General features: G+C 36.0%; 5 protein-coding genes across 13 annotated transcripts; 1 reads left to right on the forward strand and 4 right to left on the reverse strand.

Annotated features, from left to right (window-relative positions):
- The first annotated feature begins 18,318 nt into the window (after nucleotides 1–18,318).
- Nucleotides 18,319–26,267, forward strand: LOC135583824 (uncharacterized). Of its 2 annotated transcripts, none has more exons than XM_065141344.1 (13): nucleotides 18,319–18,503; nucleotides 19,041–19,203; nucleotides 20,903–21,107; nucleotides 21,300–21,371; nucleotides 21,766–21,834; nucleotides 22,551–22,648; nucleotides 23,627–23,762; nucleotides 23,967–24,035; nucleotides 24,117–24,224; nucleotides 24,427–24,664; nucleotides 25,359–25,642; nucleotides 25,721–25,779; nucleotides 25,983–26,267. In XM_065141344.1, exons 2-13 carry the CDS (start codon nucleotides 19,099–19,101, stop codon nucleotides 26,145–26,147), a joined length of 1,608 nt encoding a protein of 535 aa, XP_064997416.1. In that variant the 5' UTR covers nucleotides 18,319–18,503; nucleotides 19,041–19,098; the 3' UTR covers nucleotides 26,148–26,267. The 2 variants fall into 2 exon arrangements, with proteins under 2 accessions (XP_064997416.1, XP_064997417.1); XM_065141345.1 differs by having other exon boundaries at nucleotides 25,725–25,779; nucleotides 25,983–26,122.
- A 2,148-nt stretch (nucleotides 26,268–28,415) lies between these two features.
- LOC135632695 (uncharacterized) lies at nucleotides 28,416–31,673 on the reverse strand. 5 transcript variants are annotated; one of them, XM_065141377.1, is made up of 7 exons: nucleotides 31,569–31,673; nucleotides 31,134–31,350; nucleotides 30,952–31,031; nucleotides 30,708–30,771; nucleotides 30,522–30,614; nucleotides 29,619–30,229; nucleotides 28,416–29,131 (listed from the first exon to the last, which is right to left on the reverse strand). In XM_065141377.1, exons 6-7 carry the CDS (start codon nucleotides 29,791–29,793, stop codon nucleotides 28,503–28,505), a joined length of 804 nt encoding a protein of 267 aa, XP_064997449.1. In that variant the 5' UTR covers nucleotides 29,794–30,229; nucleotides 30,522–30,614; nucleotides 30,708–30,771; nucleotides 30,952–31,031; nucleotides 31,134–31,350; nucleotides 31,569–31,673; the 3' UTR covers nucleotides 28,416–28,502. The 5 variants fall into 5 exon arrangements, 1 of the variants encoding a protein (XP_064997449.1); XR_010494754.1 differs by lacking the exon at nucleotides 28,416–29,131 and having other exon boundaries at nucleotides 29,793–30,229; nucleotides 30,952–31,020; nucleotides 31,134–31,296; XR_010494753.1 differs by lacking the exon at nucleotides 28,416–29,131 and having other exon boundaries at nucleotides 29,793–30,229; nucleotides 30,952–31,020; nucleotides 31,134–31,335.
- Nucleotides 31,395–35,070, reverse strand: LOC135586486 (hexosyltransferase GAUT11-like). 2 transcript variants are annotated; one of them, XR_010494751.1, is made up of 3 exons: nucleotides 34,716–35,070; nucleotides 31,799–33,414; nucleotides 31,395–31,673 (listed from the first exon to the last, which is right to left on the reverse strand). XR_010494751.1 is itself a non-coding variant. In XM_065141376.1 (2 exons), the coding sequence occupies exons 1-2, from the start codon at nucleotides 34,863–34,865 to the stop codon at nucleotides 31,957–31,959; spliced, it is 1,608 nt and encodes a 535-aa protein (XP_064997448.1). In that variant the 5' UTR covers nucleotides 34,866–35,070; the 3' UTR covers nucleotides 31,395–31,956. The 2 variants fall into 2 exon arrangements, 1 of the variants encoding a protein (XP_064997448.1); XM_065141376.1 differs by having other exon boundaries at nucleotides 31,395–33,414.
- Nucleotides 35,071–37,620: 2,550 nt separating this feature from the next.
- LOC135633283 (uncharacterized) lies at nucleotides 37,621–38,532 on the reverse strand. Its single transcript, XM_065142585.1, has 3 exons — nucleotides 38,257–38,532; nucleotides 38,093–38,171; nucleotides 37,621–38,020 (listed from the first exon to the last, which is right to left on the reverse strand). The coding sequence occupies exons 1-3, from the start codon at nucleotides 38,517–38,519 to the stop codon at nucleotides 37,733–37,735; spliced, it is 630 nt and encodes a 209-aa protein (XP_064998657.1). The 5' UTR covers nucleotides 38,520–38,532; the 3' UTR covers nucleotides 37,621–37,732.
- A 1,336-nt stretch (nucleotides 38,533–39,868) lies between these two features.
- Nucleotides 39,869–57,208, reverse strand: LOC135632609 (agamous-like MADS-box protein MADS2). 3 transcript variants are annotated; one of them, XM_065141226.1, is made up of 8 exons: nucleotides 56,885–57,208; nucleotides 54,772–54,850; nucleotides 41,402–41,463; nucleotides 41,150–41,249; nucleotides 40,769–40,810; nucleotides 40,633–40,674; nucleotides 40,193–40,323; nucleotides 39,869–40,099 (listed from the first exon to the last, which is right to left on the reverse strand). In XM_065141226.1, exons 1-8 carry the CDS (start codon nucleotides 57,067–57,069, stop codon nucleotides 40,018–40,020), a joined length of 723 nt encoding a protein of 240 aa, XP_064997298.1. In that variant the 5' UTR covers nucleotides 57,070–57,208; the 3' UTR covers nucleotides 39,869–40,017. The 3 variants fall into 3 exon arrangements, with proteins under 3 accessions (XP_064997298.1, XP_064997297.1, XP_064997299.1); XM_065141225.1 differs by having other exon boundaries at nucleotides 41,402–41,466; XM_065141227.1 differs by lacking the exon at nucleotides 39,869–40,099 and having other exon boundaries at nucleotides 40,189–40,323; nucleotides 41,402–41,466.
- Nucleotides 57,209–58,134: the final 926 nt, after the last annotated feature.

A 58,134-nucleotide genomic window follows, 5' to 3' on the forward strand; every position in this document is an offset into this window, starting at 1 on the left:
CCACAATAGTTTTCTTCTCTAAGAATGACAATTACTCTAGTGGTTCCAAACACATTGAGATAAAGTACTTGGTGCTTAGAGAAAGAGTCCAGAAACAACAAGAATCAATTGAGAACCTGAGCACCACTATGATGATTGCTGATCCATTGACAAAAGCTGTAAAATATTTAAAGAATATGTTAGAATGAGGCTTGTTAGCAAGTCATAAAATATATGGTGATGCATGTTTATGTGGATACTATTATTGACATTCTTCTTACTTAATTAAAGTTATTTGTTTCTACTATCCTGTTTACATTTATGTTTATGCATATTATGGATGAATGTAATAACAGGATTGTCTTGACAAGACAAATTACATGGGTCATTATAGACTATATTAGAAAAGACTAACAATGTTGTGATATATAGAATGGAGTATGATATTGATGGAATACTGGAGTATGACATTGATGGAATACAACCGCTATGACTCACATTGATGGTTGGACTTAATATAGTATTATTATGTTTATTTGACTTATTGGCTTGTTTTAAAATTCATGGCCATGTATAAAATGCTTTTCAAAATTTTTTGGAATCCAATTAAGTAAAATTATCTTTTAAATAAATTTTATTTTATTTATTTTGATTTTAAATATCTCTTTTATATCTTATCAATTAATGGGCCAAGTGAGATAATATTAGATTTTGTAGCCCTTTATAATTGGATAAGATATATAATATAACTAATTAGAAGATTCTGTTAAAATATTTTAGTTAATAGAATACAAGTCCACTTCAGGATTCCTTAGGAGATAACCTTGATGGGAGAAAATCTCATAATATCTTATCCTATACCATCTACTCTCACCTATAAATAGACCCTATAAATAGACAGGACCTCTAGGGACTGAGGACACGTACAGACGCACAGAGGTCCTGAGGACACGTACAAACACATATTTCACAGCAAACTAAACATAGTTGAGGGATTACAGTTTTCCCCTCAACTCTCTCCCTAAACCATCAATCTAGGTGAAAGGAAGAGAGGAGAAAGGATTTAGTTCCTCTTTGTACATTGACAGTGATCTTGGATTAAAGACAGTGCCTTATAGATCAAATAGAGATCTCTGAATAGATAACATCAAAATGTATGCATCGTTAAATTAGATCTAAGTATTTGATTTCAATCATGGCATAAAGATTATTTCCATATTTAATATAGCATATTATAGTTTTTATGCTTACAAGAGATGCTTAAGAGGTTACTATGAGGTCTATGGTTTAATCCTATTGGACCTTTTCAAAAACATTTTCTTCTTTTATTAATATAATTATAAGATTTTAGCAACTTTAATTGAGTCTAATTTGATTTGATTAAGATGCTATTTTTTATCTAAACTTATATCTCAATCTCACTTATGTATTTTAATATTTTTAATATCACTTATCTTTAATTTATATTTTTATTTGATTTTTTATTACTCCATCCATGTGTAAGTAGTTTCATATCTTCTATATACATGATACTTAGAGCTTAAATTTTTTTACTTTAATTATGTTTAAACTAATTCAAACCTTAAGAATCACTTAAGGTTTATTATAATTTAGTTGCCACTTCTAGTCACTATATTCATGTTTATTATCGTAACATAACTTTATACTCAAATCTATTAACATATTTATGCTTGTTATGCTAAAGGAGTATACTTTTCATTATAAAATATATTTGAAATAAATATTTATACGTGCTCAACCAATATTTTATAGAATATTGAGAATAATATATTTGGAAATCTTACACTTTAATTTTAGAAGTAAAAAACATGAATATGTTATTTATCATATTTACGAAGCATTGACATCATAAATCATATCACTAAGTAAAAATAACATATAAATATTATTTTTTTATTAGCATATTAGTTATAATTTAATGTGCACGAGACTTGAGCGCAAAAATTCTCTCCTCCTAATAAAAAATTCATCTTCAAAATTTTTTACATAAATAGTTCTTGATATTTCTCTCACATCCCTTATTCTCTTTTTAAAGTTGCTTCCTTAGTTGGGTGATTCTTATAACACTTTAACTAAAGTAATTTCTTATTACAAAGTTTTTTCTCCTTTCTTTCAAGAATTTATACAATCTATTTTTTGTATGTCAAATTTTCAGCTTATTTTATTGGTTATTCTTGTAGGATATAAGAAAGATTTAAAATATACTATCTTGATACACGGAATATATTATGCACCTTTACTACTGAAAGAGATAAGGTTACTTTATAAATCACATCATCAATTTTATTAATAATTTTATATGGTCTTATATATGGAAGATTTAGATTATCTTTCTTCCCAAATCTCATAACTCCTTTAATTTATATCATATTTAAGAATAATTTATTATCTATTTTAAATTTTAAATATTTTCTCCTATTATTGGCATAATATTTTTGCTTGCTTTTTGTTGTCTTCATCCTTTGATGAATCTTTTTTATTGTTTCTATTATTTTTCTTATCAAATCTGGCCCTAAATATTTTCTTTCACCTAACTCATAAATAGGTGATATTCACTTTTGACCATATATACTATCCCAATAGTTGTTTAGTAACTATTATTATAAGCAAACTCTATCAAAAATAAATATTTATTTAATAATCCCTTAAAGTTCATGGCATAAACTTTTATCATATCATCTAATATCTAAATGATTTTTTCTAACTGGCTATTTGTTTAAGGATAAAAAGCAGTGTTAAAAACTAATTTTATCCTGTCTTATAAAAATTTCTTAAAAATCTTAATATAAATATGAAGTTTCTATCATACATAAAGGATGTGAGCACCCCTTCAAGTCTAATTATCTCCTATATATTTAATTGAGTATATTAATCCTCATATAGGTAGAAAGTGAGTTGTCTTAGTCAATCTATTAATAATGACCCAAATTTTATCATATCCTTTGTTAGTCTTAGGCAAACCCATGATAAAATTTATGCTACCATCTTTCCATTTTTATTGGGGTATTTACAATAGATTTAAAGTATATGTTGACCTTCGATGTTCTATTTCGATTTGTTGATAAGCTAGATACTTTTAAATAAATTGGATGATATCTCTCTTCATTAAACTTTTGATAAAGTAATTAAATCAGCTAACTTTTTACTCAATGCATCAACAATTATACTCATTTTCCTAGGATGATAATTAACCACATAATTATAATTTTTTACTAACTTCAGTCATCTCCTCTATCTATATTAGTATTTTTTAGTAAAGAAATATTTTAAACTCTTATAATCAATATATATTTCACATTTTTTCTATGAAAATGATATCGTCAAATTTTTAGGGTAAATACTATTGTTATCAATTCTAAATCATGAGTTGAATAATCGTTCTCATATTGTTTTAGTTGTCTTGATGCATAAGCTTTGATTCTAACATTCTATATTGAAACACATCATAGACTATTTATGGATGCATCGTTATATACCATGAATTCTTTTGACCCATATGGTACAACAAGAATTGGAACTGCAATTCAACATTATGAGATATGCATTGATCTAGTTTCTCCATATACATTAGTAATACAAAAGGAATGTGTAATGTCTGACTAATTAATGTATAAAAAATATTATAAATAAATATCCCACATGAGATAATTGAGGGACTAGTCCTTATCATTACAAAGATAATATCTGATATTTGTTTATTATGATAAAATTAGTATATAACCTTTTGTTAAATATTCTATTTTTTAATTAAAAAATATAATTATTTTTCTTTAAGGTATTCTCCTATTTGACATAACAGTTTTGATTGATCAAATATAATAACTATCACCACTCGTACACCTCAAGTGGATCTAATAAAAAAACATCAATTCATAAAAAAAAAAAAAGCGTCGTTACTCATGAGCAAATTTATTATGACAAGATGTCTGCATATTCATTAAAAAAAGTGTTGAAATAAATATTTATCTACAAAAATCCACATCTCGACTAAATTAAATCTTGCTTTATTATAATATATTTTCTTAGGCACACTATAAAAATAAACAAAATTGAAACATTCAATATTCGTCTACTATATGAACTAATGGTCAGCATAAGGTTAACAAAGCCAAGTCAACTAGTGATTTAGTCAAATGTAAAGTCACTGATCGTTGATTAGAATGTTGGATAATAAGGAAAAAAAATCATATAGTCAACGAAAGATAAAATTATAATTAGGTTGAATTAAAAAAAAATCATCCTTTTAGATTTTCTTTCTGAAAGTTTCCTTTATTTTCAAAATGAGTTTAGTATTTAGAGTCTCTTTTTTTACTATTCATAACTCTTTAGTATTTATAATCCCTTAAATAAATTAATAAAATAATATTTTACTATTTATAACCCCTCTAATTCTTCTTTTACTCTCCTTTTTTTTTTTCTTATCATATTTGAATATATTATGTAAAAGTTTATATTGCCTCATATTATTTCATAATTTCATATGTATGTTTTTATTGTTTCACATCTTCTTCCTATACATGCTAAATTTATTATTTACAATGTTCTTTCGTACTTTCGTATTTGTAGGATAATATAAATGGAAAAGACTTATTTTAATATTCATTTAGAAATGGTCATTTAGACTTATTTTGATGAGCATAGTATAGTATATTATGATATCACTTTACACTTTATAATTTTTTGATATGTTATCTAAAGTATTGCTCGTAGGAATATTTCTATATATTTTTTAGATAATAATAAAATGAATACATTATCAAATATGATACTTGAGCTTATGTTTCTCATTTGTTCTCTTGATATATGCTTAAATATTTTATATGTCATTGATATACTTCTAAATATTTCATATATTTCATAATATCACTAAAAGTTTCTTATACCATTGGTATATTCCTAAATATTTCTTATGTCATTGATATATGCTTAAACATTTCTTACGCCATTGATATATACTTAAATATTTCTTACGTCATTGATATGTGCATAAATGTTTCTTATGTCATTGATATACTCCTAAATACTATTTATTTTATTATTATGAATAAAATATATTTTCTAATAAATAATATTTATAATTATTATATTTAATAAAATGATAACTATGAATTTATGTATTTTTGCCTTGCACCTTGATATTAAGACCGTATAAACTACCAAGTTGCTTACTGAGCTAATAACCTAATACGAAAAAAAAAATGCATTAAAACACTTTCTATATATATATATATATATATATATATATATATATATATATATATATATATATATATATATATATATATATATATATATATATATATATATATATATATATATATATATATATATATATATATATATATATATATGGTGTCCATGCATTATACTAGATCCCCTTCTTTCTCAACCTTAGAACATGCAAGTGGCATCAAAATTTAGATTCAAGTGTTAAATAAAAATACTATTAAAATAATTTTATGTTGGGGTTCTTGTTAACATATCAAATATGGATCAAATAATTGTTTTATAGAATCAAAACCGAATAGATCCAAAATAATGGATTAAGAATGTTTCCATAAAACTTATTTAATCCACTATAATATGCATGAAATCCTACAATAATTGATAAACATATTAACACGGAAGCGTACCTAATGAATCCATTAGAGTATTTTCTGAATTGATCGGTGATTTGGTCTTCCAATTGCAGAGTACCTTTTGAACTTTAGATTTCTTCTTGACGAGTGAAGAGAAACTTCATTTGATACTGCAACCGGGGACCATAACCTTATTTATAGTCATAATTGATGAATCTATAATTATGATTGTATTCATAATTAATGAATCTGCAATTATGCCTCAAGAGTTTCATATTCCTAACTTATCTCGTCATTAAGTTAGGAACACGATGGTATCTATACAATTAATTTTCATAACAATTATGTCTCTTAGCCAAATAACTTTACTTTAATTTGATCACTTTAATTTTGGCTAATCGGCTTAACATATTTAATTATACATGTGTGTCCCTTAAAATTCCAACAATCTCCCATTGAGTCACATATGTATCCTTATAAATGTGCTATACTTTATGAGCTCAAAACTGTTGCCATTATTAAACAGGACATACAAAACAATCTTGTCCATTGGCCATATTAATATAGGACCAAAGCGGTCTTCGCTATATCAATCATAGCTAAACCCATCAATGATCACTAATATTAACATAACCAAATGACATAGATCAATTATGAAATGTGTAGCATGAAAATTACATGAATGTGATCCGTACATGTCAATTTTCAACTGGTCCAACTTTATCTTTATGAGATCATTAAAAACTTTAATAGCCATAATGTACAAAGTATAATAAACTGAAGCTTTATTACTGATCAGAAAATATCTGTACAAATACAGAATCTGGCATAGAACATACAACAAACATATGACATGCTCCCACTAAACTGAAGTTTCCTCAAATTCTGATATACTCATATGAGTAGTATGCTCATGAAAAACCTTGAGTGGTACATCTTTGGTGAGAGGATCTGCCAACATAAAGTTTGTTCCTAAGTGTTCTATAGAAATTTATTTACTTTGTACCTTTTCGTTCACAACTAGGAACATGATGTCAATGTGCTTTGACTTAGTCGAGCTCCTATTGTTATTAGAGTATAAAACAGCTGATTTATTGTCACAGTATATCTTTAGTGGTCTTTCAATCCCTTATACTATTTGCAGCTCTGTGACAAAATTTCTCAACCAAATTTCATGATTGGATGCCTCAAAACATGCTACAAATTCTGCTATCATAGTGGAAGAAGCAATAAGAGATTGCTTGGCACTACGCCAAGAAATCGCCCCACCAGCCAACATATAAATGTAGCCCGAAGTGGATTTCCTATTGTCTTGGCATCCAACAAAATCGGAGTCAGAATACCCAATAATATCCAAATGGTCAGATCTCCTATATGTGAGCATATGATCTTTTATCCTCTTTAAATATCTCATGACTCTTTTAGCTGCCTTCCAATGATCCATTCTAGGATTGCTTAAGTATCTGCCTAACACTCCAACAATGTACGCTATATCCAGATGCGTACAAATCTGTGCATATATTAGACTTCCTACAGTTGATGCATAGGGAATCTTATGCATTTCTTAAGTTTCCAATTTTCTTTTAGGACACTGATTGAGATTTTTCATGTATTAGATATATATATCCATATCTAGAGTAATCATCTATGAATGATATGAAGTATTGTTGACCATTCCATGAAGGTGTAGGAAATGGTCCACAAATATCTATATGTATCAATTCTAAGACCTCCGTAGCTCTATATGCACCTGATCTCTTAGGTTTGGTTTGTTTACCTTTAATGCATTCAACACAAACATCTAGACCTGATAAGTCAATGGGATCAAGAATCCCATCTGACACAAGTCTTTCAACTCTATTTCTAGAGATATGACCAAAACGTTTATGCCATAATATACCAAAATTTTTAATTTTATATTTAGTACCTTGCAATTCCGCATTTAAGGTTTCATGATAGGATGCTATAGTATTAAGTAAATATAGATTGTCATAAGTCATAAGTGAACCAGTTCCAATCATATTTGAATTTAAAGACAAAGTAAACTGATTGTTTCCAAATGAACAAGAATAACCAGATTTGTCCAAATAAGAAACAGAAATTAAGTTCCGTCTAACCAACGGTATAACAAAAGTGTCTTTCAAATTCAAATAATATCCAGTACACAATAACAATCTAAATGTGCCTATAGCTTCCACATCTACCGATTTTTCGTCCCCCACATAAATGCTTCTCTCAGCATTATTAGGCCTTCAGTAGCTTAAGCAACCTTGCATTGATACACTGATGTTAGTTGTTGCACCGGAGTCTAACCACCAAATGTTTCTAGGTACTGAAGTTAAATTGATTTCTGAACAAACCAAAGTAAGGAATGTTCCCTTTTTAGCATGCCAAGTATGATATTTAGCACAATCATTCTTTAAATGCCCAAATTTCTTGTAGAAGAAACAAGTATCATCCTTATTTTGTTTCTTTTGTACTAGGTCCTTATCAGCCTCATTCATTCCATATTTGTATTTTCTTTTCTTGCCCTTAAAGTTGGTTTCGTTTAAAACCAGTACTGAATTGAGGTTAGCAGATAATTTTATAAGAGAACAACAAATAACCAGAAATTATGCTAATATTTATTACCATAAACTTAAGTAAATTCAAATAATGATTTAACCCATCTCAAGATACCAAGTGCAACATTAATATCTTGTCTTTCGACTTCAATATTAATTGCTAGTGGTAGTTGTTGTAATGATCAAATACTAATAATAAGGCATGTCAAATGAAAAACCCATCTTTCGATTGATTTATCATTTACATGTATAACTTTATAATTATCATGTATTTACCATTACAAATATGTATAAAATCCTGTCAATCATTAACCTTCCTTTGGGCCGGATAATTACCGCATGGATGTAAATACACACTACATTTAATATTTTCATGAGAAATGTTATATATGAGAGGTCACTTTGACGACTTCATATATTAAATTACTCAATCTAATATTAAACAATCACTAATTGAATTTAGACCATATTAGTCAAATTGGCTTGATCTTAATTTGTTGACTAAAATATTTAAAGCATGTAAATCATTCAATTTATGTCAACAAACAACTTTATAGAACCAATATTAGGTTTAATCCAACATAATATTGCAACAATATTATTAAACCAACATAATATTACAACAATATCTAATTAATTAAATTTATATTAATTAGATAAAATCCAAAAATAATTTGAGAAATTTATGCCTTATAGTGCAAAAAATGAATTTTTGCATATTGATGAATAGGAAAAGACACGGAGTGGAAAAGATAATCCAAAATTAAACAGATATTACATCAGAAAAAAGGCACTGAATTGAATGTGAAGCATGCTGTTGTAGCATGATTACTTAAATCCATAATATTTTCCAACGATAATAGAACAAAATCACTTCAAAATAGCATGATTACATAAAACTATCATCTTTCCCAACGATGATAGAACCGAATTACTTTATTGATGAAAACATCATTAAAATTCATGAGAAAACAATCTTAAATGTTCACCAATCATTGTAGGATGGCTCTGATACCATTTGTTAGAGTTCTTTCAACATATCAAATATGGATCAAATAATTATTTTATAGAATCAAAACCGAATAGATCCAAAATAATGGATTAAGAATGTTTCCATAAAACTTATTTAATCCACTATAATATGCATGAAATCCTATAATAATTGATAAACATATTAACACGGAAGCGTACCTGATGAATCTATTAGAGTATTTTCTGAATTGATCGGTGATTTGGTCTTCCAATTGCAGAGTATCTTTTGAACTTTAGATTTCTCCTTGACGGGTGAAGAGAAACTTCATTTGATACTGCAACCGGGAACCATAACCTTATTTATAGTCATAACCGATGAATCTACAATTATGATTGTATTCATAATTGATGAATCTGTAATTATGCCTCAAGAGTTTCATATTTCTAACTTATCTCGTCATTAAGTTAGGAACACGATGGTATCCACACAATTAATTTTCATAACAATTATGTCTCTTAGCCAAATAATTTTACTTTAATTGGATCACTTTAATTTTGGCTAATCAAAATAATGACTTAACACATTTAATTATACACGTGTGACCCTTCAAATTCTAACATTTTATACATAATATTACTATAATAGACAAATAGTATGGTTTGAGACAATATATGGGCATGCTCGGGTTCGGATCCCGTAAAAAAGATCCGACCCGCTCAATCCCCTTTAAACCCTCCGACGAACGGAAAAAAAGAGAATCCAAATTGTTCGCACCCAACCTGCACCCTCTGAACTAAAGAGCGGGATCCATATCTTTGTTCAACTCAAAGGCACCGAGGTCTGCACCATCTTTACCGCAGATCGGGACCCATATCTTCATCCTCTTTACTATAGAGCGGGACCCATATCTTTGTTCCACTAAAACGCACCCCATCTCCTTCGCACCCTCTTTGCTAAAGAGCGGGAGCCATATCTTTGTCCCACTCAACGGCACCCATCTCTGCACCCTCTTTACTAAAGTGCGGGACCCACATCTTTGTTCCACTCAAAGGAGCCGGATGTACGTTTACAGGAATACATGAAGACGTCGTGCAATAACACTACAGAAGAGAAAGAAAAAAGTGATAATTTCACACCATCTTTGGTGATAAGTCGACTCATTAACGATAGGTAACGGGCAGAACACCGGACGAACCCGTGAGAATAGAGGGTGGAGTCGCCTAAAAAGAAGAGTGTGGCTATATATTCGAAGAAAGCGATATATATACATGGTTAAAGTGCACCCCAAATGCAGCCTCCGGTCTCCCACTTCCCACTCTCCCTCTTTGGCTTCTAGGGTTTCGCGATTACCAGTCACGATTTCGATGCGAGGGATATGGAAATTTCGCTAATTCTGTGTTTTCGTGTTCCAGATAGATAATTTCTTCGCCGCTTCCATGGGCTAGGGTTATCAATCCACGTATTTATCAGTAAATCTGGTGTTACCGAGTATTTCAAGCACGTTTCATGTGATTCTAGGAATGAGGCTAGAAATTTGTTTGGTTTGATGGATAGTATTAATTTGGTTCTAGGTTTTACTGACAATGCTTCTCTGGGATCTGAAGTTATTGTTGTCTGTGATTGGAAACGATAGGAGCAATGGATCACTTCTAAGAAAAATTGATGTGAATTGTAAAACTGCTTATCCACCTACTTTTACACGGATCTTATGACTGATCTCAGCCTTAACGTTAGGATTGATACTGACAGTTGGTGACGTGTTCTGTCGGAAGCCTCTATTCTTGATTTATGGATATGATAGCGGATTGAGGTGGAGGATCTCTTCATTTTATCTAAAAGTTACTATGTGGTTTATGATATCATTTTATTTGATTAACTATTTTGATAGCAGTGGAATTGACTATTTGAAGTTCCTTGGACCGGGGCTTATTATGATTCAAATGTTTTGAAGGAAAATCCAGTATGCATCCTAATATGCTTTAACAGAGAAGTTCTTATACATATAAACATTAAGAGGCTAGTGGACTTTGATTTCATTACTGTATGTGTAATTTGTGCATCTATTCTTCATTTGTCTATGTGCGAACTTACTAGATGGAGTGTTTTATGCAATACGTTCATCACCGAACATGAAATTTTGTTTTTCCTCTGGCACTTTTAAGCAAAGGCTGTTACGTGAAGGGTTCCTCAGCATGATGCCACTTTTGTCCTGGATCCATTAATATACTTCTACAACATTCATTTGCATGCAAAACATAATTCTTTTTTTCAAATTATTATAATTTTTGTCTTTTCTTTCAGAGTAGAAGATGACAGTGGAAATGACCTAGATCCTCCTTAGTGCACAGCCAGTGGTTGCCACTATTTGAAAAACATGTAGAATAAAGTTTCAAACAGTTGAAGGAACAAAACTTTCTGCTATCTTGCTGTCACTTTCTAGTGAGTTGGTAAACAATGAGAAACCTGTTGATGGCCGTCAGTTGGCTGCTTTGGTTCTTAAAATCCCTTGGATGCAAAATAATAACACAGGAAAAATGAACTTGTTCAAAGATGGCTATCTTTAGAGACAACTCTCAAGACTGAAGTCAAAGCTTTGTGAACACTTGCAATCCCTCATGTTGATGCTAGGTCCACTCCATCACAAGTCATTGCTAAGATTGCAGGTATTGAGCTACCTCAAGATCAGTGGTCTGAACTAGGAAGCCTCATGTTACGCAAGCCACATTAGAAATCCTGGGTTACTCATGTGAGGAAGACTCTGCAAGTTATTGTTCCAGACCAAATGAATAGATACTTAAGTTGTTTAGGGCATCAATTCTTCCAAGTGGAGTGCTGATGTCTGGCTGGCTGCTAAGCAAGCGTTGTCCGGTGTACTAGTTTTTGCACAAGTGGATTTCTCAAATGACATGGAAAGAGAGACTATATCATGAGAGTTATTTGTGAAGCAACCTTACTTGGGACATGCTTGGGATTGGTTGCATGGACAGTTGGATATATTATACTCCCTTCTTATGATGCCTTCTGGCAAGGAAAATGTAGCAAAACCAGATTGGAGGCCAAAGAGATGCAGCAACTTATGCAATTAGATCACCTTTGGAGGTCCATCCCAGACAAGCACACAACCACTGTCACTGTTACACTAAACGTTATGCTAATGCATTGATGAAAGACCTGAACAACCATGTAGAAGGCACTACTGTATGACGATTGGTATAATTTTTGGGTTACTTCATGGATCCACTACAGAAACACATTTTTACGCCCGAGAATTGTCAGAAGATCCTCAATGAGCTTGCAACATGTTCTAAATGTTGCTGAAAAAGCCTGTGGAACTTTGTACTTCATTGATCAAGGCTACGAGGATGTTGGTGCTGCGTTCCAATTGTTTCCTTTCAAAGAGGCTGTTATATAGGATGCTGAAAAATCCCCCTTGAGGGCTGCTGCTTATGAGACTGAATGAAATTTTGAGATATTTGACTATCTGGTTGGTCCCCCTCTTCATGATGGAACTCCATCAAACATTTGAAGCACAAAGCATTCATCAGACAGGAGGGAGAAGCAATGACTTACAGGGCCATGATTGCTTGGTAGAAGCAGAACTGCTAAAGCACTAAATTTGATAGCTGGTAATCAATATTAGTTTCTAGCTCAAAACAATGATTGCTAGGTAAACTGTAACCTAATATGTTGTCACTTTCCCATTTTATAAATGTTGAATCCATGGAACAATCTGCTTGTATATAACATCCCTGATTGTATCAATTTAGGTACATGCTAAATGAAGTCTGATGCTGAATTATTAACTTCAGGGAGAAAGGATATCTCAAATGCAAATTCACTTTTAATAATTTTACATGCATGTTGAGTCCAGTACAAAAATTATAACACCTCGATTAGTTTCCTAGCGGAAGTGGGCTAACACTAAGATTGACTTGGTCTGATGAGTTTACTAATTATTAACTTCAGCTTTAACATTTTGGGTCAGTGACTTAGGCTTAATGAAGTTAATAGACTAGTTATTCATCGGTTGTGACCATTAGTATTAGAGGCAACCTGGTATTGGAGCATGGTGAGGGGTTTGAGTAGGAAAGAACTATTCGTAGATGGAGTCAGAGGACTTGTCATGATGTGGAGCCATCATTGGGCTATATCTTATATGTACCATGCTAAGGTTTGATCTGAGCTATGCTGAGTCTTGATGACAACGTAAAACCCTTAAGTGAGGGAGATTATAATGTCCAGATTAGTTCTCACATCGGAAGTGGGCTAAGACTAGGATTAACCTATAAGAGCGATGAATGTACTATTATAAACTTCAATTTATGTATTTTAGCCAGTGTTTGGGCTTAAGGAGGTTAATAGGCAAATTATCCCATCAAGCTGGGTCGTGACAAAAATTATGTCCAAGTCTTCTAAACTTCGCCAATGTTGGCATATGAAGATTCTAACAGGTATCTTCGTCAATGTATTTTCTTTTTTTATACTTTCTTTGATTGTGTTTGTTTTTTTTCTCCTTCAAAATATCTTGGAGCATGTATTTGATATATGTTTATATACATTTATATATAAGGAGGCTTTGTAGATACATCTATTTATTAGTAATCTCTTTGTAAATGGTAGATGATTGGTTATGAAATAAGACTTCAAATCCTCTCCTGCAGTTGTTAATTTTCATTTCTTTTTGATGGGATTTTCTGAAAGCTTAAGGTGGTGGTTCTTAGTTGTGCTTATTATACTGAATCAATAGGTATACCTCTACTTCATCACAATATAATAATAAATAAGATACACCACTAGTAACCTTGTTCTACTCTCTTGTATCCTGTGATTAATCCACCCAGGCGTTTCAGTAGTGGCTCCTTGTTGGTCTCAGTGGTCGGCACATTATTTACCCTGGCCTTTCTTTCTTTTATTTCAATCCCTTTTTCTTATCCTGTATGTAGGAAATTGTTTATGCAAATTCTTGAACAGTGATTTAAAAAGCGTTAGACGCCAAAAGGCGCCAAGGTCCACAAACGCCCGAGGCGCTAGGCGCTCGTCTGAACGAAGCGAGGCGCTAAAATATAAAAATATATAATATAATTAATAATTTCAAATAAATAAAAATTAATAATATTAAAATCAAAATAATATATTATTAATCTATTAACAGAAAATTAATCATTTCAAAATTTAAATAAACTTAATATTAAGAGTATACTGTATACTGAGCCTGATGGAGAAACGAGGAAGCAGCGGCGAGCGGCGGCAACAGCAACGGCAGCGGGAAAGGGAAAGGGAGCGGAAGGCACGAGCAGCGGGAGGGCTCGCGGGAGGCGCAAGCAGCGGGAGGGCTTGAGGGAGGTGCGAGCAGCGGGAAGGCTCGCAGGAGGCGCGAGCAGCGAGAGGGCTCGCGGGAGGCGCGAGTAGCGGGAGGGCTCGAGGGAGGCGCGAGCAACGGGAAGGCTCGCGGGAGGCGCGAGCAGCGAGAGGGCTCGCGGGAGGCGCGAGCAGCGGGAAGGCTCGCGGGAGGCGCGAGCAGCGGTAGCGGGAGCAGGAGCGACGAGTAGCGAGATCGCGATCGGGATCGGGATCGGTAGCGGCAGCGGCAGCAGGTTAGGGTTGGGTAAGGGTTAGGGTTGGGGTTATATCGGTTTAGTTGGTTCGATTGAACCAACTAACAACCGAACCAGGACCGAACCAGACCTAAAATTCGGGTTCGGTCGCCTTGGTTTACCCAGGCGCTCGCCCGAAGCGCCCAGCGCCTGGGCTCGGGCGAGCGCCCAGGCGGCGCCTGTTTGAAGCGCGTCGCCTGGGACATTAGCGAGGCGCTCGGGCCTCGCCTCGCCTCGCCCGAGCGCCTAGGCGAGCGCCCGAGCGCCTTTTTCAATCACTGTTCTTGAATTGGTCTATTATTTTAATGGCTTCTTTGCATTGTAGGGAAACTGCTTATACATTCATGTATTTATCTCTCCTGTTCTTCCTCGTACACTCAGACTTGTCCTAAATGAGAACTGTGCTTGTAAATTGATCTGCTGATATAAAGTCTTCTTTTCAGATCATTTGACCAAGTGAGAGTTTCAGATGGTGCTGGAAAAGAAAGTGAAACCCCATCAAATGTACCAGCTAGAAGAGTCATCACCGGATTCTTCATTTCCAGAATATACAGGTTTCTGTGCAAAATTTAAGAGAGCAGAGAAGATGACTGTTCTATGGCATGGCAATAAAGCAAGAGAGGTAGATAACTGGTCGACTACTGGAATGTGGCAACCCAGTAATATCAAAGTCACCACCCATTTCTTGGTATCAACTTGAAACAACAGTCATGGTGGATGGGAGTGGTCTTCTTTTTTCTCCTTATGCTGAAACAACTTGTGCACCCAAACTATTGAAGAACTATGATCATCATAGGTGCACTATACAGAAATCACACAGAAAGCAATATAAAGAAAATATGAAACAGCATGCAGCACCGAAGGAACCATCCAGTGATTTAGCACCACATTTTTTCAGCCACACATTTGGCCTTTTCGGCAATGGTTGGTCCACTTTGTATGGCTCAGTGTAAGTTGGCCTTCACAGATTGTTCTAAACTAACTTCAGTTTCAGAAACCAAAATATCTCTTATTACTTCTAATTGTCATTTGGATACACATGCATATCATGTGATGTAATTGATAAATTTTCCTTTCTAACAGCTGTTTGCTAAGCTCTTTGTATCCTGAATGACAAGATATCAGTGGAAGATGCACTGTAGCTACTAGTTTCATTATATGAATTAGTCTATGCTTCAGAAAATGTTTTTAATAAATCTTGTGTTACAATTAGAGATGCACTAATTTGTTCTAATTAAAGAGAAAAGAGCAAGTTTTATGAAGACAATCAATCCATATGAAGCCTATTTTTTAGATAAAGTGAAGGTCTTCTGCAGTTGTGCAAAACATTACTTGTGTTGTTGATGCTCCTTCATGAAGTGCTTTTGATACTGGTCTTATTAATAGCCTACTTTGTGAACTCTATTGTCTGTCTAATTTCAGTTGACACCACAAAATGTGGATAGAGAACTGCTTTTCGTGATGGCGAATATCTTCTGCGACCGAGTTCTTTTGTTTCTGGAGGTTGGAAATGACCTGATCTATTAATGAATCTTTGAAGGGGCCTTTAAGCAGAAATATTTATCGGCAAGGTTAATAGAGGTGGAGTTGGAGCCAAGCAGAAGACCTTTTTCTTTTTACCATCATATCACTGATCTTTTTGGTGGAAATAGGTATGTTGAATTCTGAAGTTAGTGCAGTTGACTTAAACCTGGTGGGCTGATATGGATTTCATCATCAGTCTGCAAAGTTATCATGAACAGTGAACCGTACCACACACCTCTAAGGCTTTTCCAGCTGCCATTGCACAACCATAAAAGAAGCCTTGGCCTCCCAAAGCTCGCACAATCCTCCTCCTCAGAACAGCAGCAGCACTACCAACGATGCTGAGGATCCGACCCTTCCTCACCAATATTTTGCTAGTTCTTCTCTTGGCGACATCTTTAGGTTGGCACCTTCCTTCATGTCACACCATCTTCATATCATTGGTTTTTGAGTGACCAACTAGTTGTTTGTGTTTGCAGGCCAGGCTGACATCACTGAGGATGGAACTGAGCCAATGAAGGCCTCAGATCTGGTGTCCAAGGTATCCACGAATGAATAAATGTAGAAGTGTGATGCATTTTTTTGGCATAATTCTTCCGGAGGCATTGTTGTTTCTAATGTTTTTACTGCTTCAATTGTGAATCTTGAACTCATGATCTGTGGCACAGTCACATTATGAACCGCCAAATCTCCTCTTTGCTATGGCTTGTTTGCTCCATCTGTAATGCAGACATTCCTTGCCCTGAAGCTATAACTGTCGATATGAGAAAGTTTAACATGATTCCGTATGAGTTTCTTTGTTTATGCTAAATATCTTCAAGCATATAATCATCAGTGTTGACATTAGAGCTCATTGGAAACATGCTGGACATGTAAACAGCCTTCAGAAATTATGTCGGAATTTATGGTTTAGTTTTGCCCCATGTTTGCCATGACCTGTTGTCTCATGCATGTTTCTTTAATCAGATTCTGACTCGAGTTCCTGTTTTGCAATTCACTTTCTTTTTTGTCACTATTGCTAGGTACAAACAAGAAAGGTTTTGGTAGAGGTTATACTAGATTACGACTATGGAGGACACAACTCCAGACATGAACCCAGGAGAGGAAAGTCAGGAAATGGTGGTAATCCATAGATGGAAGCCTCAAGCCTCAAGCCTCTTCGCCAAAGGGCCTTAGTGGACTAGCGTTCATCAATCCGCTTAATGTACAACTACTAGATCTTCAAATCCATTATTGTGACTTTTTTCTTTGTTAGTTTGGTTGCCCCCAGATATGGAGACTATGTTAACTTGTGCTTGTAAGTAGTTCTTCCAGTGAGATGTTGTGCTTGAGAAGAACCTAAGTATTAACGTCAGAAACAAAAAGGAGCAATACTCTCATTTTCACCATCTTATGTGTCACTTCCTAGAGATTATACGGTGGTCAGCCACTTTTCGGTGTTTTAATCGTGTATGTTTTGCATGCACAAGTGGTGGTAAGTGATTGATTTAGGCATGATGCCATGCAATGCTGTGTTTGTGGGCAATGAAACCCTCAAGGTTGATGCAATTGGATGCTACCTTAGACGCCTGCCTAGTCATGTCGATACAGCAGCTGATGTATAGCAATTAGCACAAACCTACGTGCGATAACTGTAGCAACCTTAGACTTTCTTACTTCATTAACACAAGCCTATATGCCATGATAACTATATTAATTAATGATTAGCTCATCATTTAATTCGAATGGTTATCAAAAGACTTCCCTAAGACTACTTTAGTGTATAATATTATCCCTCGACTTCTTTACAAATTTATAAATTGAAGTATTCGAGAGATCTTTATTGGATATAGTTTTTATAGGTGTCGAGTCTACTATCTATTGTCATTATACTTGTAGTCTCAGATGGGGTTCCAACCCTAATCAAAATCTATTATAATAATAAAATATAATATAATATTATCTATTATAATAATATAAATATAATATTAAAGTTATAATTTTAGAAATTTAATTTAAAAACATTACGTTGTTCCCGTTATGATGTCGTAACAGATTTCTTTCTTTAACGTATCGGCAAATGATGCGAAACTAACAAAAAACCTGTGTAGGCGGCAGTTTCAAAAGAACGCGCCATGGAGCGATGGGCGATCTCGTAGCTCTCTCGAGTCTTCGGTTCTCCCACCGACGCCTCTCCTCCTGTCGGCGCCGGCGACGACAGGCGATCGTCGTCCACGAATTACCACGACGCGATCGCCCCAATCAGCTGCGACAGAACCCTGGTTGGCAGGTAATCTATGCCTCATCTCGCTTCCACCTGACGAACGACTTCGATCGTTCCTCTTTGTCCTCGCTCTTCTTCATTCGGTTGATCGCGCTTTCTTCCCTTGCGGTGCACGGGTTCGCGTTCTGATCAGCGAGGCATTCCCGAATAGGTGGGTATCCAAGATTCCCTGATGATTCCATCGATCACTAGCCCTAGCCCTAGCTTTCTTGATTTGATATCCGGCAATCCACGATGAGTGTAGGAACGCATGGTGGTATTATGGCGTGTAATCAGCAGAACACTGTGAATTATTTTCTGCAATCAGTTCTAGGGTTTGGTTCTTTTTGGAAATCATCTTTTTTCTCTATTGAGGACAGGAGCATGGAGATGTTCTCTATAGGTTTTCGTGTCTTTAACAAAGGCGAAGGTAACTACATGTCCTGGCGTTAGTCCATATGCAGGAACTTCTTGAAGTCGAATCCTCTTTCTTCAAATCCTATTTACCAGTATCTTTTACTCCCTCTTTGTGGTTCTTATCTGTCTACTTGCCTTACTTTGTAGGTCAATCAGGCTATTCTACAAAGGTGAATCGACTTGACCAGGGCACTTGCGCGGTAACATGACTTGCACAGGGAGATGGGTTGTTACATACACAAAGCACTTGAAGCAGAAGAGAAAAACCTATCACGATGGTGTAATAGAGATTAGTGATCCAGGAAACAAGGTACATTATCTCCCTTGAATTTTCTCCACGACAAACATTTTTGGTGCAATCTATCTCCTATAGTTTTTATGTATGATTCTTAGATAAATATTGTCTTAGTTGTCATATGGAAAATGTTGTTCCAGCAAGCAGTAGGTAATTCCCTTGCTGAATGAATCAGTAGATTATCAAGAGTAGCCACTTCAAGCATGCTCACTGGAAACGCATGTGAAGCATTCTGTTTTTTCATAACAGTGAAATGTATTTTAACCAAGGCAGCACCTTTACTTTGCACAATTTTGTTGACCAAAGTGCTAATTGTCAACGCACCAAAATTCCTTTTTCCAACAATCACCATTTCATCAAACTATTCTTTTCTTTTTTCTGTTTCCATCCGGCTTTAGAAGTTCTGGCTTTATGATTTTTAGCAAGCCTCTCAATCTGATTTATGTTAGGTTATCTTTACTTTTTTTTCTTTGAATATAAAGTTTGATGTAATTATTATAATCTCAATATGTCATTGGTTTTAGGGCATCACTGGTGACTTTAGTTGTCACTCATGGTGGTCAATTGTACAATTTGTCATTTTTGCTTAATGGCTGGAATCAGACTTCTTCTAACGTCATAAATCCTATGTTAGTCCCTAGCAAAGCAGCGAGATTGTTTGATTTTGAATAAGTGAAATAACCTTTTGACATATGGGAGGTTACTTTTAATCTCCATAATTTGTCATTTTTGCTTAATGGCTGGAATCAGACTTCTTCTAACGTCATAAATCCTATGTTAGTCCCTAGCAAAGCAGCGAGATTGTTTGATTTTGAATAAGTGAAATAACCTTTTGACATATGGGAGGAGCTTTGTACACTTGACTGCCTATTATGACATAATTTGGAGGATTGACCAGGGCAGAACCTGGTTCGATCAATTTTATTGGCTAAGGCTCTTGGGGTAACTTCCACTATTGATGCCTCTGTCAGAATTTGATGAAAATTCAGCTTAAAAAGTTGTTGGTTGTCTGCCTTTATTCGAGATCGATCAATCTCAACAGAAATTGTGTAGTGACATGGATTGTCAGAAGTTGGCCGATTTGATTTGTTACGGGTAGTTTTTGTTTTCATAAACTAGCTTTAGATAGGAGAGAAAGAAGATGAGAAATTGAAGGAAAGGGAAGGAAGAAGAGAGAAAGAAGAAAGGCAGAGAAGTGGAGAGGGCAAAAACCCTTTGATCTGATTGTCTTATGTCACTTATTGGTTCACTCTGTAAACCTTGAGAGATTGGGATGGTTTTAGAGAGAGTCTAAAACCCTCTTTTGGTCCCTGCAGGCTATAAATTACATGCCTATCTTTTACAAGTTAGAGCTTACATAGCATGTGACAACCTAACAATATGACAGCTATATGTTTCTTCCCCTTTTATGCCCTTTTCTATTGATTTTTAGATTTATTTTGGCTGATCCAAGAATCTGATTAGGCCTTTATTGATCCAAGTCACATGAGTGGTCCCAATGCTGCAAACCTTGTTATCTTATCAGCGTCACCTGTTGTCTTACTATGGTACATAGGAATGCACCATCCTTCGGCTATGATCATGCTTATAGATTGTTGCCTCAACAATCACACCTATGATTTGTTTCTTTGCAAATGAGTCTGTAGTTGTCAAGTCAATGATTGTCATATTCAGTCCTACGTTTCTTTACTGGCTTGTACATTTTTAAAATCAGGTTTTGTTGTATGATGATAGCGAAAAACTCATAGATAGTAGATTCTTGAAGAAAGATGAAGTAATTGGAAGTGGTGGAACTCTGACCTTTGAAGCTCATCTTGTTGACATTGGAAACCTCGAAGAAAAAGGGCCTTTCAAAAATCTAAATTCCAGTAGAAATGACTCAAAGTTAAGTGAAAAGGCTCAGAATCTGCAGCAGAAGGGTACTTATATTCAACTCCTAACTTCGTTTTATCTTCGATGTGTGAACTTTACTTCATTACTCAGAATCTGCAACAGAAGAGTACTTACCTTCAATCTTCTATTTATCTTCAATATGTGAACTTTACATCATTATGTGAAACCCCAGTTTATTGCAAAAAAAGTTTAGCTAAACTATGGTAGCTTTCATGCAGAGAATGAGAAAAGCATGCATCACAATAAACTGGAACAGAAATATCTAAGTGGGGCAAACAGCAAAAGCAGAGGTTAGATTTTTCCCCATTTCTGATTTTTCTATTTAGTTAATAGGTGACTGCTGTCTAAAATTGATCTCTGCCTAGCAATAAGTGCCTTTATCCTCCAAGATCAAGAAAAGCATTTTCAGAAGCAGATCACTGCAAGACTGTTTGAATGCTGTAAAGAACAGCACAAATGGTTGGACTTTGGTAGTATACGTATTGTGGTAAACAAAATCCAGGCATGCAGTGCTTTCTGTGTTAACCTCTAATACTTCTTTTCTCTCATGTTGCACTGTTTTTTCCATCAAGAGGTTAATAATAACTCAATTCTATCATGTGTATTATTACTAATGCTATATTCACTTATGTCTCTGGTACATGTTGATAATAAGTTATCATGTATTTTTGTTTTCCCATCTAGTGAACAAGAATGAACCTGATAGCCTGGGGGCAAAAGAAACTCATGATGTTACCCACAGTGATCCAAAAGGTTGGTTTGTTAGTTTTCTTTTGTTGGTAGTTGTTAATTATGCCACAAAAATAGTTATGTACTGTTACCAGTTTTTCCCTTGCACTTTATGTTCTCTATCTGATTTATCTAGTAAATCTTTTCATGTTTGTTTTTGAAAAAAGAGATATATTTGCATGCATGCGCTCTAGTGTTAAATGGCACTTGAAATTAAATAAGCTCTCAGAGTATTCTCTATGGTTGTGCTGTTACAGTCCAGCAAGATGCTACATCGTGCTAGCTATTCATGCCAGTACATATTACTACAGGCATGCTACTAGTGGTGAATTCTTAGGAATTCATTTTTAACAGCATATGATCCAGTTGTACTCAAGAGTCCATCTCCAATCCTGTCATGATTCTTCCTGCATTTAAATGTTTCATTTTCTTAAGATCCTACATAGGTGATATATGCATTTTATCCAATGTTTTATGCCTAACTAAACTAGTTGACTTTGGAATAGAAATACATATTTTATTGTGTACTTCTACAGAAGAAATATTCTTTCATTTCTGTATTCTAATATTTAATGCATGTTTTTTTTATGGATCACAAGAGTTTTTTCCCCTAATTGAGACTTTTGTAGTTAATAGAAAGTTTCCACTTTGCAATCATTTCAAATGTTGCAAGGACTGAAAAAAGTTGTGATTACCGCTCACAAAAATGTTGTACTCATGGTTTCTTTCCTCTTACGTAGAGTGGAATGTTTTGTACACCACTCAAATATCTCAAAAGGCAAAAAAGTATCATGATGGAGTATTGCGACTTTCATTATGTGGATCACATATGAATCAGGTTAGCGAATATCCTAAACTCCTGTTTGTTGGTAATCTGTTTTTAAAGAATTTGCATAGCTTTTGCATCTACTGCAATTTGTTTAGCAGGACACCTGATTAACTACCCAAAGGTTCAGTATAATAGCTTAGGCATTTGAGAAAAACTATATTAACCCAATAATGGAACTTTTTCTGATTTATATACTATTATAGTTATCTAAATCAATCCTGACATCAATCTAGTCTAAAGTATTGGGTCAGTAGGTAATTGGTTGAATAGGTAAGTCAAATGGTCAGATTGCAATTTTAATATTTTAAAAAATAGAATATAATCATGTTTTATATCAATAACTTCATAATAGAAATAAAGAGGATAATGGCCAAAGAGGATGGCAGAGACAATGATATAGGAGCATGTAAAGGGGATGACAAACTAATGAACATAATAGGATTATCTTCTTTCTCATCCTCATAATGAAAAAGCTCAAATGTCTTAGATCAAATTCAAATACTTTTAATAGCATTTGAAGAATTTTTTAGGCTCAAACAATCTAATTAGTGAACTAAAGTGGCTGAGGGTTGGTTTTTTATTTTTTCTATCCAGTCAGCTGGTCCGATTCTAGTTCATTAGTATGCATACTGCTACAAGCAAATGCAGAGCGAATTACTTGACTAATAGAAACTTTTATATTAACTATTGATGAAACATAAGTAAGGCTTTTTCCTTTCTGATCCTGGTGATTAAGATGGTATGAGTAACCCTCTTTGCTTTCAAGGTTATGACCGCATATATTAGTTATCTCCGGATATCGTATCAGTGTAAATCTTATGTAGTAGATCATCCTTTTTTTATTGTTATAAAATATAGGTTATGACAGTTGTGCTATATTTCATAAGGCTTCATTTTCTGCATGTTCAAATGATATGAAACACTCGATTAAATATTAGAATCCCAGACTATTTGTAGACATTTTCTTACACTCCTAAATTATGTCAGATTATGTTGCTGAGTGAAGATGGTTCAGTACTGAGTAGCAAGTACCTTAAATCTGTTGAATGTATTCGAGCTGGGAGCAAATGTGAGTTACCCAACCATCTCGTTGAAATTTGTGAGCCACGGATTCGATGTGAAGGTACATACATCCAAATCTGGAATCTTAACTACTATTTTTTCTTGCAAAGTATGTATGCATCAGGGAGCAAAGTTTTCGCTGATAGCATTTAAACATATAAAGTTAAGCAGGAGTATTTGCATGGGTTTTTTCTTATTAGCAGAAAGATAACATGATTAGTTCTCATAGCCAAAAGGGCATGACTGATGTTAATGTGGCGTGCAGAAGGTCTCCAAAAGTTACCATCAAAGCAGCTTATGAGATCTAGCAGTTCTAGCAACAAGAAGTCAACAAGTACGAGCCTGATAACAAGCAATTTCTCTGTTAGATGATATCTCCAGTAAGCAAGATGCTCATATCTCAACTTGTTTGCAGAGGACATTTGCAACACCCACTTGGAACAAGCAGTAGGTCCCTGCAGCTCCAATTCTGTCAAGTCCATGGATTCTAGCCGGGCACAAAATAACAAGCCATTACGTGATGGTTTGTCCATCTTAACTTAGTGCATTTTATTTGATGACATCCATCTCAATATGTTATAAACATCACTACGTCATTCTGTCTTAACTCCTTCCCGTACATGTCTTTGTTACATGGCGTGGACCATTTTTTTTTCAGTTTCTCATTGATTCTCATTAACTAGTAACTGTTTGCCATTTGATGATTTTTACCTGTCACTATCCAGCCTGCCAAATTCTTCGCACTCTTAAGAAGCCATTTCCTATTGAGAAAAATGATCCAAGAAACTCTCCGGTAGCACATGTCAATGCATCACCATCTCTTGATTTTGTTTTGCCGGATGCACAATGCCAGAGCAAGGATCTAAATTTGCAAGGGGGTGGCAATCACAAAGGTGACTTTAGTGAATGTGCTTCTCGAACTTCCTTGCCAGGAACTCCTGACATAAAATCGACTTCATCTGAGTACGTTCCTGCATCTGACATTACCCTTCAATACAAATGTTCCAAATTTGCTGTTATGCGACTACTTGCTTTTCATCATCAGTTTTCATTTCGTATCTTTTCCATTAAGTTTAATATGACCAAAAAAAAAATCACACTTTCTGACATGTCTTGCTATCTTACCAACTGATACTTGAAGTAACAGATAATTTTTTGTTCCTAACAAGCTTCATGTATATCTTCATTGCAGTAGGATACATGTGCCTTTCTTTTATATTAATTCTTCTGGTGGTGTTGTGGACTGCTGTAGTTGGGTAAGATTCTGGCTAGTTTCCTGTGTTTTGGGGCTTAAGCTCAAGGTTGATATGTGACTGCATGATATGTCCAAGCTTCATAAGAAACTCATATGTCTATATGTACATGAAGAGTGTAAATATATCAGTTTGGATCCGGATATATGAAAATAATTTACTATGCTTGCTTTCTAGATCAAGTAATCTTCAGGCTTGTCAAATACAAGGCATACTCCAAGAGAAAAACTAGAATTTTTTTGTTCCTGATGTTTAGAAGTAGTTTGATCATATAACTTCCGATTGGAATATTTAGACTTTCCCATATATTGCATAAGGATGATCTGGTTTTTCCTGTTTAGTTTATATGCTTCCGATGCCTATCTGTGGCTATTAAAACTCGTTTGTGCATAATTATAATTCAGGCAAGTAATACATACAGAACCCAAGTTCAAAGTGGATTCTCTGGCTATAACAGCCTCTGTGGAAGGACACAATACATCAGATCATAGCTCTTTGTCTGAACGCAGCCAGGGAATGTCGGCAGACAAATGCTGTTCTAATGTTCAAGACTCAAGAGAGCTTGCTGGTTTCATGAATGGAAATCTGCCTGTCAGAGAGCCTTGTCCGTCTGATGGAAAAGAAGATACTGCTGACCCTTTCGCTAATTTTCTGAAGGAAAATAACACTTCTGATAGCAGTATTTCTGGTGAATGCTTAGCTTTTGAAACATCTAATTTTGACATGTTTATTCTAGAACAAGCCACTGACATCAAGTTTGTGATAGGAAGGAGCTGCAATGGCACTTTAAATGCCAATGAAGGGAAAGATGAAGTCACTCACCCGGTCTGGGACTCTCAACCTGGAACCTCTTCTACTGGTTTCAATTAACTTTTTGTCTGCTAATACACTCACTAACAGAAGCATTTCTTTCCATTGCTTCTACAATCTATTGTGAACTTGAAAGGAAAATTATCACTTCTATTAAAGATGAGACATCTGTAATTTCTTTTTGCTGACTATTAATGATGTCTCTCTTTCTGGTTCAGATATCATCAAAGGACAATGAACATGAAGGGAAGTGCAGGATGGTTGAAATTTCGGATGCATCTGCTGCTACCCACATGATACATGAGAATTTTGACTGCCAGAACTCATTAAACGAGAGCCTTATCGAAGATGATGTCCCAACATTTGATTTGGGCTTCTATTAACAGGTTCAGATTATTTCAACTTTTAATGCAGCCAATTTTAACAAATCTTAAAGAGTTCATTGCGTGGATGTATAATACTTTACAGTAATCTCTCATGCATTATGCAGAAAGAATCTGATTCCATGGTTTTTGCTTTGTCGCTATGCTTGGAATTTTTACTAATTTCTTATAATAATCGTTTTATTGTTATTTCTTATAATAATCGTTGGTTTCTTTATATCTCTGCCAAATTTTAATTCGAAAGAAACCAAAATTAAGCTTCATGAGAGACGGTTGCGCTATGGGAAGGAAGAGAAGAGAGACGACGCTCGAATGGATTACTACTTGAATCCAAATTCAAATTCGATTCAGATACTTATTCTTCTAACCAAGTCAATTTCACTTTGGATTTGGATTGAAGACTACCTGAATCAGGTACAAGCGGTTTGGATGTATTTGGAGTCCAGTAGGTGAAGAAGAGAAACTCAAGCTTAATCCGCTGAGTCATAATATTCCGCATATTTTTCCATGTAGAAATAACCTATGATAAATGATGTGGCAATCGGTAAACCGGCTTCGGTAGATGATGGTCTTCTTGTTAGTTTAACACACTAAAAACTTTATTACTGATACGAACGATTTAAATCAATAACATGGCTTAATTAGTAGGGCAAGCTAATTTGATCCAATTATTGAATTAAACGCTTACCTTTTGGGCTCCTTAGTACATAAAAATAATAAACTAATAATTGATCTCCACCTCCTCTTCTCCCAAGTGCACGTGGACTTATTCTACATTCAAGATGCTGCAATCTCCCAAATTGATGCAGCATAAAATTAGAATTATTCTAGATAGAAATTTTTGAATATGGATGGTGTGCATAATTGAAGTGCTATTATTGGACAATTTTATAATTGTTTGGATCTGATTACGCAGAGTTGGAAACAAATAAAAAAATGGAGAGGAGAAGATGAAGAGAGAATAGGCGGAAAAAAAAAAGGACAAGAAAAATAAAAATGTCTCTTTAATTTTTGCACCTCTTTTAAGATCTATCTATATAGTTCGGACTTCGACCAATTAATTAATCGATCCGACAAGAGATCCAGTGACCATTAAATTAATTCAATATTACAGGTTTGGTTCATCATGATATAAGAAATGTTAGTCCTTTGTACGTGGATTTGTCTTGATCTGACTTGATTCATCATGATATATTTTTTTTCTCCCCTTCTATATTTCTCTTCTTTCTTGCTACATCCTTACACACGCTATAAATCCAACATTGTAACGACCACAAAGCAGGATTCTTCCTTGTTAACGATGGCGTCGTTCTCCATTCTTCATCAGCTAACAAGCTCCTAAACGAGGACGACTCGACTTCGACGGCTTCCCTTCAAGAGTACAATGAGCACGACGTCATGCTCCCTCTCGAGCAAACCGTCAATCTTTGTCCGGCTATACCTAGACATGCCCTTCACTGGCATCATTGCCGCCCTGCATCCATGCGTCTGGTTCCCGGACATGCTCCTCAACAGTATCGGGGGAGTTATCTCTTTGAGCCATAGCAAATTTGATGGTTATCATTTATTTTTTTGACTGTCAGCTTCTATCCCACCATTGCTCGTCCAACGTCAACGTTTCCACAAATAATTAAAACTATATTGTTATTTCAAGTCATTCCATTATATATATATATATATATATATATATATATATATATATATATATATATATATATATATATATATATATATATATATATATATATATATATATATATATATATATATATATAGCTCAAAATATCCCTTATTTTTATTTTTTATTGATGTACTTTTATTTATTTATTCTCATAGGGTATTCTTTATTTTCTAAAAGATATAATTACTTTTGGCTTTGCTTTCGTCACTCTTGTCGTCCCCGTCATCGAATCTCAGTAGTGATCCAATAGTGATCGCAATGACAAAAGAAGAAGAGAGAAAGGGAGGTGACGAATAGAGATCCAAATTATGTTAATGGAGCGAGGATAGAGGATATCTTTCATTACCCATATGGATATGAGATGGGGATGAGTAGAATACTCTCTAACACATCTATCTGTTCTAGTTCTGACAATATATGGGCTAGACGTTGGGCCCTGATGCTTGGCTTTGCTTAATTCAAATTAAATTGCGTTGAGTCGACTTCCAGCTGTTTAGTTCGACTGAATCAAATTAGACAATATCAACGTTCAAGCATAAAGATAATTATATTTTCTAAGATCTTTTGAGTTACTTTGGATGCTAAAGTTGACATAATAGCTTTTCTTAGGAGAAAAGCAGAATTCTTAGAGCTTCTTTTTTTATTCCTAAGCACTCGTGGCGATACTAGTTAGTTCATGGGGAGGCCTTCTTTGAAGAGAAGGCGAGTGGGAGTCCAGGGAACCGGGGTAATGGAAGGAATGGGGTCGCAGGGAAGGGCAAAGCTGGCGGTGGCGGTGGTGTGAGAAATGGAAGTGGAGGATAGCTGAACGATGGCGACGGTGGCTGGAGAGGGAACTGCGGCAGGACTGTCGGTGGCGTTTGAAGTGGGTTCGGCGGCAGCAGGGATGGCGGCTGAAACAATGGGTTCGTTGGCAGCGGAACCCCGCCGGCACCAGGCGGCGACGATGGTAAGTTGATAGTCGGAAGTGGAAAGGAGAGAGCAGGTTGGTCTATCTTCCGATCTCGGAGCGCCGGGTTCCGGTGGCACAGCTCCGGCTGGTCGAGGGGCTTGAATTTGAAGAAGCCAGCGGAATAGACGTGAACGCCGTGGCTCCACGACTTGAGGCGGAGGCCGGCGGTCGTCGCAGAGGACGCTACCGCGCAGAATGGCTCTTCGCTCTTCATCAGCTTTACCGAACAAGCTTGGATCAGGTGGAGGTGCTTGCTTATCCTCGGTGGCAGCCGGACTCGAAACACTCCCCGCCGGTTCGTCGTCGCCACCGTCCTGTAGCTGAGCTTGTTCGCACCGTCTCCGCACTCGACTGCCACCAAAGCACGTGTCGTTCAAAAAAGTGTTAAAATAGATCAATATATCGTATCCCTCACTAATTATTTAAAATTTTAGCAGAAATGGATGGCATAGATAAAAAAAATCAAAGCAATATTAGAACGAAAAAAAAAAGTATTCAAATTTTATCTAACATATGCATAAAAAAATTAAGATCTTATATTTAAATATGATTGCTGCCAAAGGGCCTGTCAGAAAAGAATTGAGAACATAAAATTGACTTAAAATTTTAAATTAAATGATATTGGCTACAATTTTAAAATTACATCAGAATAAAACACTCTATTTAGGTCACATATTAAGAAAAATATTTTCAATAAATTGAAGTTTCACGAGTTGGGTTTGAGTCAATTTATGGCTGGCCACGTGAAAAAGTATTTAAGAATATAAATCAACAAATCATATTTAATCTAAAATGGGATCAAAGGGTGCCTTTCGGGTTGAGGTGAGAGAGAAGTGACCTGAGATGAAATGGGTGGGCTTCGACAGTTCTCGGTGAAAGCAAGTATCGCAGTCGACAGTTCCAACCACCAGTGCATATGGGAGCTGCTTCCTCACACCATGAGCAGCAGCAGCGTAGCAAACGAAGATGCAGAAGAACGGGAGAACAAGTGAGCAGTGCGATCCTAAAGCCATGGTGTCTGAAGAAAGTGATCTTTGATATGGAATCAGCAGAGTTCATGCAGTATATATAATGGCTGAGCAGATTGCATTGGGCGTCTTGAGTAATGAGAAGAATGGACTGGTTGGAAACCGTGGCCTCTTCTTTGAGGTTGGCAGCTCATGAATCTTTGAAGCACATTGATGTCAGTCATAGGAAAGCCATTCAAACTACTTGCGAACTAACAAAGTATGACAAAAGAGAGCAGGAGGAAGGAGAAGGGAAGCATGAAGACACCTTTTTTGTCCTCTGCCAAGCTGGGGATGGTATGAAGCTCATGTTCCTCCATAACTGGGGCAGATTGATTGTCTGAAGGATAAAGCTCACGTGGATGCTCGTCTCCTGGAAACCTGAGACGATAACATGCACTGAGCTGACTGAATTCTCTGAAAGAGCCAAGTGATCACCGTCCTACATTAATATCCGGAAGTTAAGTAGTCAGAACAAGCTTGTTCTAACAAAATACACAATCAGCTTTTGTCTCGAAGCACAGGTTTCCTTTTATCTATTATGTTAGCATGAGTGGAGGTAATCATAGGATTGATTACCTATATGAATTCCAAAAACATCAAAAAGTAGGAAAAGGCACTGATAGGAAGGCTTTGGATGCACTACTACTTTAAGATTCTAATCAAGCACAACACAAGAAACAAAAAACTATTACAGAATGTTAGATGCAGATAGAATCAGTTGCGAAAAGTACTTGCGGTGAGGAGCTTCATCTGCACCATGTGCTGCATCATGTAATTGATTGATTGATTATAGGAACATCAGTATCTTGTACCTTAAGTACCGCCTATTCCAACCGATAACCAGCATCATGAAAAAACAAGTATGAGAAGCCACTTCATCACAAAAGAGTGAAAAAAGGACTGTGATTAGAAAATACCTCGATGAAGTGTAGGTCATTGCAGACAAACGATTCTCGCTTGGTCCTATTTGCACAATATAACCTGAAAAAAAACATGCTAGGTTAAATTTGGAATGTTTATCACCCTTCTTTCAATAGATACTTGCATAACAGAGACCAGGAGGAGGTAAGAGCTACAAAACCAATGTTACAAGCACCTCTGCTTGCCATAAATATTGATCATCTAACTATCATGTAAAGTTATTTCAATTTAGATGCTGACCTCTCTCATGGATGATGGTGGCAGTACTGAAAATAAAGAAGGTTTGCAGCAGCATTTGATGATCATATTCTGTTGGAAACCTAAGATTATCAAGAGTCAAAGCCATAAAACAAGTACTACTTGAATCATGTCTTGCTGTTGTAGAAAAGTAGACACAAATAGATGAAGTAGGTTACCAGTACCTGTTAGCAAAAACAGCGTAGCAATTCTGTAGGTGACCTGTAGAAGCTGATATAAGCTACCTGTATCCACTTTTCTGCAAGTGAAACCCATAAAAGCTGATCCAATGTTTTGATACATATCTGAGTAATCCGACAGATGCATGTTTTTCCATCACTCCCTTCTCTTTTCTTGGACAATCATATAACATGGATGTTTAAGAATCTATAAATAAAAAATCTGTTGTAAAAAAAAAATTAAACATAAAAAAATGACCATTTCCATCATTTACAAGCTTATCATATATATATATATAACACTTTAAAAGAAAAATAGCCTCCATCATTTTACAAGCTCCAAATATTGGAAACTGAGCTACTTAATTAGTAAAATCAATATCTGTCTAAAGAAATGAATCCTGAAAAAGAATAACATGATTCAGACAACTGATGCCTGACCTCAAACTTTCATCTCATATTTGGAGTGACATGCTGAAAGTCTGCAGTCCGATGTAAGTGCTTGTGCAGTCAAAACTCCATATGAACTTCAGGCACCTGAGACATCTGGAGAGGCAATGGCAGAAACTGAATGTTATTTCCTGAGTTTTACAATCACTTTCAAGGTTATCTGGTTTCATTTCCAAATTTTGAATTCCAACAAAATATAACATCTAATATGGAATTATTACATCTTCCAGAATGAATTGTTGAATTCCCCCAAATACATGATGCCCGGTGATGCTGCCTACCGTCTGGCCTTCTCCCTCAAAAGGTACCATTTTGTGAGATGCATGTCAAAAATATTTTGACAGAGGACACAAAAAGAGAACAGGCAATTATCCACATCTCAGTGCATTATGCAATCTTTAATAATTGGATCAGATAAATTGACGTATTGTTCCCATAAATGCTTATACTTGCTTATAGCTAATTTATGCCACGGCTTCATGTTCCCATTGAAGTGCACCACAGCCGCACTCTCAATCAACCTATCATCGACACTGGAGTCATAACCCAATCCGAGTATGTGCCATCTTCGATCAAGGGGTTCCATCAGCCCATAGAATGCCAGAAGGCCAGGAGCAAGAGTCCCTGTCTTCCAGAGCATCCGGTCAGCATTCTGCTCCTGCCAGTAGTGATACTTGTCAGTAACATTTGCCTTCTTCCATGCTACGAGGTCAAAGACGTTCATCCCAAAAGCCCATCCGCATGCTTGTGGATCAAATTTTGAGCTAATGATTGGATTGGAGAAATTGAGATACCTGTAGAACCTATGGAATGCTTCTAGACAAGTCTCCACAGCTCCAATAACATTCCCGTGCAAATCCACTGAGAACAAAGGGGTTAAATCCTTCTGTACCACCACATCATCATCAAGAAACACCACCTTTTCCAACTGTGGCTGTATCTGTGGGATGTAGAAGCGCAAGTGATTCAACAAAGAAGCATAATTAGGGTCCTTCAACTTTGTTTCCCTGCTCTGATCTTTTGAATTACCAGCAAAGTAAGAAGCCTGGGTTTCAGCACTCATTATTCTTTTGACCATTGGAGAGAAAGATGCATTCAACCAAACTAGGTCTTCGATGCTTAGAACTTCGACTGTACATCCTCTGAATTCGTTCCTGAGAAACCAAGTAGTCATAGCTTGGTAATTGATACTGTCTGTGACCACATGAAACACAAGCTGCTGTGGATAATCAGCATTAGAGGCTGTGGAATTCACGACAACAGAAGTTGCCAGTACATTATCAGAGAATATACACAAATGGTATAGATTATTGTCAACAAGTAGAGGCAAGTTCCTTCCCTCTTCTGATAGTTGTCTATAAGATGGATTTCTAAACCACTCCTCTGTGAGTTTTATGTTTAAACAGTGGAGACTTTTGGGCATGGCTTCTGCAGCTAATTTACCAAACTCTGCACTCTGCACAGTTGCTGCATTTGCACGCTCCTCAAGAGCAAGGGAGTGGCTCTTCAGTGTTGTTATCATTGTGCTGATATCATAATTGGAATCTTGGGCCTTATATATAAGATGTGCTAGTCGACTGACTATCGGATGTGCTTCTTCTAGAGTGATTCGTTTACCTCTGACAGCTGCTCGAGAGAGCAACCGTTGACCATTCCTTACCTGCGAGCTGAGCTCCCAAGCAAGCCGAAGGTTGTTATGCTCCTTGGCTATGATTACATATGCCTTGGCTAGTGTCATCTGGTCAGCAAGTTGTCTGGCAAAGGAAGTAGTATTTAACAGTTCCTGGCCAAGGTTTTGTGTTTCATGAGGGATTTCCTTATCAGCTGGAACCTTGTCCTGGGAGTGAAGAACACAAAAGAACCGTGAGAAGCCCACAAAAGGAACATCATATGGACAAAAGATGAAATTTACAACAAACTCGCATCATGCACGCACAAGGATTATTGCACACCAACATGTAAAACAAAGATCCCTAGTATATTGTTCACACTATTAAGAACACTTGAATTAAAATTATAAGTTACATAGTGAAACATCATTTCGGACATTGCATTTCAGAGAAAGAGTTTACAAAAAAAAAAAGAAAACTCATCCACTGTATGGTTGCTATCGTGCAGCCTGGGTGATAAAACAATGCAGATTGAGCCACTCTAGACCCATCATTGGCAGGGCAGGGCAGGGACTTGTGCAATTGGCTGCCCTTTTTTCAGTTAAGAAGAATAAAATGAACAAATATGCATAACAGAAAATTTCTACAAGCAAATAGATACTATAATATTGGGTTTACCCAGTAAACTAGGCATTTTAATTGTAGAACCCAATTCACATATTAGTACAAAATTTTACACACAGCAGTTTCGATTATTAAATTCTAATTTCTACAGCAATAGGCCATAATAAACTAAGTTGTTGAAGTTGCAAAACAATGATTTAATTAATCTGATGAATGGATGATCACATTATAGAGTCAACTTAAACCTCTTTAACTTCAGGAAATTGAATCAACATGTAAAGATCCTTATCAACTTGGTTTGCATGAAGAGAACTATCAACTTGGTCACCATGTTACACCTGTCTCTATTTAATTGGAAAAATAAAACCTATTTTACTAAGACAACAAAATTCCAGAGCTTCTTATTTTTTTGGTTCTATAAATAGCACATGTCGAGTCAGCACTTTCATATGTAAGATGTAGCCCCATTGGAAAAACAGGAAAAAGTAGAACTCTAAAGCAATTGATGTTACATCCTAGTACAAGGACATTCTACCTAATCCCCGAGACAAGATCCTTCCACTTAATAAGTCAATGAGTTCTCATCAAGACTCATCCAATGAAAGTGGCTTCCAGGAACTATTCACAAATTATTGACTCTATGAGCAGGTATTCTGCAGGAGAATGGCCCAAAATTTCTAGAGACCAAGTCACATTAGGGCAGATATCAAGTCCGCCACACATGATCTACAATATTGAATAGTCCTGAAAAAAGAGAAAGAAGTAAAGAACACGAAGCAATCAAATATACGAATCTGTTGTTCTTCTCATCAATCCTGTGAGTGACGGTATCAGATCATGTAATCTGAACATTAGGTTGATCCAGCACAAGAAGCTTAAAGAAGAAGAACAAAACAGGGCATACCCTCACGGGCGGCTCGAGCCGATCTTGATGATGGTGTTGAAAGACGAAGAGGACGAACCCCGCGGCGACAAAGACGCCGAGGAGCAAGCAGATCCAGTAGGAGAGCCGCCTTCTGGCCGGGCGCCGGAACTCGGCCGCCCTCCGCCGCATGTCCGCGCGATCCAAACAACACAACAACAGGAACAAGAGAGCAAAATAAACTCCCGCTTTACGCCGATCAAACTCGGCCCTCGAATCAGATCTCACGGGCGCACAGATTCAAACCAGATCGCCAATCCACGATCCTTGGAATCAACAGAGAGGGAAGTCGGAGGATACTGGTGATGAGAGCGGGCGGGCACAGAGGAAGTGATGCGTGTAGTCCGCTGATGCGTATATATATATATATATATATATATATATATATATATATATATATATATATATATATATATATATATATATATATATATATATACATATATGTATATGCATGTATGTATGTATATGTATATATGTATATTTATATGTATATATATGTGTATATATATATGTATATGTATATATATATTTGTATATGTATATATATATATATATATACTTTTTGGTTTAATTAGAATAAAACATTTACATTGAGAAAACAATGAACATTTGGAATGTGAATTGATATTTAATTTTTTTTAAATCATATTTGATCAAAATATAATGAAAATACTTAAATACTGATGCTACCACAGGACATTAGCATTTCAATATTTATTTGTAGGATGTTGATATAATTTGAAGTTTCATATACTATTTACCAAACATTTGAAGTATTCCACACTTGCAAATCCACTGGAAATCCTTTCTCCAATTATATATTAAAAATATAAAATGTGTTTTCAAGTACATGACATATGGTACATTTTGAGTCAAACTAGATCAAGTTAATGCATCATGAATCAGATTTTAAAAAGAAAAGTCTCATGATATTTAGTATTATTATTATTATTATTAAATATTATATTATTAATCAATATTTAGTTGTAAGAATAATGTACATAAATTCACATATACTTTTATTGGATGAATCATTTTGTATCGTCGTTATATTACATCTGTGTCAACAATCCCATCACCAACCAAACTTTTATTCCTGCATCATCAATTTGTATCGCCATCGTGAATACATCCATGTTACATCGATGTCAACGATCTCATCAACAACCGATGATGATATTATTATCTCATGATTTCATGAAAAATATATATTTGGTGAATCACACAATTAACTACCTTATAATTAAATATATTTTCTTATAAATAAGAACCATAAAAATATGAGGTGATCTATTGTAACTATATATTTATTTTTTTGTATTATCATTGTGAACTAAATTAAGTGATAGTTGACTGGTATCCATTTTACAAGCGGGATATTCATATCTTAGTTGAGAGATTTACCTCACATAAGAGGCGGAAGTGTTGGATCGAGACAATCAAAATAAATATTATCAAAAAGAAATATGATTGTAAACGATTTAATTTGATCGACACAGAGGAGACAACTTAATGATCAGAGTAAGCTTATCTTGATAGTTCTTTCAAGCAATCAAATTTCTAGAGGGAACTAATGTTAATTATCCTAATTTAGAATGAGTGATAGATAAAATTTCGTAGCAAAGAATATGTGAAATTTTGTTTGAGAATGACATGGTGGAAACACATGTTATGTCAAGTGTCACCATGTGAGAGACTAATCATAGAAAATTTTGCTCCTCTTGAGGTTACTTTGACACCAAATGTGGTAAGATCCAAGATTAGGTCGCTTCAATGGTTGAAAGATGTTGCACTTGGAGAGGTTCTCCATGTGTTCTTACTCGAGACATTTGTGAGTTAAGTACGATTTGATTGTTACCTAAACGTGTGGACTCCTCAGTCCAAATTTGATTGGGAATTACAAGCAACTACTCCAATTCTTTTTTCTTGGTAAGAAGTCATACTTTCATATGATTGATATTAGATCATAGTTATTACGATCAAATCCGATAAATCAATCCATCCAAATTACGATTAAAGTTCGATTGACCTCACCATTCAACTAGTGATCCGGTGATCCAACGAGGCTTGATTTGAGTAATTTATAAGTATTTTAATGTGTCGGAGCCATGGTTGCATTTTGCACTAGTTGGAAGAGGTGCTACTAGCGAGATCCTCTAATTTTTGCCAAGCAAGATGGGCTCTCTCCTATGATGCTTCATTTATCGAGAGAGAGAGAGAGAGAGAGAGAGAATGCAATAGTGGAAGGGAAGGAAGATGACCTTAAACCTAACGCATTGTCATTTTTCGGGAGATCACCATCGTCGACTCTTGATGTTTCACAATTGAAGATGTTGGCGCATGATGTGATCTTTTGTTGGCTTGTGAAGAGAGTCCGTCCAATCACATGATATCTTAAGTCTTTTTCTCTCGAGTCTTAAACTAAACGCCGTCGTTGAGATCATGCCAACCTCACCTTTACGTCAATAAATACGTCACATCCACCATAAATTATTTGCATATTTGATGAGTGGGAACACTCGTATTCGATTCCTTGTGATTCGTGCCACTCGCTTGATCAGATCTCATTCCTAGATATGGTATTAAGTGACATTACCAAAATTGATCCATTCTTGTTTTCAATATAATTTCTTTTTGATTCATTGATAATTTAAATGATGGAGTTATCCATGAATTTATACGATGTTATTAGTGCAAATTTTGACTCGTGAATCATTACAATAAGGACTTCAAAACTTTTTATAGGAGCATCGAGAAATAACTAAAGTTAAGTGAAGTATCAATACGACGTGCTCTCGAATTATCTACGTGGCACGTCCCTTAGGCAGAGCAACTGATGGCAGCTATGATGATGTCACTGCAATGGTCCGCAATGCAGCTTTGGTACACTTTGGTAGCAGAGAGCCAATGTAAGACTGTGTATCGCACAGCAGCAATGGTGATGGACGACGGCAACGAGCGTATCATACACAGACCTCGAACGCAGACGAAGAAGCTTAAGCTAAGAGCCAGAAGTCCTTGTGCCGCTTGGTGGTGATCAAGTAGCCGCCGCCTCTGCAGCTCTTCCTCCTCACGGCGGCAGCCATGCACGCGGCGTTCCGAACGCAGTAGTCGACGGTGTCGCCTCCGCCGGCCTTGTTGCCTGCCCACGCCGTGATCAATCGCCACGCCATGGAGCTGTGCTTCTGCCCCATGACGAGCAGGGAGGCGCCCTGCTTCCTCGCCTCTTCCAGGATCGCCGGCCCTCGTTCTTCCCCTTCCACCACCGCCATCTCAACCTGCACCTGAGAGAACATGTGGTTCCATGCATCATGCCGGAGATGATGTTATGATTCCTTCTCGTCTTCGCATCTTACCTCAGGTTTGTTCGCTCGGCAAATGCTCGTCATGGCATGCAGGAGCTCCAAGCCTTTTGGATCTCTCTCCCTCTGCAATCTATCACCTGCCCAAGAAACAACATTCGTTGCTGAAGCAAGCAAGAACCGCCATTTCCGAACCTTTACCGTGCTTACAGGAAGGCCTCACGGTCTGAACCAGGACGACGGTGTCGTCGCTACGGACCGAGTGCGACAGCGCCCATTGCAGAGCAGCCTTGGCCTCGGGGCTCCGGTCGACGACGACCATGATCCTCCGACCGCCCTCCGTCGCTTCCTTAGCTCCACCCAACATCAGCTTCTCACGGTAGAGAGGCTTCGGTTTGATCAGCGGCGGGGACGGGAGCTTGACGCGAGTGGCGACACTGCTCAAGCAGAATCCCGTTAGTCTCGTGCTGGTCCTCCCCATTGATCCGAGATGATCCTTTGCTGCAAGGCTGAGGAGGAGGACTCTCACTCTACTTTCATCCTCATGTCCTACATATACTTCGGCATGGATGTCATCAAAGTGTTGGGTAAATGCACGCTTAAGCCTGACATGAATCATGAGCATCCTGGTTTAGAGTTCAGCAGCAGAACAGAGTAGAGACAGAGGCGTTGGATTAAGGAACGAGGATCTAAGAGGAGGAACCGACAGAGTTACTGGGGGACGGAGAAACTTCAATGCAGGATCCTGCACGAATCCACCCCATTCAAATCTTTCACATGTCCGAAAGATGCGAGCATTCAACCTCATGATTATGGACACTGATGTACTACAACATTTTTATGTTCGATGTTGTCGTCTGGTGGCATGTGATCTGACAACATTTTGGTGTTGACAAGAGAAGGTCTACTGCTGCATTTTTTTTTTTTTTAGCTGAGAAACTCGAAGAGATAAATAAAAAAATGGAGGAAAAAAGACTGTTTGTGAGATGAAGAACTTCCAAGAATAATTGTCCATTATTTTCACATTTAACTAAGTTAAGATTTGTGAGAATGGGAATACACAGCCAAAAAATTGACATGACACAGTGAACAATATCAAGATGCTTGGTGGAAACCACAAATGTGATCTCTTATTCAATCATAATATGGAGAATCCTCTATTTTTCCTTTATTTTCTGTTCTAGTAGATATTAATAGTTTTTAGAACTCTGTTTTGATCAAGTTCTCAGTGTGATGCAGCATATATTACTAAACTAGCTATTGATGGTATCTTATTAGTGTTAAACTGACAAATCATATATACATCGTTGCACTGATACAGAAATATTAGAGGATGAAAGCTATACAGCTGTTTCAATTTATGTTAACTTACAATCTCTACTGATAAAGAGATTTGGTGGGTAAGAGATTCAAACTTGGACAGCATCAGACTTTGCAATGATTAGGATTAAAATGACAACTTAATTTAAACTTTATAATAACTGTTTTCCACAAAAATTGATAGAGCAAAACCTAATAGAACTTGCATCAAAAGTAATCTTTGCAAGTAAGGGAGATATGACAGACAAAAACACAATTGCAGAGTTGCATCAAAGTTTGATGTCAAAAAGTGGAAACCCTTAAAAGCTGAAGAAAGCATGCTAAGATCATGGACTTGTTGTCACAGTGTCGAATCACATCTTGTTTTTCTGCTTAAGCTTCTGCTAATGCATCCATCACGAAATGCAGCAGCAAAAATTATATAAAAACCTTAGTAGCCTTCATGCTACAATTATTCAATTGTATATGCCAATAAGCTAGTGATACAAATTGTTGTTTCAGCATAACACACTCACAGAAGGATAATTTTGTTGTCCTCTTAGTTCTTTGAGATCAGAGCAGAAGATTGGAGAAGACAGGTAATTAGGACTGATAAACCATGACAAAGAATGTATCTGCACATAAAACAGTCCATGAAGTAGCATTGAAGATATGGGTTTTCAGATCCATGCTGCATCGAAACCATTGACATTCAACGACATGGTTCCTCCACCAGATGGATCAGTAGAAGCTTGACTTAATCTGCAATGCAAGATCACAAGGGAAGCTTTGAAACCACAATCTTGTTTAATAGATTGTGCAGATTCACCAAGTTATTTCAAGAGTGAGCATTACCCAATTTGCAGTGAAGGGTGGCACACCAGAGGCTCAAAGAACTTTTCTGGCTGAGGAGGCTCATCGATACAGTTACTGGCACGAATCTGCGACGGAAGTCGGATCGAATTCTCTGCATCAACTTCTTGCAACTATGATTAAGAAACCAAAAAAAAGAAAGGATCAGTACAGTAACCATGGTTGTCATTTCTGATAAAAGATGATTATTGTGCTAAAAATAAAAAGAGGCATCCTTTGATTGAAATTTGGAGAAATGACAGAACAATCAAAAAGTAATAAGTGTCATCCATTAGAGCATGTTTTAGATGACATTAAACAGAAGTGGAGGATTGGATGATGAATATATTGTTACATCAAAGATTTCAATATTAAATATTGGCCAAAATCATTAATTTTGACTAAAAACAAAAAGGTCCATTATCAGGAACCTTTTGCCTTACCTTCCTTCTTAAGGTTTTATTAGATTCCAGCAACATTTGTTCCTGCACAAAGATAAATTGGTTAAACCAAAAACATACATAACTGATCATGCAAATCTATATCAATCCATCCATAATACTGTCCGGAGAAAATTACCTCACGTTTAAGACCCGTTAATTGGTCGATAATTACTTGGGTCTGAAAGTATAGACAGAAGCATTAATAAGCATATGTTAATGATATCCTCTTAACTTTTAAGCTGCATAATATTTCTTTTACATTATTTGAAGACCATTTTATATCACAAGCATGAAAACTCGCGATAGAAGAAGAAAATGACATTTAAAACTCTATTACAAGTGTTAGATTCTGAACAATGACAGATGACCTTCTATTATTTCTCGGATATTGCGACTCTTACAACATCATCATGTGGTGTACTTGTCATGATAATGAACTCATAATGCAATCTTTTTTGCAACACCACAATACATAAGTGATTTTGGATTGATTGCTTCATATTTACTTGTTGAGTACCTTTGTTGATCTGATGAGCCTTAGAGACATCTCTATTTGATCGTCAAGTTGATCAAGCTCCTTAATGTTTAGGGTATCTAAATCTTCACCAAGGAGGTTCCTTCAGTGACATGGTTAGCATATCATTAATGAACATTTGCTCCATGTTGATATGACAATAATGAACTTATAATTCAGCAAAGCATATATATATATATATATATATATATATATATATAAATCTTCATCAAGATGGAGAGTTTCGAAGACTACTTCTGAGAATGTTGCAGATACCCGACATGCGTTTTCAGCTTCAAGTATTCCTGATAACAAGTCTGCTTTAAAACAGAAAACCAAAAACATTGTTAGGATTGCATGGTTAAGCGTAATTGCAGTTCTTTAAATGCATACTTTAGCTAAACTAAACAATTAGAATTAGAAATGCATATAGTGTTGATCGAGAGAACAATTTCATCTTTTTGCATCTCAGATTATATGAAGCTTCATGCAGCAAAAACCAGAATAATCATTAATATCGATCTAGCGTAATATTGATTTAGTCGAAAAATCAACTCTAAATATGACACAGATCCATTGTGCACGAGCATTAAAAAGGTGGAATAATCACTTATCGCATGAAGGCATTAATGATCTTAAAGATTAACACAACAATTAGTGGCAAAGAGCTTAATCAGCAAATACTGACTTTTGAATAGAGTTTTTGGCTTCTAAGAGAGCTTTCAAATCAGGCTAAGAATTTGGCATGGAAAATAATCCTGTGATACCATAAGGAACTGAATAACTGATTCTTTAAAAGATGTCCAAATGTTAGAATAAAATAATTTAAGATTGAAAATACTTCATTAAACAAAAATAAATAAATTATGTGGTTATATCTAACAAGATAAGATATATTATAGATATGATTGAATTCTGATTATGATTATCAATCAATAGAAAAAAAGTCAATTATAGTATAATTATTTAGGAGATAATCTTGATGGGAGATATTCTCCTACTTATAGAGATACATGAATACACAGATAAGTAGATAGAATACATGAATACCTCTATTCTCTAATCCATCAATCAAGAAGAGAAGACGAGTCTAGTTCTCCCTACATATCGATATCACTATTGATTTCGAATTTGAGGATGATATCTCTACAGATCATATAAAGGTTTTTTTGGATGACATCTAAAGATACCCATCGCAAATATAATGGCATCTAAAGATAAATATCTTCATAAAAAAATTCAAAGTGATAGCTATTTTATAACATATAAAAAAAATGACCATCAACAGAAATGTGAGAGCTATTTTATAACATATAAAAATATTTGATATATTGTTATTTGATTTTAGTGATTTTGATATTAAAATTTTTTACATAACAGAAATATATTATAATTTTTTATTCTTACAGATATTACATATGACCATCAACTAGATATCAAAATTTTGAAGATATTTCCTTCCCATCATAGAAAGTTGAAAAAGAGAAGCAAACTTTCTAGCATTCATCATGCATAATTGTACATCTAATTTTCTTCATTTCTATGCATGAGTACCTAACTGAGTTTGTTGTGTGAGGAACGTCACTATGAGCCCTAAAGATCAATTAAGGTATCAACAGCTTTACTTGGTTGGTTGCAGCTTCAGCTAAAGCAGTTCTTTTGGGGGTCTAAGTGATACCAGTGTGATGCAGAATGGGGGGGGGGGGGCAAAAGAGAATAGATTTTGAAAGAAAACCGATGATACAATTTTTGGATAGAAAATGTATGAACTTACGATAATACTTCAATAAGATCGAAAAATAACTTACTACCAAGTTTAAAATCACAAAGGGATATAGAAAGTTCACCATCCCAAAGAAATTAAACAAGGATATAGAACTGAAAATAAAAGACTTACTACTCAATAAAGCATCCAAGAGATATAGAGTTTAAGAAAGAACTCAAAGAGAGCTTCTGCTAAAATATCATCAGTTTCTAAAATTTTTTCTAAGCCCTAAACAACCAAATAAGTACTAGTACATGAAACAATTCTTCATGCATAGGGAATTTCAAAATTAAGTGTTTTACAACTGGTAACCAACTTCTTTAATGCATTCTTTAGTCATGAAGAAAAGTACCTTGAAATAGCTATAAATTTATTCAAGGAATGTGCTAATGAGCTATCATATTTGAGTGGGGCTGAGTTGAAAACTATGAGTCAACATTGTGGGCTGAAAACAATATCATAGTATCAACAAGGTCTATATGAGCAGATCATAGCAAATTAGGCATTCCCATGTCAATCTCCCTTGGTTGAAAAAGACTTATCCTTAAGTCCTTGTTTATTTCATAAACATGATTATGAAAAGGACTTAAATTAGCCACATTAAATGTTGGGGACACTCCGTAATCTTCAGATAACTCGATCTCATAAGTATTTTTACCAATTCTCTTAAGCACCTTGAATGGACCATCTGCCTTTGGTTTTAATTTTTTAAATTTGCCTGGTGGAAACCTCTCTGCATTAAACTCCACATGTTTCATGTGTTTGTTAGCAGCTTGCATGTACCTCTCATTTTGTTTCTCAATAGTTACTTTAACACCCTCATGCAGCTTCTTTATCTACTTAGCTCTTTTATCAGTATCTCCACTAAATTGTTTAGTTGTAGAATAAGGGATTAAGTCCAAAGGACCAGTAGGATAAGTACCATAAACAACCTTAAAATAACTCTTACCAATACTATGATACATGAAACGATTGTAGGCAAACTCAATTTGTGGAAGAATGAGATCCCATTGCTTAATGTTCTTATCAACATAGCTTTTAAGTTTCCCAAGCTTCTATTCGTTACCTCAGTTTGCCTATCGGTTTGTGGATGATAAGAGCTGCTGAAATTCAAAGAAGTACCCAACTTCCTCCAAAGAGTTCTTCAAAAATGACTAAGAAATTTTGAATCTCGACTAGACACCATAGTTCTTGAAATATCATGCAATTTAATAATCTCCTTAAAATATAAATCAGTAACATGAGATGCATCATACGATTTATTGCAGAGAACAAAGTGAGACAATTTTGAAAATCTGTCAACAACAACCATGATAGAATCCTTGTGCCTTTGAGTTCTTGACAGTTCCAAAACGAAATTAAGACTCGCTTCTTCTTAGAGAGCATTTGGCACTGGCAAAGGAGTGTACAAACCAGAATTTTGACTTCTTGTTTTTGCCAAATGACACACTCGACATTGCTTTACATGTATCTTCACATCTCTCAACATCTTAGGCCAATAAAAAATTCATTGAATAAGAGCTAGAGTCTTGTCCCTACTGAAATGTCCTCCTAAAACACCACTATGAGCTTCAACTAGAATTACTTATCTTAAAGAACAAGATGGAATACATAATGCATTAGCTCAAAAAAGAAAACCATCAAAGATAGAAAATTGTTGAAAGGAACCTGATTTACAACTCTGCTATATTGAGCCGAAATCTAAATCATTCTCATAGAGATATTTGAATATCTCAAATCCAACCACTTTGACTTTCATCGCTGAAAATAAAGAATATTTTTTGCTCAATACATCAGCAACTATATTTTGAACACTAGATTTATGCTTGATTGTAAAGTTATAAGATTGCAAGAACTCCACTCAAGCTAGATGCCTCTTGTTTAGCTTGTGTTGGTGATTAATGAACTTTAATACCTCATGATCAGAATATAGGACAAATGACTTAGCAAGACGATATTGACTCCAATGAGATAAAACTAGATAAATGACATAAAACTCCTTGTCATAGATAGAATATTTCCTTCTCGTATCATTTAGCTTCTTACTAAAAAAGGTAATAGGCTTTCCATCTCGACTCAAAATAACACTAATTCCCACATTAAAGACATCACATTCAACCTCGAATATATTGTCAAATTTTGGTAGAAGTAAGATATGAGCTTCGGTCATATTTCTTTTTAAAAGCTCAAAAGCATCATTAGCCTCACTAATCTATTTAAATTTATTATATTTCAGACATTCGAGTGACAATAGAGTTGAAACCCTTTATGAATCTTCTGTGAAAGGAAGTTAAGTAATGGAAACTCCTCACATCATGCAATGAAGCAGGTGTTGGCTAATTGAGAATAACTTCAACCTTGCTTTGATCCATCATGATTCTATTTTTCGAAACAACATACTCCAAAAACACCACACTATGAGTAAAAAAATCACACTTCTTTATATTATTATAAAGCTTTTGTTGTCTCAAAATAAAAAAGATCTCTTTAAGATGAGTCATATGCTCTTCTTCAGTCTTACTATATACCAATATATTATCAAAGTAAACTACAATAAATATTCCAATGTATGGCTTAAATATGTGATTCATAAATCTCATGAAAGTACTAAGAGCATTAGATAGCCCAAATGACATAACCAACTATTCATATAAGCCTTCTCTAGTTTTAAATATTGTTTTCCACTCATCTCCAGCCTCATTCTTATTTGATGATAGCCACTCCTCAAATCAATTTTAGAGAAAATAGAAGCACCACATAATTAATCAAGTAAATCATCTAACCTTGGAATGGGAAAACGATAGTCCACTATGATTTTGTTGATGGTGCAGCTGTCCATGCATATGCTCCAAGAACCATCCTTCTCAGGCACCAATAAGGTTGGAACCGTACAAGGACTCATACTCTCCCGAATTAACCTATTTTTCACCAATTCATCAACTTGTATTTGAAGTTCTTCATGCTCCTTAGGACTCATTTTATATACTGTCTTATTAGGTATAATAACCCCTGAAATAAAATCAATATGATGTTGGATGTCTATCAAAGATGGAAGGCCATGTGGAATCTCTTTCGGTATAACATCTTGAAATTCCTCTAGGATTGGCTTCATAATTGTCGGTGTCTCCTTATGTTGTTCATTCTCCTCTACTACCATTAGGGTCAAAACATGACCACTCTTGTCTAATTCACCTTTGCATTCACCATAGGATATAAAAGCACTAACTTCTTTCTTTGGTGCACTAGTTTCAGAAGATTGTAATGAAGCTAAGATAATATTCTTTTCGTTCGCCTTAAAAGAATAAGTATGTTTGTAGCCGTCATACAACACTCTTCTATCATAATGTCAAGGTCTTCCTAACAGCAAATGACAAGTGTCCATAGGAGCAACATCATACTATACTTCGTCTTTATAATACTTGCCAATCGAAAACGAAACTAAACTTCTTTTAGTTACCTTGATGTCATTTTCCTTTTGCAACCAACATAGTTGGTACGAATGTGGATGAGTGATTATATCCAACTTTAGCTTTTACACCATCTCCAAAGATACCACATTCTTAAAGCTGTCGTTGTCGATGATCACCAAGCACACTTTGCCAAGAGAAGTGTATTTAGTGTGAACACATTTTTTCTCACCCAACTTTCATCCTTATCTTCTACATTGCAATACAATAGACAAACCATGATCTACATAAGTAACATTTTCCTTATCTTCATCATATTTTGGTTCATCATCAACTTCATCTTCTCCTCTATCACTATGATCTTTAACCAAAGTTACAATCCTCCTATTTGGACAATATGAAGTAATATGCCCAAAACCATAACATTTGAAGCATTTTCGACCACTTGAGATAGAATAATTAGGTGTTTTTTTTATGCCAACAGATTCTTCACCCTTTTCATACTCCTTCGATATCACCTTGCTTTGGACAATAGGCTTGGAACTTCCTCTTTTTGTATAGCCTTCTTTTCAACTGTACTGAGAACTCTTTTCAAAATTCTATTGCTTTTTAATTTTTAATGGCAGCTTGCTCACATCATTTAAAGACCAATATGACTGCAGTTGAATAACTTTAGCAATCTCATATTTTAGACCTCCTAAGAATCTTACAATGGTTTGTTCTTCTGGTTCCACAAGCTCTTCTTTTAACATTAGATTATTGAATTCTGCTATGTACTCTTCCACACTAAGATCTTTTTGCTTAAAATTATGGATTTTGAGAAAGATCTCTTACCGATAATTGTCAGGTAAATATTTTCTCTTCAACTCCCTTTTCATTTTTTCCCATGCCACGATCATACTCTTCCCTTCACGTTCTCTTTGTTTCTTCATATTTTCCCACCAAAAAGATGCATTATGTCTAAGTTTAAATGTCATAAGTTTTACTTTCTTTTGTTCAGGTGGTTTCATGAAAATCAAAAATTCTTTTCACTATATTAAGCCAATAAATAAAGTTATCAATATTAATTTTACCTTCAAACTCCAGAATATTCAATCTTGGGTTGTATTTGTTCTACCACTAATCTTAGACTACGTGTCTTGCCCGAAATCTTCTTGACTCCCTTGAACGAGGAGGTGTATCATCATCAAAAGTAAATTCTTGGACACCATTTTCATGTTGGTTGTATCTACTTCAAAATTCTTCAATTATTTTATTTTTTTCTTGTAGACTACGTAAAAATCTTCATAACAGCAACCTCAATGACTCAGCATCATCTTCATAGTCGCTACCTTCACTAAATATATCTTTTCCATTCCACTTTGCCATAATCTCTAGCTTTTAGCTCTGATACCAAACTGATACCGGTGTGATGCAAAATGGGGGGGTAAAGTAGAATAAATTTCGAAAGAAAACTGATGGTACAATTTTTCAGATAGAAAATGTATGAACTCACGATAATACTTCAATAAGATTGAAAAATAACTCACCACTAAGTTTAAAATCATAAAGGGATATAGAAAGTTCACAACCCCGAAGGAAAATATCAATGATACATAACTGAAAATAAAAGACTCACCACTCAAGGAAGCATCCAAGAGATACAGAGTTTAAGAGAGAACTCCAAGAGAGCTTATGCCAAAATATCATTAGTTTCTAAAGTTCTTTCTAAGCCCTAAACAACCAAATACATACTAGTGCATGAAACAACCCTTCATGCATAGAGAATTTTGAAATTAAGTGTTTTACAACTAGTAACCAACTTCTTTAATGCATTCCTTAGTCATGAAGAAAAGCACCTTGAAACAACTGTAACTTCATCCAAGGAATGTGCTAATGAGCAGTCATATTTGAGTGGGACTGAGTTAAAAACTGAGTCAACATTATGGATTGAAAACAATACCATAGCATCAGGAAGGTCCTATTGAATCTCGTATTTTGATGATGAAACCATTTGATAAGTGTTTATGATTTGATCTGCAATTTTAGTGATGTAGGATGAGACAATTAAAGCAGAAAGAATCATGTTGGGTCGGTGGAACATGTCAAAAGGTTGGACGTCAAGCCGGAGGATCGATCGACGTATCGATAGAAGGCTTCGGGTCATAGATTTGGGCATCGGGCCAAGAAGAGCGGATATTACACTAAGGGTATCGGAGTTGTGGAGTCAACTAGCCAATTGGGCAATAGGTCGCAAGAGAGAACGATGCGCCGAAGAATCGGACGAAGCGTCGATGGGCCAATGACATGCCGGACAACATGATTCAAGCTTAGTAATAATTATCTAGATCCAAGTGTATTTTTACATGTGTAGGATTAACTATGATAGCAAGGCATAAAACAAAATGAAGTCCCGGAGTCAAGGATGCGATTTCGTTGGGAGCTCGAGAGTTCGTCGGAAGTCCAAACATTCGTCGGAAGGTTTGCAGGAACCAACCGATAAGTCCAGGAGCTTGCCGGAAGAAGCTCGTCGAAACCCTCCAAGAAGATTGTCGTGAAGTCCAAGAGCTTGTCGGAAGTCCGTTGGAACATTGTCGGGAGATCGTCGAAAGTTCGCTGGAAGATCGTCGAAAGAAACCAAGACCTAAAGACTTTTAGCTTAAGTGTGCCTTAGATTTCGTAGTTAGCATATAATTAGGATTGGATTTGGGCCAACCTAATTAGGGGCCAGTTGGGCCTATGTAAGAATTTTGTTGGGCCTAATAAAAAGGCCCAAACAGTGACCCAAGAGGTGGCACCATCGTGGCACAATCTTCGAGACTATGTCAAGCGGTGGTACCGTTGGTCTAGGCAGTGGTACCGCCCAAACACAGCCTCCGAGAGGCTGCAAGCGGTGGTACCACCCAGCATAGCCTCCCAGGTGGTGGTATAATTAGATTGGGTGGTGGTTTCGCCCAGTGTAGTGTCAGTGTCAAATTGACACTAGCGGTGGTACCGCCTAGCACAGGCCGTGGTACCGCCCGGATCGGGGAAACTCGGGATGAGATGTTTTTAGGCTCCAAGTTTGAATCAACTTGAAGCCTATAAATACCCCTCTCATCCCTGGTTAAAAGACACAAGCACGAAGAATTTAAAAAGGGAAAAACGTTGTTATAATCTCTGGTGAGAATCCTCCTCTTCAAAGTTCTAAGTGTTATAATAGTTTAAGCGAGGATTGAGTGCTTATAAGGGTTATCTCCTAAACCCGGTAAAAGGAGAAGAGGGGTGTAAGAAGGAGGTTGATCTTCGCCTATTAAAGGAAGATCGATAGTGGATGCCGGTGGCCTCGATGGAAGAGGAATCGACAGAGTGGATGTAGGTCACGATGACTGAACCACTATAAAATTAACGAGTTCTTTGGTTTGCATTTCTATTTGTGCAATTTATCTTTACTGCAAACCTCATTACTTGTTTTACAATGCCTACTCTCTTTCGTACACTTTCAAAGTTATTACCTTTATGAAATGATTTTTCGTCGGAAATAGATTAAATCAAAATACAGTTTTGAACCGATGTAACATTTCCGCTGCACTAATTCACTCCCCCCTCTTAGTACCAACTCTTTTGCTAACAATTTGTATCAGAGCCTCGTATTTCTTATTTGGTTTAACACCCAAGAGTAATGGCTCTTTTCGGCTTTCAAGAGTGATTTTCTCTCATTTATCCTCCCTTTTTCAATGGGACGGATTACACTTATCGAAAAACTCAAATGAGAGTTTGTTTGCTTTCTATTGATTTAAATTTGTGAAATATGATTGAAAATAGATTTCAAAGGTCTTCTCTTCCAATGAACCATTGGAATAATTTGGAGAAGAAGACTTTTTCTCTAAATGCAAAGGTCATGAATGCCTTATTTTGTACTTTAGATAAAACTGAGTTTAATCGGGTTTCTACTTGCGAAACAACGTTCGATATATAGCACACTCTTGAAATCACACATAAAGGCACAAGTAGTGTTAAGGATTCTAAAGTTAATTTTTTGATGCACGATTTTGAACTGTTTCATATGAAACTAAGCGAAACCATTGGAGATATATACACCCGTTTTATGGATGTCGTCAATAGTTTAAAAGCACTTGGTAGAAGTTTTTCGGATTTTAAACTTGTAAACAAAATTTTATGTTCTCTTAATAAGAATTGGGATTCAAAAGTAATGGCAATTCAAGAATCAAAAAATTTAAATACCTTTCTGATTAAAGAACTAATAGGGTCTTTAATGACCTATAAAATGACGTGCAATGCATGTGAAAAACTTAAGAACCACCTTCCAAAGGATAGGAAGGATTTCAGACTAAGAACAATCGAAGACCACTTGAGCATAAGCTCAAGTGATGGTGAACTTGAACTCTTTACTATGAAATTTAAAAAGTTTATTAAACAAAAATTAAAGAACAAAAAGAACGTAACTACTCGCTATGAACACAAGAAGAAGAAGGTGATTTTGGATGAATCAAGCTCCTCCGAAGATAATGAGAAAATCAACAAAGGCGAGGTAGCAAACTACGCCTTAACGGCTTTCGACGATGAGGTAATCAAAATGCCTTTAGTTTATTTTGAAATTACTTGATATTTTTTATGAAAAGATAGAATGAAAATGTTATATGGAATCATGCTTGCCTTTCTAGTGATTTCAAAAATAATCATGAAAATTACATGTTTTATAACAAAATGATTTTGAATGCCTTATGAAATCATGTTCAATTTGATGTAATAATGTAAGTATTATGCTTGATGATTTTATATTTAATTAAGTATGATGATTTGACGAAATAGTGTAAGTGTTGACGATTGTATATTTAATGATGCATAATGATGTAATGAAAATATTAAATGTTGTAATACCATGATTGACAATTTTATGTATGAGATTTAATAGTTATACATGATGATTTATTTGAATTATTGATCTTGATGATTTTTATGATGATAAATCTTGCACTTTAATTTTAAACGATGATATATATATATTTTGATTTGGCATAAAAAAGACAAAGGTATGCTTGTATGAAACAAACTAAAAAGAGGAAACATTTCTCCTCGAAAAATTTCTCTATTTTATTATTTTTTCCAAAAATAAAGATTAATGAATCTATTTGTATCACTTTTGTGAATCTCTTGAAAATGATTTTGATTTGACGATTTGAATTTGAATGAGTTTTATTCAAATCATAATATTGAATTCTTCGAATTACTTGAGATTTTTTTCTTAATCAAGATCTCTTCTTTTTTCCCCTACAATTTTTCTTGGTATTTTATTTAAGAGGAGATCTACTATATAAATCATGTCTTTTAATACGTAAGTGGTCTTATCTTTCATGACATGATCTCTTTGTATTTATGACTTGTATGTCTTGATTGAAATATTTTGTACTACTATGTTCTTCCACTCTACTTCTTCGTTGATTACAATAAAGGGGAGAAAGAAAATTGCTAGCTGAATATTAAATTTAGCCAAATTGTAAAAAATGCATAAACTCTCCTTATACATTCTTTTTCGGATCATGATCTTGATTTATCAAATTTTAGACTTAGAATCTTCTTTTTGAATCAAGATTATTTTTCCTATCATGCTTTCTTGTCAAAAATGATATATGATCGTTTGACATTCATTTTTATTGTTTACCTTTGCCATGCCTTGAAAATTATTATAAAGGGAAAAGAATTATAACATCGTATTCTTCCCTTTTTTTTTACATTGACAAAAGGGGAGAAATATCGCTAGCTCATCTTGCAAAATTTAGAAACTTGCACTTTGTAAATGAAGCAAAATTGCTAGCTCAAACATGGTAAACGAAGCAAAAATTTGCTAGCTTGCAAATTGCATGGAGAAAGAAATACTTTCTTGTTTATCTTAAGAAGCAAAACATGCTAACTTGCACATCTAGCAAAATTTACAAACTTGTATATTTCAAAAAGCAAGAGATGCTTTCTTGAACATTTCAAAATTGCTAGCTTGCATGTTCTAAAATTTTGTAAAATTTTTGCTAGCTTACATAATGATAAAACTGGAGATCTATGATGCAATTATTGAACTTGTATCTCAAACAAATGAAAGTTACACTTCTCTTTTTTGTTGATGACAAAGGGGGAGAAGTATGTTGATATTATACATGATTTTAATCATGACATGTTTGCTTGGATTTTTGAATCCAAGAGTCTCTATCAATACAACATATTGATAGGGGGAGTTTGTTTTAACTCCATCATCAATTAGTTGTCATCATCAAAAAGGGAAAGATTGTTAAATCTCATATTTTGATGATGAAACCAATTGATAAGTGTTTATGATTTGATCTACGTTTTTAGTGATGCAGAATCTATATCAATCCAAGGAATGTGCTAATGAGCAGTCATATTTGAGTGGGACTGAGTTAAAAACTGAGTCAACATTATGGATTGAAAACAATACCATAGCATCAGGAAGGTCCTATTGAATCTCATATTTTGATGATGAAACCATTTGATAAGTGTTTATGATTTGATCTGCAATTTTAGTGATGCAGGATGCTTCGATCAGGATGAGACAATTAAAGCAGAAAGAATCATGTTGGGCCGGTAGAACATGTTAGAAGATTGGACATCGAGTTGGAGGATCGATCGACATATCGACATAAGGCTTTGGACAATAGATTCGAGCATCGGGCCACGAAGAGTGGATATTGCGCCAAGGATATTGAAGTTGCAGAGTCAACTGGCCAATTGGGCAATAGGCCGCAAGAGAGGACGATGTGTCGAAGAAACGGACGAAGCGTCGATGGGCCAATAACATGCCGGACAACATGATTCAAGCTTAGTAATAATTGTCTAGATCCAAGTATGTTTTTACATATGCAAGATTAACTACGATAGCAAGGCATAAAGCAAAATGAAGTCCCGGAGTCAAGGACGCGATTTTGTTGAGAGTTCGAGAGTTCATCGGAAGTCTAGACGTTCATCGAAAGTTCTACAGGAACCAGTCGAGAAGTCCAGGAGCTTGCCAGAAGAAGCTCGTTAGAACTCACCAAGAAGATCATTGTGAAGTCCAGGAGCTTGCTGGAAGTCCATTGGAACATTGCCGGGAGATCGTCGGAAGATCGCCGGAAGAAACCAAGACCTAGGGACTTGTTTAGCTTAAGTATGCCTTAGATTTCGTAGTTAGCACGTAATTGGGATTAGATTTGGGCCAACCCAATTAGGGGCTAGTTGGGCCCATGTAGGAACTATGTTGAGCCCAATGAAAAGGCCCAAACAGTGACCCAAGAGGTGGCACCATTGTGACACAGTCTCCGAGCTTGTGTCAAGCAATGGTACCGTCGGTCTGGGCGGTGGTACCACCCAGACACAGCCTCCGAGAGGCTACAGGCGGTGGTACTGCCCAGCACAGCCTCCCAGGTGGTGGTACCGCCCAATACAGCGTCAGTGTCAGACTGACACTAGCGGTGGTACCGCCTAGCACAGGCGATGGTATCGCCCGTACCTAGGAAACCCGGGATAAGATATTTTTAGACTCTAAGTTTGAATCAACTTGAAGCCTATAAATATCCCTCTCATCCTTGGTTAAAAGACACAAGCACATAGAATTTAAAAAGGAAAAAATACTATTATAATCTCTTGTGAGAATCGTCATTTTCAAAGTTCTAAGTGTTAGAATAATTTAAGAGAGGAGTAAGTGCTTATAAGGGTTATCTCCTAAACCCGATAAAAGGAGAAGAGGGGCGTAAAAAAGAAGTTGATATTTGCCTATTAAAAAAAGATCGATAGTGGATGCCGGTGGCTTCGATGGAAGAGAAATCAGTGGAGTGGATATAGGTCACAACGACCGAACCACTATAAAATTGGCGAGTTCTCTGGTCTGCATTTCTATTTGTGCAATTTATCTTTACTGTAAACCTCATTACTTGTTTTACTATGCATACTCTCTTTGATACGCTTTCAAAGTTATTACCTTTACGAAATATTTTTTCATCGGAAACGGATTTAATCGAAACGAAATTTTTGAACCGACGTAATCTCGACGTAATCTTTCCACTGCACTAATTCATCCCCCCCCTTCTTAATACTGACTCTTTTCCTAACAGATCCATATAAACAGATTATAGCAAATTAGGCACTCCCGTATCATCAAGCTACTGAACTAAAAGGACGGCAGCAGCACAGATCTCTAGGACGTAACAGGATTATCTCTAGGACGTAACAGGATTATATCACAACATATTTTCCCCTTTGAGTCAAACGAAGCATTTCTCAGCAATGCAAAGAGTTCAAAGAATATCGAAACTGGTTCTCGTCGAGGATAGAACAAGAGGTTTCATTACATCCCAAGAACATTTAATTTGCAGAGCGAAAATTACAGGTTCATCAAACAAAGGAAGCAAATGCTACAACAAGAAAACAATACAAAAAGTACAGAAGCATGAAGAAGAATTCCAACAGTGAAGCTACTATGATCAAATTACCGGTGTATCATTTGTTGGAACCATGGATTCTGATGCATGGTGGCTGCACCTCCGGTACCTTTCGATTATTTTGAGCATGCTGTATCAAGTAGAAAAGAAATGCCATGTGATCACTGATCATAAGACCCCATCAAGATAATTCTACAATATATATGTTAGCTATTTTATGACAAGTAAAAATCATCAAAACAAAAGATAAATATCTTTATCGAAAAAATCATAAGCCTATATTGTTCAACTGTCAAAATCTCATTTGATTCATTAATACTTTAGTGATAGTCGGATTGGCTAATTAGTCTATCAATTTTATTTGACGAAAATCACTAATCAAAATATTTAAACTAAAATTAATAATAATATACTCATCAAATCTATATAAGTCAATCTTAATCCTAACAGACAAATCAGGGGCATTACATGATATTTTAATAATGAACACAAAGAAATCTAGTGGTTGTTTCCGCCAAATTATGTGCACAAATCCATTCTTTTATTCTTTTACTTCACATAATCACCAATGTCCTGGAAAATCTTGATGAAAATTATCAGACATTTGGGATGAAAGAACCAAGAGACAGAGAGAATATGAAAGTCCGGAGAACTCAGGAGTGTTACATAAGAAAGACTCAAGCCAGTCAGTGTCCTATGAATCGAGAAGAACACTATGGAGAAAGCTTTATGAATGATTAGTGTGCATGTACACCTCCAGTAGAAAGCTTTATGATTGTTATAGTGTGCACTAAACCTGGCATTGTCATAAGCATTGGGAATGATCAGTGAGTAGAGGGTAAAGATCATTGGAATGCTGTGAAGTTGGATCCTTTCTTACACGAGGGAAAGAAACTTAGGAGTCCTCCAACATGTGAATGTAAGTTTTGCTGGATATGTAGGTTGCAGTCGGACCACATAATTCACCGGATTGCTGAGAGACAATACAAGGAACGATGGATAAGAAATGAAACATTTCATGCTAGAATGAATCATAAAGACATGAAATAGCACGATTTGTCGCGTCGCGGAAATAGAAAACAATCCCTTTGCATAAGATCCACACTAATAGCAGTCACTTGTGGTAGAGATTTTATTGGCTTGATCTCTTAATACCTGTGTCAACAAGAGATTGGTAGATATAAAGCGTTGCCTAAGTGGAAATCACATCCCCAGAAGATCTTAAACCCACCTATAAAAATACTAATCTCGAGAGACACGGTCAATCATAGAGAGAAGTGAAATGCTTGGATATATCATATATAGCTTCAAGTTGATGCAGAACAGTGTTTTCTAGGAACAGAATTACGCATTTGAGGGTCTCTCTATCTAATGTGAAGTATCTAATTCGATATTATTCTTCTTTGTTGCTTTGTTTCTCTAGGAGTTCCTTCAATCTTTTTATGGGTAGCTTTATGTTGCTGTTTGATGCTATTTAACTCAAATAGCACCAATATAAAGATATCCCTGTATTCTTTAGATGATCCAACATCTCGTGGTAGATGAAGAATCAAATCTTCGGCAATTGAAATGAGTGTCCCAATGTATGTGTGTATACATATAAATAACTTGGATTCAACCAAAGGGAGTTCGTAGGAAAGAATGCAAATTAAAGATGAGACAGATTGAGGAGATCTAACTGAAAGAATGGGATAAGCTTCCATAATTAAGGCTTTCAGTTCAGGATCTCTTGTTGGCTAGCTGCAGGGAATTCAGATAGCCGAGACAGATCTCTTCGGCAGTAAAGATGGGATACGTGATGAGCTCCACCAAAGCCACCATGATAAAAGACAATGTTTCCTGGAGGACCATAACATGGAGTCCTCGACGTAGAAAACTCAGATGAAACAGTACTAACCCTAAGATAATAGCACCATGAGAAGGTACCCTACTCGTTTCCTACCCAAATCTCCGTTTTCCTCACCACCGAGCTGTCATTTCCTACTTCGGTTCCAAACATGTCCAAAGCCAAGATCATCAAAGAGAGTGAAATGAAATTTGTGTAAGATCTGATGATGACGAAGGGGAGAGAGAGAGAGAGTTGAGGTGAAGAGGAGGGTTCCTTCGATCCCTTGGTGTGATTTGACGAGTCGGTGGAACGGCTCTCATCATGCGTCATGCGTACCTGGAGCTGCTGCAGAACTCGAAAAGCCTGCCGCGGCTGGAGAAGACGATGGCCGCCACCTCGGCGTCGCAGAGGATGGACAGCTCGTAGGCCTTCTTGAGCAGGCCGTTCCTCCGCTTCGCGAACGTCACCTGCCTGTTGATCTTGTTCTCTATTCTCTTCAGCTCCACCTTCCCTCTCCCCATTAATCACGCAGATCTCTCTCTCTGCTCTTTGTTCTAGTTCAGTGTAGCTGACACTACTGCCTTCTTGCACCGATAGAAGAAGAAGAAGAAGAAGAAGAAGAAGAAGAAGAAGAAGAAAGAGTGCTCTCTTGCTCTCCGTCGTAGCCTGCAATAATTCTGATGGTACAAGGGGAGACCAAGAACATCACCGGGTCTTTAACCTTCATGATGAACACGTGTCGAGATAACAAAGGCCGTGCATGCATGAGATTGCCACTGGGTTTGCAGCGTAATTACACGTCGATAAGTGTAGTATCCTTGCCGCACTTAATGTAGCGTAAGAACAATCTTATTATGACGCAAAAGAAATGTTTCGTAAGTCAACTTTCATAAGGAAAAAACCGCGTTGATGAATTTATAGGTACATTAGGTTGATATGATTATGCGTTTTGCTCTTAGACTTGTCACTCTTGATTGATTGACAGATTGATTGGAGTAACCTTCCTGCAAACAATCTGATGCCTGCAATCGTGAAGCTAACATCATCTTAAGAATCCAAATTAACCAAGAAAACCAAGTCTGCCTGTAAGTAACTTCCGAGCCAAGCATTTCGTGTGTCATGGAATGGATTGAGACGAGATGAAATGTTACCACTGTTCAGCCTTTCCGAGGAAGGAGGCTGCAGGGACAGGGCAGCAGGAGGAACAGTCGGGGGGTGGCAGCTCCTGGGACATGTTACGGCCCTCGGCTGGCACGAAGGTCAGGGACTCGCGGCTGAGGTCCAATCGGAGGCGAAGCTCGAGGCGGGCCCCCGTGCACTGTTCCTCGGTCCACAGTCCGCAGGCCACGTCATGGCTTCGCCAGTCGTCTTTTTCACGCATTCATCGTTTCGGGTGCGGAAGCCGACGCTTCAGTCGTCGTCTAATTCGCCGGCACTCCCCACTGTTCGCCGAGACTTAAATCGCGACTCATCACACGACTTTTTGATGGCCGTAGGCAAATAATATCTTATAAACGGACTCGGTAATTCTCATTCAGACAACTTTGACGTCATAACTTAGTCCGAAGAGAGAACTGAGTCGTTCG

This window comes from Musa acuminata, chromosome BXJ3-3, assembly GCF_036884655.1.
Source record: "Musa acuminata AAA Group cultivar baxijiao chromosome BXJ3-3, Cavendish_Baxijiao_AAA, whole genome shotgun sequence".
In the NCBI taxonomy this organism is placed as follows: Eukaryota; Viridiplantae; Streptophyta; class Magnoliopsida; order Zingiberales; family Musaceae; genus Musa; species Musa acuminata.

Bases quoted from the DNA above. Each gene is read 5' to 3' on its own strand.
- LOC135583824 (XM_065141344.1), top strand. From the start codon at position 19,099: ATGACTTGCACAGGGAGATGGGTTGTTACATACACAAAGCACTTGAAG. The intron at 23,763-23,966 runs GTACATACATCC...TGTGGCGTGCAG, and splicing joins GCCACGGATTCGATGTGAAG to AAGGTCTCCAAAAGTTACCA. The intron at 24,225-24,426 runs GTTTGTCCATCT...GTCACTATCCAG, and splicing joins TAACAAGCCATTACGTGATG to CCTGCCAAATTCTTCGCACT.
- LOC135632695 (XM_065141377.1), bottom strand. From the start codon at position 29,793: ATGGCTTTAGGATCGCACTGCTCACTTGTTCTCCCGTTCTTCTGCATC. The intron at 29,132-29,618 runs GTCACTTCTCTC...CTTTGGTGGCAG, and splicing joins GCCCACCCATTTCATCTCAG to TCGAGTGCGGAGACGGTGCG.
- LOC135632609 (XM_065141225.1), bottom strand. From the start codon at position 57,069: ATGGGGAGAGGGAAGGTGGAGCTGAAGAGAATAGAGAACAAGATCAAC. The intron at 40,811-41,149 runs GTACTCAACAAG...CTATACTTTCAG, and splicing joins GGCTCATCAGATCAACAAAG to ACCCAAGTAATTATCGACCA. The intron at 40,675-40,768 runs GTAATTTTCTCC...ATCTTTGTGCAG, and splicing joins TAACGGGTCTTAAACGTGAG to GAACAAATGTTGCTGGAATC.
- LOC135586486 (XM_065141376.1), bottom strand. From the start codon at position 34,865: ATGCGGCGGAGGGCGGCCGAGTTCCGGCGCCCGGCCAGAAGGCGGCTC. The intron at 33,415-34,715 runs GTATGCCCTGTT...CTTCACTCCCAG, and splicing joins GGCTCGAGCCGCCCGTGAGG to GACAAGGTTCCAGCTGATAA.
- LOC135633283 (XM_065142585.1), bottom strand. From the start codon at position 38,519: ATGGGGAGGACCAGCACGAGACTAACGGGATTCTGCTTGAGCAGTGTC. The intron at 38,172-38,256 runs GCCTTCCTGTAA...GGCAGGTGATAG, and splicing joins GTCCTGGTTCAGACCGTGAG to ATTGCAGAGGGAGAGAGATC. The intron at 38,021-38,092 runs GTAAGATGCGAA...ATGTTCTCTCAG, and splicing joins GCCGAGCGAACAAACCTGAG to GTGCAGGTTGAGATGGCGGT.